Below are 70,604 nucleotides of genomic sequence, written 5' to 3'. Positions count from 1 at the left end.
CGTTCATTTACAAAGGCTTTCTGGGCTCGTTAAACCGACAGAGACGCTAAATACAGCTGTCACTTGTGTGTCCCTCTGTAACAGACTTTCCTGGGGAAGTAAGTGCAAACACAGACCTGCGCTGACCCTTGACCAGGGTTTTTCAAAACAGCTGTCAGAACACTAAATGAAAGCTGACCTGTTTTATTGTCCGCTTGGTCCTTTTAAGAGGGCCTCAGTCCACAATACTGCAAGGTGAAATTGTGCGATTATTGCCATACAATGGTGTTCGTAACAACTTCCTAACAAATCTTCCATCTGAAATTAAGTTTACACCATATACCTCTTTCTCAAGTCTTATTTCATGCCAGTGAGAAGAAGCAAAGCACTCTTGTCCACAACACCAATCATTTGTTGAGTTTGAATTATTGACCTGAAAGCTGAGTGGACAGCAGGACTCTAGTAATTACTGTTTAACAAAACAAACAAAAAGCACTAAGAAATCACTTTCAAGTTAATATAGGTTAAAGCATTTATGACCAGTGGCCACAATATTCTCTATAACAAAGGAAGTGATACAATTTAAGTTTTGGTGATCTCCTGCTTTAAATGTTGAGCAGTTAGATCACAAATACTCCAAATTCTGTGGGAGAAATCTATATATATATATATATATATTGTCATGTTTATCCTACTTCTTATAGCTTAGTTTTCTTTTATCTTGCCACGATTTCTCTAAATAATAATATGGAACCTAATATTGTAAAGGTGACTAATGCATTCAGTAAATTCCTATTTCATTTTGGCTTTGGCTCTACCAACTCAGGGAGTCGCCCAGAAAAGTTGGTTAGCGCGGTGGCAAGTGCCCTTTTTTCCACCAAGTCACAGACTGAGGGCAGCATTAATGTAGTCCCAATCGTTTCTTTAAAAAAGGTCCAGTGTGTAACTTTTGTAGTTGTTCTTTATCAAAATCTGTAGTGCCCTAGACAAGCTTGAGATTTTACATTTGCACTTGCATGCCCTGGGGTAGGACTCTCATTAGTCATGCGCCATCTTGAAATACGTTAGCTGGTAAGGTACATACAGGACGTACTGCTCTGCCTTTTGCTGTCACTTGTTAAACTCACAGGTGCTGCTAATGCTGCTAATGGGTATCATCACTTCCTGACACATGGAGGACCACACGTTCTCTTAATACATTGTGTAGCGGAGGGGGACATAGAGGAGATTGGGAATCTTCGGAAATAAGAGGCTGCTGCGAGCCGCCGTGCAGGTTAAACTTACCAGCGGGCGAGCAGACCGGCCGGAGCGGCCTCGAAACACTACCAGCCCACCGGGAAAATTCTAGACTCCATTCCGTCTCATGCATGCATTCAAAATCCAAGTTTCAGGAACAGGAGTCCTCTTCTTTACCCAAAAAAAGGTTATTGAAAATAATAAAAGACCGGCTTTTTGAAGCGTGAAGGCTACCGTGGCTGAATCGTAACCTACTTTGAACTACGTGGTGGAAGAGAGTTGATTGCAGTATACGATCTCATTGCTAGATGGGAGAAAATCCTACACATTAGACCTTTAATAGTAGAATCATGGACAGAATTGGGAAATTGAGAAATTCTGAAATGGTAGATTCCATTAGGCCCTACATTTAGAGATTAAGGAGATTTGAAATTATGACTAAGCTTTCAACCGAGCTGTCTTAATGTACCTATAGGTTAAAACAATTCTTTAAAAAAAAACCATTAAAAAAAAGAATTCCCTGTGGCCTGGTGGGCCACCATACTTGCAAAACACCGGGGGAAACACTGCAACTACTGCACAACATGTGAGGTCTATCCTGAACAAACAGCTGGGTGTTTTGGTGCTTTTAGCTACCCAACTAGCCAATGTCTCACCATTTTACAAAAATCAATGAACAACCTGCCATAAACTAACTTTATTAGAGGCAAACTCATTCATGATCAGGTACCAGTCAAGACCAGTACAGAAAACTTAACAAGTGTAACCTCTCCTGTTAAGATAGACAAGACACAGTTATGAATAGCACAGTTACAGTATTAAAGCCAGGTGGAAGGTTAAATCACCTAAAAAGCCCAAAGATAAATCTTTTCGGAGCAGTTTTCACCATCCATACACACACCATGTACACTGTTGTTGTCCATTCCTTTAATTTTAGTCTAAATAATTCCTAATTTCTGCTTTTCTAACTCAAACATTAGGTTTAATTTCCTTATTTATTGGCCATAAATTCCAAAAATAACTAATACGAAAGTTAATGTTACATAGTGTTGAAAACGTCCAAAAAGTGACAAACATTGAAAAAAGGGAGTGGGCGAAAGAAAAAGGAGAAAAAAAAAGGGAAGGGACAGAGCCGTAAGGAAAAGTCAAAAACACTGATTAAAAAGCGTCAACAAAATTGTTGACGAGAAGACAACACAAGGGTCAAGAACAACCTGGTTCTCCCCCGGATACGTCTCAGGAGTAAAACGGACAGAACGTCAACCTTTAAAACATCAAAAGTAGCCTTCCACTTTCTCCACCTTAAATCTGTCTGTCAGCTGGTGTTTTAATGTCAACATAAAAGCAAGTCAAACCATTTAAATGCACACATGTTTCATGTTTCGACATGAAGCAGACGGTTGGTGAAAGCACAAGCAAGGCCGTGAGTCTTCTCTGGAGAGTCTAAACAGCCAGCGTTGCTCAATCTGACCCAAGGATATTAATCTGCACTGATTTAATGTGTATCATTCTGCCCTCTTAACATTTTTACAACCATTTTCGTCAGTGTGGGATTCTATGTCCTCTAGTCTGAACAGCAACTCAGGAAAATGAATCACCACTATTGGATTCAGAAGGGTTTCTTAACCTATGGTCTTAATACTGCTTCTAATCTCTTGGCTGATCTTCTGTTGTTACTGCTTGCTCCAGTTAAGAGGGACATTGTTCCCTGATCTAAATACAGGAGACAAGAGGAGGAGGAAAAGATGTCCAACTCTCCAAATTCTACTTCTTGGCCTGGTAATAACACGTTGATACCATAACAACCGAACTGCTCCAAGTACAGGTGTGAGCACACACGCGACACATGTAGGACTAGGGCTGGGACGATTCGTCGACATGGTCAACGTCATTGACCGCCTCGGTGCGTCGGCGCAAATAAATTGTGGTGACGTGTCGCATCTAAAAATAACATGGCTGCCTTCAGCAACAGCGTGAGTATGGATTCCTCACAACAACACGTTGAGAAAAAGGATGGCCACGGTCTTAAGTGTGTGAGTATTTCACTCTCAACGTCAACAACACCATGGTAGTCTGTAGACTTTGTAAAATTATCCCTGAGTCAGGATATTAGCGGCAAAACACCGTAAGTTCTGCTCACCTACACCTCTCCAGCCTCTCCCTTATTCTTATTAATAGTTTGGGACAGCCATATTGAGGACGCAATGAGAGCAAATTGACCACTGACCGTGGGATTGACCACATCCAAAAGTTCTTACTATGCCATTTTTCCCCCACTGGCATTTTGTCCTCAGGATTGTCCATCCTTTCAATAAATAGATTATTAAAAGTGGAGGAAAGGGCTCTGAAATAGCACGCTACCCAACTGGCAGCTAGTTGGACATTTTGGGTATCCATTCCCTTAAAAAGGTCAGCGCTATAAACTAGATGCTTGCTACTTGTCAAATGCTCAAATTTGCATGATAAGTTTAACTTGATGTAAAAGGAACTATACATTTGAGAAGTTTCAATCTCTAAATTCTAAATGAATTGATTTTGCTGATTTAAGTGGTGGTGTGACTGGGCCTTTAGGCCATCTTCAGACTGAAGACAGCCCGCATGACTAAAAGGCAGCGCCCTCAGTCATGTCAATAAGACCTCTGTGTTGACACAGCACCAGTCACTCAGCAGAGGGCTTCTGGTAAAGGAAAAGACAAAAGGGGGGTTGTCTGGTAAAGAAGTTAAACTTGGCTCAACCTTTGCTGTAATGCAGTGACAACTACTAAAGTATACTTTGACAACAAGGCAATTCTACTTTTCATACAATTGTCAAGACACAGGATCAAATACTTGTTGCTGTGGTAACTTAAGAGTTGTATCATAAATAGGGCTTTCCTTAGATTTTGGATCTATCGTATGATAAGTGTTATCTGCACCTGGTTTTACAGGCTTCATTACAGTAAATTCATGTACTTTTCTGAATTTAGACTGCTCTACCTGTTGGATTATTTACCTTCAACCCACTAAAGTCAAATCATTTCTGAAGAAAATATATCAAAAATGTCATTGACTTTTTGAGCACCAATAGTCAACCGTACAATGTCGCCACAATATCGTCATCGAGGTATTTGGTCAAGAATATCGTGAGGTTTGATTTCCTTTGTATCGCCCAGCTCATCATAAACCACTGTGCAGTTTTTCAATATCTGATAAGCCTTTTAAACCCTTGGAGGTTTAAGTGAAAGTGGACTTTTCCAGCATGTTTCAGCACCTCATGGGTACCTGAAGTAACTGATTTCAGGTTACATGATTGGCCGCCGCAGCGTGACGTCAGATTGTGTTTCTCCTTTAGTTGAGTCGGCCTCAACCTTTTGCTGCAGGCCACTGCGTTTTTCCCACCCCTCCCAAACCTCATCACCTGCATTCAAAAGGCATGGGAGAACCTGCCTTTCCCCGCACCGTTGGACGGCCAGCACAGGCAGTGTGAATGCAGCCTTAAAGCTGTTGCATGCTTGTTACGTTCAGCGTGTTCATCCACGTGATTGCCACAAACGGCCTGGTTCTTCATACCGATCGCAGTCAGAGCAGCTCAAGGAAGGAACTTCTTTCCTCCTGTAGCCAATCATTAGACGTTGTTACAAAATATTGGGAGTGCGTGGCTCGGCGATCAGACTCTCTGCGCGCAGTCGCCAAGGCCGCGTTTGCGTCATATCGCCGTCCACACACATATTTCCTATGGCTATATCAAGTGTAGATTATCAACTTTTCTCATCAATAAATCAGACATAATATAAATGACACTGGACTGTCTGGTCCAAATACCACCTTGGCTGCACAATGTGGCTGAATACTGCAACAGTAATCCATTTTCTCTTTCTACAGAATTTTTCTCTCAGTTCTAATCAAATGTTTTAAGAAACCGTGTTGCGGAGAACGAGAGACTGAGGAATTCAACAGCTTCTCCAAACTGCTGTTTCATTTGCAGTTGAGGGATTCTCCACAGTTCCTCCGTAGCTCGTTTAGGAAGCTGCCTGAGATAATTTCCTGTCAGAAGGAAAAGACAAATGCACCTTCTGGAGGGTGGGCTAAATCACTTCTTTTTCATTATCAAGCAGTCCTTGTCCTAAAGAGGACATATCCTGCTCGCCTGTCCTGTACTGCCGAGTCTCTGGCTGCAAAGGGGGATGATAACATTGTTTAAACAGAACGTGGATGAATTTGTTGGGGCAATGGGTCAAAATAAATGGCCTTTTGCACCCAGTCATTATGCATTAGAAATCCTGCCATGACATTAAAAAAAAAAAATAAATACTCATGTGCTATTTAATTTCAGGTCAGAGGTTAACTGTCCAGAGAAGCTGCGGGTCATTTGGGGTTTCACTGCAAAGTAAGCAGAAACCTGACATGCTTGGCCAGTAAGCGCTGTCTTATGTAGCAGCCATATCATATGGTATCTCTTTAGTATAAGCCAAGTAACATTCAGCTGGCCAAAAACCATCATTCAGGTCTGTGAGGTCCTTCAGTGGGCTTTGAAAGGAGTCCAGGAAGACGTAAAAACACAACTGTTTAACTTCACCAGTGTACATTACAACGGGTGGCTGTGACAGAGAAAAGCATCCTTTCGCTTCTGGAATCAAGCTGGTGTACTTTTCCAAAAAGAAAGGAAATCCAATCAAAAGGTTGAGTAAAAAATAAATAAACAAACAGCCCCAGAGAGGCTGGACATATATTCCATTAATGTTACCTGCTCGACTCAGCCGCGGTGCCCCTTCCTCCTGTTTCTATGCAGATTAGTACCCCCTCATGCGTGAGGCGAGCGTGGCTGGTTGTCATAGCAGGAAACTGCTGTGACCTAACGCGACACACACAGAACGTCGGAGGTGTGTTGCTTTTGATTCTCGGCATGTCATAATACAGAAGACACATTTCGTGTCAAAAGAAACTGAGGCAGCAAAAAACATAAAGAAAACACGGCTGGCTAAACTATTTAAACACGGCAGGATTGTCCAGCACCCCCGTCTGTCACTACCAATGGCTGTGCAGTGATTGGTCACAATTCTCTCCGACCAATCAGTAGCCTCCAGGTTTTACATCACTTTTTGGTATCGCCTCAGCTGGCTTGGAACCTCGACTGAGGTGATACTAAAAAAAAAAGTACCTGTTAACAGGTACCAGGGACTTTATTTTCCACAATGGAAAACCCCAAAAGGCGAGTAGATTCGAGGCTTGTCGAGTAGGTACCATGCTGTGGAAAAACGCCATTAGATCTCGTTCCTCTGATGGTATCACGCATCAGGGAGCGCCTCGGCTGTTAAAACACAAGGACGCTGGGTCCAGTTTAGATTAGAGATGGTCCGATACATTTCTTGCTTTCCGATACAGATTCTGAAAACCAAACTTGCATATCGGCTAATACAGAGCACTGATCAGATACCAGTTTGTCATTTTTTTTATTATTATGTTTTAACAACTGTATACTACTATCCCTGTACGGATGTGATATGCTTTCTACCTTTGATGTGGGTCCGGCTCAGGTTAAACTCATAACTCTTTCACTCATTGTGAAACATAAGCAAACACCACAAAACTTTCTTTTATCCAGTTTGACAGTCAGGTATAAAAGGAAAAAGAACATAAACTACTTTAACGTAGAATTTCTTTAGGTTTTGGGTATCAGTTAAAGGATCAGTTTATGAACTCCTGTACTTCCCGATACTAGAGTTTTAGACGGTATCAGAGGCATTACCTATACTGGTATCGGTTTCGGAACATCTCTAGTTTAGATGCAGCATGTTACAGAAATTCTAGGCTATTGAGGCTCACAAATGCAGAGAAAACACTTCACAAATGTAATAATTACCAGGAAAAAATGTGAGTCAAGCGCTTTAAATAACCACCCTGTTATTCAGGTTCTGGAGGTTCATATTTTTTCCGTTGCCTTCCACTCCCATTTGAAGTGTCCAACATGCACGATGAAGCCTGGGGCAACTTTAATGTCAATATACAGACACAGATATTTAACACTCTGGTCTGTGGTTTAGCCTGCATGCAAACATTGATTTGATCATGTGCCGATCATAAAGGTGTCTAGACGTCTAGGCTAAGATTTTAGCTATCGGGGTGCATGTCAGAGTTGTTTCAACGGCATTTCAGTGACTTTATTTAAAAAAAGTGAAGGTCTTACTTACTACTAACTACGCAATAAAGGGAACACTGCACTTGTCTCAAGTCATTACTGTCCTGCAAACCTTGTTTTGTTTAAGTAAAAAAAAAGGGCTAAAAGCATATTTCAAAATGGATTTTTAACAAATGTGTTTCTGTATTTAAGAAAAATGTGTCACATTTAAATAAAAAGTCAGATCCCCAACATCCCTATCAAAAAGGTCCAAACATTTTATTCCAAAGAAAAATGCTTTGAAAGTTATTTTGTGTCTGACATGGTTTTCCCACAACACAGCTGAATTAACTCCTTAAACATATTCATAAAATTACACTTCAATCCGTTCCCCAGAATCTATGAGTATGCAAATGCTTTTCATTTCAAAAGTCGGAACCACTGGACACAAGATGTCTCCTCCCTAATTAAAAAGCCCATGTTCATGTTCACCTTCGTGTGTGTGTGTGTGTGTGTGTGTGTGTGTTTACTGGAGGCCATATCCATCACATTGATGTCTGGAAGCCTGCTCCTACGTTCAAACTCAATCTAATGTGAGCAGAGAGAGAAAGTTTCCTTCTCCAGCAGATCAGAGTGAAGGAGGACACCAAGGACTCAGTTACAGACATGAATGGTTTGTTAAGTCAAGTTTGTTTACAGTATAGCCCTTAATATGAGGCGGAGAGACGGTGCTTCTATACAGACAACCACGTTTAGCAGTTTAAACCTAGACACCTACACCGTTTAACCTGCTAATCACCCCCAACCATGCTTCTTGTGTTGCAGAGTCCGCTGTGGGAAAAAAAAAGTTGAGGAACCCCCAGAATCTAAAGCCTGCTCCTGTCCTGTGTCACTCTGAGTGAAGATGAGATATTTAGCTGCATCTCGCCCCAAAAAACTACACAGACTTGTTGGCTGCTCTTTGCATGCCTTTCCCCCCCCCAACACAATGTCACACCGGGCTCCTCGCTGCAGCAGTCTGGCGAGGGGCGACATCCACCCTGAAGAAGAAAAAATGCACCAACTTTCTGTCTTGATTTAATCTAGACCTCATGTAGATCCTCCACACACACGCGCGCGCGCGCGCGCTGAACTTTGGACGGCAGGAGGAAGACGTTAGCCTAATGGTGGACCATGATGTTTTTTTTCAAGAACATTCTGGCTGAATGGGAAAGAAGAATTGGTGTTTGGCTGAGAGGAACAACAGCATTTAAACATGACGAGACAGGCAGTGAGGCGGCTGCCAGAGCTTCTTCTCCGGGCCAGCTAACAGTGTGCATCCAGGCTAGCATTAAAGCCGCTTTTCAACGCACGTTTCCCCTTAAAAACCCCATCCCCGGTGTGCAACTGCAGGGCCCGGCGCCGCCATACACCACCACATAGACACATAAAACAACACGTATAGCATGCCCCGTAGCACCAAGCGGAAAGAGACATGCGAAAAATGAGGAGGAGGGGGCACGAACCGGGACCGTAAACCGGCGATAGACACACCGGAGACGGAACATGAAGAGACCAAGTCTAGTTAGACGAACTAACCTGTTTGGGAGCAGCACGGTCCGCTGGATATTGGGTTGAATCCGAGTTAAATCCACTATCAGTACAACAAAGAGGCGAAAATGACCGAGCGGCCGCGGAACAGGCCGAAACAACACTCCTGGAGCAGTGAGGCGCATGCGCAGAGCGTAGCCGGAGGTGGAGGGGGAAGAGGGGGGTGCATGAGTGCAACTAATTCTTAAAATTGATCCGCTGAGTGTGTAATTAATTATTCATCTTAAGGAAATAGCCTGACTCGATGGTTGTTTTCGTTGTGTGTGGGACATAAAGTCAACACAAATAAAGTATACCTTAGCTGCAATACACTCGTTAGTCTCACTTTCCACACAAATAGGTTCATATATAAAAAATAAAATAAAATAAAAAGTATAAGCAGAGTACACATTTTTATTGGAATTCCGCAACAATAACAAACTACATATATCTATTTATAATATTGTGACTATCATAAAACAGATGAGATGCTGGTAGTGAACAATCGCTTAAAAAAAATTATAAAACAAATTAGATCTGTTTTTTAAAATCAATTTCCACAGTTAAGAATGAACTTTTTTTTTTTTTAAATACAGCCAACAGAGTATTTAAAGTGCTCAGAATAATGGAAATACGAACACACTGCTGAGGAAGATTTGAGATGATCAGAAGCCCAGAGCAGTTAAATGCCAAAGGACGTTGTGGTAGGATTTGTCAGCTAACTAAGAAAAAGTCAGAACTTTACTGATCCATGTGTCAAGGATGTTTTTACACAATGTGATGTGATGAGGTTCCCTCTAGGCTGCACTTCTAGTGGAGAAAATGTGATGCAGTGCCGTATAGGCTGCCCCGCGTAAAAAAAGAATTACACATGCTGGTGCCTCACTGCATGCTATTGCACCCCCCCTTTTTTATTTGTTTCACCCCTGCCCAGATCCATCATCTGGTAACCATATTAATAAATGCCTACTTAAAATCTGGAGTCATAGAAAGGCTTACAGGCAGGCAGGCGGATTCAGATTCGGGTGAAGGTGCCGGAGCAATCAGAGATTCCAAAAAGTGTTCAAATCTCATACTAACTTTAATGAGTGAAACTGGTTCGGTTTATAAACTGAGAGGCTGATGAGGGAATGAGAGGCAGCTGAGGGGGGGGGGGGCAGTGAAAGCCAGGTAACTGCAGATCAGATGAGGGAAGTGGGGAACAGGTGTGGGAGAAATGGTAGTAATGGGGCCCTTAATGCAATAGGGGATGTGGGAGACAAAATTAATTTAAGATTATCCACATTAAAAGTTGAAGAAGGCTGTGTTAGGTGTCAGTTGAATTGTCAGATTTTGCTGTTACAATGTCCCTCAACTGTAGATAATCTTTAAACTCATTATTAGGTGCAACAGATAATTCTTCTCAGCAGTGTTTTTTTGAAATTCTACATTAGTTTCAGCCTATTGTGCTGGTACGTTACCCTTTTTAATTTGCCTCTGTCACAAGTTACACAGAGACAATACATGGAAATTTGAGAAAAAAGATAAGAGGGCTTTATTTATCCTGAGGGAAATTGTTGTGCAGCAGTTGCAGAACAAAATGGGAAAGAGCAAAAAGTGTGAGCAGTGGAATTGCAATTTAAAATAAATTGCTATAATCCAACTCCATATTACCTAGTGGAAAGTTGATATGAAATCATAAAACTTTACCTCCCTCCCCCCTCAGTAACATTTTCATGCTTTCAAAAGCTGTCTACACTCAATGGAAGAAACAAACAATACAAGTGCAATTTATTTCTGTTGTTAATGCAAACAGAATGGCTCCTACCAAGTTTATAACCAGAAATGCTATAATTGTCTGATGAATTAAACTGATTACGTTTGAATATAAGCCTTTTGATGGTCTAGGTATTAAATAGAAAATTGCTATGATGTGGGGATATGATTGGGGATGGCTGGGGTTAGGTGAAAAAATTTGGTCTGGTTGCAGTTAGGGTAAATGGTGGGATTATTGTCATGAAACATAGCACGCTGCACGCTCCTAACTGCAAATTATGATGTTGAAACGAAAAGTAGCCAGAGTTGCCAGAATGTCTGTTTTCAGCACAACCACAAGCCAACATCTGCTGAGCATCACGCAGCCTCACGCTGCAGCCATGTTGTGGTTCTTCTTCACCAGATGTAGCTCTTCACCATAATACAGCATCTTTTTATCGTTTTTGCAGGATGTACAGTAACTCAATTTAAACCTTCCGCTGCTGTGGCTAGATTAATTTAATCAACTCTGAGTCGATTCCAAGACCCGGTGAATCAGCCAATAAAAGGCCTCCAAAGGGGGGCGTGTCATAGCTGCAATACATTAGAGATCACAGCTTAATGTAAGACTTCCTCTCAGTCAGTGTATCAAGTATTATGCTTCAATATACTGAAGCATTTAAGATATTGTCTCTGTGGTAACAATATCAGATCTTAAAAAATCTTAAAGGAGGATATATTAACTCTTTTGAGTGATTATGAGTCCCTTACTCAATCCTATTGAGTGTGATATATAAAATAGATGATCAACAGCATGTGTTAGCTGCTTTTTCCAAACAGAAAAGTCGGATTTACTGGCACAGCCCTTTACTGGTTTAAATTCTGTCTGCAGAATAGAGACTGTTGCTCTAAACATACAGCAATGCCATGTGGAGTTCCACAGGGGTCCGTTCTTGGTCCAGCTCTCTTCAACATCTATATGCTCCCATGGGCTCACATCTTTAAAAAAAATAAAACAATAATTTATCCTACTATAAATATGCGGATGACAGATTTACTAGTACTGTCAAAAGATTAAAATGTTTAATTGCAATTAATCACATTACTGTCATAGTTAACTCGCAATTAATCACACATTTACATCTATTCTAAATGTCCATTGACTGTTGTTTCTCATTTTAATGTTCTTATCAACATGGAAACGTTCAAATGTTTTTTTAAAAACTGAAAACAACATTGGTAAATAGCCTACTGTAGTATTCAATTTCACACTAACATTTACACTTAGAGCAGTCATTCACACTTGGAGCAAATAATCTCTCACACAATGTAACACTGTCCATCAATAAAAGGGTTTGTGCTAACACCGTTAATAACACGTTTAACTGGCAGCACTAACATTTAATAAACCCAGATGCCTATGAACTAATCCAGTCACTGAATAGGTGTATTAAAGAAATTAGTGACAGGATGTTCGAGAATCTTTAATTCGGGATAAAACTGAAACAATTATTTTTGGTGGCAAAAATGTCAGTGCTCATCTTGAAGCATAAATTAACCCATGTTAGGAATCTTAGTATATTTCTGAACATGCGTGCACCCTAAAGTCCTTTGCATTGGCCTGGGTTTAAGTCCAACCTACAGCCCTTTGCTGCGTGTCATCCCTCATCTCACACCCACCTCTCCTGCCTATCCACTATCAAATAAAGCCTAAGAATCATTAGGAAAACTGCAGAGCATTCAGAACGCTGCTTCCCGAGTCCTCGCAAAAACCAAGACATTGGACTACATCACTCCTGTTCTCAGAGCTTTGCACTGGTTTCCAATGAACCAAAAAATTGATTTTAAAATATTGTTATGGACTTACAAAGCACTGAACGGGGCTAAAATACGTCTGATACTCTACTTGCTCACCGTCCCAGGGTCAGAACCAAACATTGTTTCAATTGCAGATCCGGAATAAACTTTCCCATGCCTTTGTTCTTTTAAATCTAGGTTTAAAACTTTTCTTTCTGTGATTGCTTTTCCTCAGGTCATTTAGAAATAGTTATTCTACTTCTATGCTTCTTAAGTCTTTTTAATCTACTGTCTTATGACACATATTTTCTGTTTTGTTTGCTTTGTATGTTCATGCTAAAGCACTTTAATATACCTTTGTGTCTGACTTGTTCAATATTATAAACACATTGGCTTGCCTTTCCCTCGTAAATCTGCACTCAAAATACCACATCGTAACATAGCCAGATTAAGGGTTTAAAAATGTTTGCAAATGTATTAAAAGGAAACAAATCTGAAATATCACATTGGCATATGTTTTTAGAAGCTTAGCTCAGGTGCCTGCTGCTTAATTCTCTTGATCATCTTTGAGATATGTGGACACCTTGATTGGAGTCCACCTGTGGTAAATTAAACTGATTATATGTGATTTGGAAGGCACACACCTGTCCGTATATAAGGTCTCACAGCTGACAATGTCTTAGACAGAAGACCGAGCCATGAGCACAGAGGCAGATTGTGTTGAGGTGTTTTATTCTTAAATAAAATAAATGATTCTTCCTAGTGCTTCAATACATGTGAAAGCCTGCTTTGAGATTGCAAAAGACAAGAAAACATATAAAACACTCAGACTGTGAACAAGATTCTCTGATCTGATGAAAATCAAGATGAACTGTTTTGCCATGTTGGGTGTTCTTCAGCAGCAGGGACCAGGGGGCTGGTCAGGCTTCAAGGAGAGCTAAACGAAGCAAAGTGCTCAGTTGTCCATGATCCAAACCTGAGACTCGGGCAAAGGTTCTCCTTCCAATAGAACAATGATCCAAAACCCACAGCTAAAACAGCACACGACTGGCTTATTGACAACTTTGTAAATGTCTTTGAGTGGGCCAGCAGAGCCACACTTGAACCCAATCAAACATCTCTGCAGAGACCTGAAAATATCTGTCCACCAACGTTCCATCCAACCTGATAGAACTTGAGAGGATCTGCAGAGACTGATAGCAGAAAAGTGTAAAGCTTGTAGTGTCACAGCCAAGTTAGCTGGAGGCTGTAATCACAGCCAAAGGTGCTTCAACTACTCAAATAAATGCTCTTAAGACCTATGTCAATTTGACGTTTCAGTTGTTTTGCTCTAATAAAACTGAAAAATTCTTAATTCTTTTTTCACTGTCTCAAAATGGGGTATTAATGAAGGATTGTGTGTATCAACATGCATTTATGTTGTTGGAAAGTGTTCAGCCTTTGCTTCTGTTGATCAGTCCTTACTGTTTAGGGGACCTGTTGACCTCTCTTAAATTATCCGAGAGTTGATACCGACGCTTTTTATTCATATATTTCTCTAATTTGGATTGTCTATACAGTAATTTTATTATGGTAATTATTCCATAGACAGAAAACGTACTGCATATCTGTCCCATAGACTGTATAAACTATTACTACTACTATTACAGTCTTTGGTCTACCCGTTCAGGGAGAGGGAACAGTTGCTCTTCCTGATGTTTAGTACATTACCCCTTAAAGTTGTTTTTTGTTTTCCTTATCTAAAGACAGTGTTGCAACTGCAAGGGAACTTTCCTGAGAAGCAAAACAAAACACAAAAGAGTCACAGAAACTACCAAAGGGTTAAAGAGAGGGAGGAGTGTGCTGCCATGCTCTGCTCTGTGCACTCAAAGAAGTTGAAGTGAAGATCTCTCACTCTGTTCCTGTTTTCAGTTACAAGAAAGAAAATTTCCCATTAGGAGGACAACAAACAAGGACTCCTACTCCTAATGAAGTGCAAGAACATGAATTTGTTGCCCTGTTAAGGCTCATCACATATTAGAAATAGAAGTTTGTGTATATATGGCCTAAAATAGTTTTAGAAATTACTAACCACTCAGATTATTAAAACTACATAGCAGAATGAATAAACATCCAGATTTAAGACAATAAATGGGAGAAAATATACACAAATGTATAAAACAGAGTTTAGTATAACAGGTGTCATTGTCAAAATAAGAGTGCATGATTGTAACTGGCAGTGATTCATGACCCCTGAGCCACCACTACTCACCTTTGGGATAATCATTTAACACTTGTTTTATTTACTATTTTACTGGTTCTTATTTCATTGCAGCTCTTAGTTTGATATAAAAAAAACAAAGCAACAACAAGGAACCCCCTTTACAGGTCTGACCTCTAGGCCCATATGTCAGTGTTGATAGTCTATAGCACATTTTGAGATACTTATACTTTACTTTAGTCTTTCTATTTTCTGCTACTTTGTACTTCTACACCACTACATTTGCAGAAATATTGTACTTTTTGCTTCAATATACATGTATTTAATACTTTTAGTTACTAGTTACTTTGCAGATTAAATTAATAATACTGTAGCGACTGGCTGCCAATCATCTACTGTATGTATAACCAAGGGGAACTTGAGAGTTGGCAGCATTGACTGTAAAAAGTTGGCAGCTTGGGAGAGGGAGTGGGCACCCAGGGGATATAGTCAGCGGGTTGAGGAAGTTCTGCCTCTATGAGTTCCAGCCGGAACACGGGCCACTTGTTATAATGCTTGTAGGTTGTGCCTTTGCTAATAAACAAGCTAACTGAACTCTGGCCTGTGTGTGAGACTTTGCAATCCAAAATGATCAGCAAATAAAGTAAGACTCTAGATGTAGATGAAACTTTATTGATCACTGGGTAGCCATAGCCTCCAACCACCAATAAAGTGATAAACACATTAATGCTTCAATAACCCAAAAATATGATAAACATGTTTCCAAAACTGGACACGTCTGCACAATGAATATAGCCTACTTTTGCTTTTGGTACTTAGAATACTTCTTAAGTATATTTCAATAAGCAAATAGGCTATGATTGTGTAGGCTTTGTCAACCTCAACCACAAGGTTGGCGGTTTTGATCCCAGGCTCTTCCGGCCACATGTCAAACAAGATAATGATTGTGTGCGACAAATAATTTAAAAGGAATTCTACTAACATCTGAGTAATTCTTCCACCTCTGCCATTATGTCCTGTATCCGTACTCTCTCAAACCAATGACCCATAGTTGGTCTTCATTGTCATCCATATTTTGTAAGTGCATGTGAGATATATCTACATCTACTGATCTTCATACTATTCATGCTGCACACACGTATTCACTGTAAATATCTGTGTATATGGTTTATTCAGTATATCCATATTTATTCTGGTTTTATTTTCTAATTACACTGCATTGGCCTATCTATATTAGTCTTACTACTAGTATGTCATGTCTACTACATTGCACATATGTAAATGTTGATCTTACATTTTTCATCATATTACATAGGCATATTTATTCTGCTCTTAGAACACTGCAATGCTTTTTTTTGTCCTGCCCATGCACCACCTGCCTATACTTGAATGTCACATTTTACTTTTCTGCTTGTTTGCACTTGGACGCAAACTGCATTTCGCTGTCTTTGTACGTGTGCACTGCACAATGACAAAGTTGAATCTAATCTAATGTCCCTAAAATCATTTAAAGTTGAAGACAACTACACACGTTTGTGTCCCGTGCCGTTGTTTAAACGACAGAGTGGTTCATTGTCATGTTCGTAGAAAATCTTTGGTACAGTACAACTAGCTACCGGTACACTCTTTATTATGGCTATGGGTACACTCCTCCCGGCGGCGCAAGCTAGCTAATGAAACATGAAGCGGTGTCTGTGTACCTGCGTCCATTTATGAAAAACTGACTTTATAACTCACTACAAGACAACACAATGGATGTACAGCTTGTATTTTAAAGGACTTACACCACTCGTGATTTTACCGACCCAGTGACCATCAACATAAACTTTACAATGCCTCGGAAATGTTGCAGTAAACTTTCAGGAATAGCTAGCTAAAGCTACTAGCTAGCTAAAGTTACCAAGTTTAACAGGTTAGCTTGTCAACAACTTTAATAAATAATGGAGGACGGTGCAGAAGCCTCTTCCGAGGTTCCCTCAAATGTTCTGAAGACACCAAACGAAGAACTGAAGAAACTTTTGTCTTTTAAAGTTTACAAGAGGAGGTGGTTTGTTCTGTTGGTGCTGTGTCTGTTAAACTGCTCCAATGCAACGGTGAGTTAGCTAGCTAAATTTATGATTAACGGTAACTAAATGCAGCTCGTGTTTCCAATAAAGTACGAGTAATTGTATTGTAATGGCCGAGACCAAGTTGATATCTTGGGTCAATATGAAGTAACGTTTGCCTAAAACCAGTCAGTTTTTTCTTTGAGGTCGAAAAGATCACGAATCAAAGATACTTTTGAAAAACTCATACTTTATTTTTTTAACACTAAAAGTGTATCCCTAGTATGGAAGACAGTTTCTGCCAAAACAACAACAACAAGATCTCTTTATCTCTTTCATGCAAAACCCTTTGTTACCACATTTTACCCTTACACGCAAGGAAATAGCTTGTTGTCCTTTTCACAGACATCTGAGATTCTTTTAGTTAAATGGCCGGTGTGGTTGTGAACAGTGTGGGTAGATGACATGTGATGCCTCCCTGTGTTTGGTAGAACTTGATATTATTCCCCAGGGATGTTGTCAATGAAAAGCAGAGTGTTCCTATCCCAGACATGCTAACTGAGCCCTCCCCTCGCCTATTTCCAGCTCCCATGGGACTCGTCCTTTCAATGGGAGCTGTTGTTTCATCATGGCTGGTGTTCCCACTCTCAAAAGATGCTCAGCTGGCAGAAAGTCATTCAGGATGTAAAATGGGATGCAAATAACAGCTGATGAGCCAGATAGACAGGGTGGGATTCTTGAAAATCTGAGTTTTAGATTTTACTGTAAAATTTCCAAACCAGCTAGTAATACCATACCGAAGAATTGACTCTATTGTTGCTCTAGAAGATTAACATGATGTTTTTTACAGACCCCAAACACTCTAAGTCTACGCAAAATGTGGAGACGCTGATGAGTTCTGGCACAGACATTTGTTACACGTGTGCACCAACTCTGGTCATTATGAATATACACTCCTAGATATTTAAAGGAGGACACCTGCTTGATGTCATGACCATGGATGGCTACAGGACTCTGATCTCCAGCTGATCTGGAGTCTACCAGCATTTCCAGAGTTTTGCTTGTGTTAATATGAAGTTGGTGTGAATCACACCAGTTGACAGACTTGTCCACAGCAACTTGGTGGACGCTTAAATTGCTTTCTTTAGTAAGCAAACTGAGAAGGACAGTGTCATCTGAAAATTTTACCAAATGTTGGTTTGTCTCAGAGCGGATGCAGTCATTTGTGTTCAGCTTAAACAAAAGAGGTGTACTGACACACCCGTGCACTGCTGGATCAGACAGGGCGGAGTTAAACTTCACCTGCTGTGGCCTGTTTGACATGAAAGAGTGATACCACCTGATTAAAAAGGGATTTACATTTAACTGAACTAATTTTCTAAGCATGATATCTGGCTACATTGAGTTAAAAGCAGAACTGAAGTCAACAAAAAGCAATCTGGCATATGCAACAGGACCTTCAAGGTGCTTTAGAGTGAGATACATTATTTTTGATATGGCATCACTTGTACTACGATTCTTGGTATCTAACATTTGATCCACATCAGTATGGAGTTTCATAAGCCTTTTCGTTGATTTAAAAACGTTAGAGGTAAAAGCCACCGGCCGGTAATCATTGTTCTCCTGGGGACATGTCTTTTTGGGTAGTGGAATATTAATAGATTTTTTTCCAAAGTTGTGGTACTGTGTACGGTACATGTCTATAGAGAGCTGGAATAGTTAATCCCAGGTTGGTAACATTTATTCTGCAAAAGTTCAAAAAGAAAAGAAAAGCAGGGTCTCTTGCTTTGGTTGTTTGTATTTTTTGAACACTGTTCAATTATGATTCTGTCCAAGTTCACGTTACAAATTACATTCTCTAACACTACAGCACATTCCCTTACATTGTCAGTGTTAAAATGTACACTATCTAGAAATAATTCAGTTTGTTTGCTTTTGCAGTTTCATTGTGGGCAAACAGGGGCTTCCTTCTAGTGTCCATGTTGGTCATTTGTCTGATATATTCCCACAGTGACTTTGTGTTGGATTCTAACTGCTCTTGTTCTGCCCACTCCTTATACTGCTGCCGTGCAGCTCTCCTTTGCTGATTAAGGTCTTTTTGTACAGCTTGGACTTCTGCTTTATTTCCAGATTTGAAAGCTATTTTCTTCCTGTGCATTCCCAAATGCATTATGTGATATAGGGTTTGTTATTAGAATATCTTTTAAAAGTTTTCTGGGTTATAACAGAGTCAATACAGAAAGTTAAAGTATGTAGGCAGTGATGGATTCAGTAGCACTGTCAATGTCTGCATCCTTGAAAAAGATATCCCAGTCTGTGCAGAGGAATGGTCAATGCAGACAGCTAGCTAGACTACCTGTGCACTCTAAGTTTTTTGTTGGACAACTAAAACAACCTTTAAACGTACACATGTACTTGTAATGTTTAGGTGCGATATTAAGGTGCTATTGAAACATTATTTCTGTTATTGTTGTGTCTGTAAAATATTAAGCCCCAAAAGGAAAACATATTCTGAATTCATATAATTTGGACCTCCTAGACTAAGCTTTTCTGCAGAATACTGAGGATGTAAAAGGAATTTGAAAGTAATTCATATCCAAAGGCTCAGTCTCAGTCTTTAAGACCTGATCCAATTAGGGCTGGACAATATATCTATATCAAAATATGAGACTAGAAATCGTCTTAGATTAGGGTCTTAGAAATTTGGCTAATTCCTGGTTTTAAAGGGTGCTTTACAGTAAAGTGATGTTCTTTTCTGAACTTAACAGAATTTTCTGGCTACCCTTTTAGTCATTATATCCACATTAATGATGATTATTTATTACAAATCTCCGTGTGTTAATATTTTGTGAAAGCACCAATAGTTAACCCAACACTAGCGTCACGATATCAACATCGATGTATTTAGTAAAGAATATTTGAAGAATTTCCCCATATTGCCCAGCCGTAGATCCAATCCTCAAAGTATGGAGCTCAGTTTTGAATGAATCTCTTTATGTGTTTTTCCAGCTATGGCTGACCTTTGCACCAGTAGCAGACGTGTCTGCCAAATATCTGAACGTCACTCTGCAGGAAATAGACTGGTTGTCGTTGGTTTACATGGTGGTGGCCATACCGCTCAGCTTTGGGACAACGTGGATGCTGGACACCCTCGGGCTACGGATCACGGTATGAGCCTCACTCTGAAAACTGGGCGTCACCAGGGGCTCTTGTGTAATTTGTATGTAGACATTTTGCTTGATACACTATAATGCACCTGCGTAAAACAGGAAATTAGTTGATACTCTTCTGTTTCTTTTTCTTTTGTGTTTTTAATCTCTGTTTCAGGAGAATCCTATTCAAACTTTGGGGATAGTTTTTGTTTTTTTATGACTGCAACACAAAGCTGTAACCATGTGGCAAATGATTTTAGAAGTGTGGAGGAAGAAGAAGAACCACTCCAGGGCCTTGAGAAGATATTCATGGAAATGGTGTGAATAGAGTTGTCTACATGGTGGTGGCCATACAGCTCATTGTTAGAGCATTCTGCAAACACAAAATTACAATATGACATTCAAACTTGAAATGATTGAAACATGATAAATAAATACAGCTGCCAAATAATATTAACTGCAAACAATGTGATAAATGATGGATACATTTTTTCTGGGTATAGCATCGGTTGGGTGTAATATTGTAAACCCTGTGACAATTTAATAGCAGTAATTGTGTCTCTGCTAGTTCTCATTTGCAGATTGATAAAACACAAGTTTCCATTTTTTGTAAACATATTAAATCTAGGAGCACTTTCCTTGGAAAAGATGAAGCAGTTGCTTATCTAGTTTGGAGTTAAAGGATGAATTAGGGTAGTGCAGAAAAAAATCAGTTCACATTCATATTGTGAATCAAGCTCTACAGATTCAAAATAATTTCCCAGAATTCAAAAATCGATTCACATTTATTTTCTTTTTTTTAACTGGGTGTATACTATCACATGGGAAAAGTACTATGTTTACATGCTATGAGTCGTTTTGTTATTGAGAATAGCTTTTGAATTGCAAAACAATTTTTCACCGAATCTTGAGCCTAAAAATTGATATCAAATCGGGACATTTTAAAACTACCAAACTAAAACAGACAAGAGCACCAGCTACAGAAACGTCAACCTCATCAACAGAAAAAGAAACTAACACTGAGAAGAGCAGAAACCTCAGCTGTTAGTACCAAAGACGGAGGGATAGCGTGTAGGTACCAGCATGTTGACCTTTTTGTCATGTCAACTTTGCAGCTGATTCTGGGAGCCTGGCTGAACATGTTCGGAGGTCTGGTGCGCTTCTTTGGGGAACCTGCGGAACGGCAGTTTAAAATCCAGTACCCTGTAGTGATGTTGGGTCAGACCCTTGGTGCCATCGCTCAGCCCCTCATCATTTTCACTCCCACCAAGCTGGCTGCTCTCTGGTTCCCTGACCACCAGCGTGCCACAGCTAACATGATCGCCTCCATGTGTGAGTGATTTACTGTAAATTATATTTTCCATTATTGTTAGGGCCTCAAAACATTTTGTCCCAGATTTAGTGCTGTGTAACAAAAAAAGTAGGAACTGAGTTAGTTTCAGCACGTGCTGTAAAGTTAGGGGAAGCACTTACATTTCTGCATGTCAGCAAACTGAAAGATTTGTCCAAAGATAAATAACCAGTGTAATACAAGGTATTTTAATTGAAATTGTTAAACTTTAAAGAAATGAGTAATATGAGATATTTCTTGAAGAGACAGTTTTCATATATTCTATGTCATCCCGGAAACTTAAAAGACCTGGGAAGACTAAAATAGGGAACATTGTTGCTTCTTAACAACCACAATAACCTTTTAATTACACTTCTCTTTTGCCTCCTCAGCCAATCCGCTGGGCATCCTACTCGCTAACATCATCTCTCCCATGATGGTTAAAACACCTACACAGATCCCAACCCTGGTGAGCTGGACTAACAAAAGGTCTTCAAATCCACTGATGAGTTGTCTGGTCAGGTTTCAGTTTTAGGGCTATGATGCTTTTTAGAAGCTGGCTGAATATTTCCATCATTAAAGGCGAACCATAGGATTGTGACCTCAAAAGGTTGGCTAGGGCTGCAGGATTCAGAAAATATCACTTATTAATTCAAAATCAACAGAATGTAAATGTAGTAAATGTGACTCTAGGAATTTACAGTCACCAATTATACCTCGCACCTGTTTTCAACTTTAAGAAAAGGTGGGAGAAGTGGTTAAACTCTGTTAGTTAGATGCAAATTAAACAAGCAGACCAACAAATCTGTATCAGTTACAGTATTGTTTAAGGTTAGCAGGTAGATGGTGAAGCAAGTGTATCATCTAGCAGATAAGAGTCCGATTTCTTTCCCGGGGAGTTGTTGGAGGCCTAGTCCATATCCTTAATGTTCCACTTTTGGGATTGCTCCTGTGCCGCACCAAATTCCGCCGGATGCATGTATTTTTCGCCGATGTCCGTTTCCTTCCGCCTTCTTTGTGTTGGAAATTTAAACTCTGGTGGATTTCTGAGGACTATGGTTAACTGCTAGATTATCTGTGCAATCTGAGTTTTCTGTTGCACGCCTAAAACAACTTTACGTTTTTTTTTCCTTCCCGAGGCTATTCTGCAGCAGTTCTTTGTAGAGCTATACGCCGCCCAAGACAATTCTGATTGGTTTAAAGAAATGCCAATAAACCAGAGCATGTTTTTCTCTCGTCTTGGAATACTATGTGTACTAGCCAGACCCTCCTCCGCAGCACTGTGGAGGAGGAGGTCTGGCAACGCAAGACTATAGGAGACCAAACCAGAGCTAGAAGGAGAAGGGATTTAGACTTACATTCATTAGATGGACAAACACCACTCCAAATAAATGCAGCGGTTTGATAACAAGACAGCCAAAACAACTCTACAGTTTGAAAAAAAAAAAATGTTAGGGCCATGTTTCTATGGGCAACAAACAGCAATTGTTTGTTTTGCAGCTTTAATGAGAAATCCGTTGACCAACCTGAACTACTGCTCAAGCATTTATTAACAATTTGTGTGAATATGCAAGTTGTTATGAATGCATAATAAAATGTTGAAATACAGAACAGTCTTTAGATATGAATGCCTATTGAATTGAGGTATCCCATGTTTCCTGTCACTGTCTGCTGTGAACTGCCTAGTAGAGGCCAAACTGTCAAAAAGAAAAGAGACAGTTGGCCTAGAATCTCAGGATTCCCAGAGGGCATTGTGGGATTGCAGCTGGTAATATAGAGAACTGCTGGGCTGTGGCACCTCACCTGCTAATGATGATAAATTGTCTTTGATTTCAGGTGCTAACATCCATTTATCATCACATTATGTGTGTTTCATCCTTCCTTTTAGCTGATTGCCTACGCGGCCCCGGCATGCATCATCTGTTTCCTAGCAACAGTGGGGATACGGAGCAGCTCCCCCCCTACGCCGCCTTCAGCCAGTGCCGAGTCATCCGGCTCGGAGCCGTTCGTACAGGTGATAAAACTGGTGAGGACACAGCAACTCAGAATCAAGCTAGAGTCTGCACCTGGCAGAATTACAAAAACGTTGAACAAAATTAATTGCTGAGATCTGGCAGCAATACGACATCACCAAAAATTCTACGGGGCAAGAATGGTGCATGGTCAGATAGTCATTCAGGTTTTAAACTGAGAAAGTGAAGGTGAACGGTTACCCAAACCATCTGGAAACATCCATCCCTTTTATATTATGATTATATATTCTCTGGTCATGCTGATATTTGGTTTCCCTGGTTGAATGTTGTTGCTGCGGTGACCTAATTATCCCGTCAGGTTTCTGTTACAATCCTTGTATCCGTTTCCTCTAGTTACTGAGGAACAAAGCCTACCTCATCCTGCTGCTGTGCTTCGGTTCGGGCATCGCTGTTTTCACCTGCTTCTCCATGCTGCTGCAACAGATCCTCTGTGTGCACGGATACACCAATGTAAGACACCATATTCATTTCCATGACATTGCATTTGCTAAACCCACCAGACACCATGTAAATAATAAGTAATTTTAGCGTTTTGAAATAAAATTCAATCAAAGTCAACAGAAACTAAATAATACTATAAAAAGCCGTTTTGGGTGGTCTTTCCACTTTTCTATCCATCACAACTCTAGTTTTGGTTGAAAAAAATGCACAGTTGACTGATTAACACGTAAAGATATGTTGGCTCTATAAACACCAGAAGTATTGCTTTTTTAACAAAGTCTGGTGGGTTTAGCACTAGCAACCTCAGAGCTGTTTCTGGTTTAACAAAAAAGGTCTCAAAAAGGTTTCAAAGGTCTATCTCAGAAGGGATCCTTTCCATAATGCTGTCAGACACTTTTGTGGAGGTAAATACAAAACTGGACAATTGTCCCATTAACTTACATTGTAGCTTGTTTCACCGCTGCTGACTGTGGCGATCTCACTTAATACTGGACCATTGTCAAAGATTGTAGTTTCCATCAGTCACTTAGACACAAAAACATGGGAAAATAGGGTCCAGGTTGGAAAACATGGTAGTCACCCTTTAAGGAACTGATGTAACCAAAGGAAAGAAAACAATTCCTGAAAAACGTTTAAAATACTGGATGCAGACTTTAATAATAAACCTGTGACCTCTCACTGCTGCAGGATTTCGCTGGCATTTGTGGCGCTCTCTTCATCGTGTTTGGCATCGTGGGCGCCGGTGCTCTCGGTCTCTACGTCGACAAGACCAAGAAGTTCACGGAAGCCACAAAGATCAACATGTGCTTCACTGCTCTTTCATGCATCGCCTTCTCAGTGGTGAGAACCACAGATAGGAATGGTTTGAAGCTCCACACTTGGCTTTCTAGCTTATTTAAAAGACATTGGACAGGAGAAAAGGCACTGGCAAGTTGGTCTTTCCCCTTGAAATATCCCAGCACATTGGCAAGGTTCAGTGTTGAAGGTACATCTTTGTTGTCATTCTTTCCAGGTGCAGAAATCAGGGGAAACAACATTGTATTCCTTAAAGTGAACTAGTGAGTTCAATAAGGAAACAAAATAGCAAATTAAAAACAACCGAAGAAGAAATGGGTGCAAAAGTCCGTAAAAACACGGGGTCTATTTTAACAATCTAAGCGCATGGCGTGAAGCGCCTGGTGTGTTTAAGGCATGTATCAATCCACTTTTGCTAGTTTAACGGTGGAAAAAAAGAATCTGTGCGCCAGGCGCATGGTTCCAAAGGGTTTACTTAGTGTCTTCATTAATCAGCGTCATCTCCCATTCCCTTTAAAAGCCAGGCGCGTTTGTCTCATGGTGCATTGCTATTTCTGACTTTAGACCAGGTTTTTATTGGTTAATGGTGCGATCACTTACTGCTGCTAGAGATAGATAGGAATACACCGAGAATGCAGTGTAAAGACACCTTAAAATGATATTCTATTTTGTATATCTTAATGTTTAGGAGGACGTTATTAGGTAGCAAAAATTTCACAGAAGCGTAGGTAGTGTAGGAAAGATGAATGCAACCTTTGATTTCATAATCAAATCATATTTTGGCCTGTTGATACTGTGATATTCAGAGCTGCTCTCCTCCTCTCAGGTGTCCCTGATGCCGCATCAGAAAGCCGCCGTGGCCGCCGTCTGCTCTGTTTTTGGCTTTTTCGGTTTCTCTATTTACTCGGTGGCCATGGAGCTGTCTGTGGAGTGTTCATATCCCGTTGGAGAAGCAACATCAGCCGGACTCATCTTCATATCGGGGTACTACTTTGAGTCACAGTAGATAGTATGGCAGATTGGTATTATGATAAAATAATGTGGAGTTTAAAGACCTTTCTACCGGATGTTATCCCAACGTCTGTTTCTGCGCAAAGAAAATCAGTGACAGTAGTTTGAAGAAAAACTCATTTTCACCTGTCTTTTTGTTAGATATTAGGGATTAGTTCCTGGACTTGAGTTACATACTACTTCAAATTAATCCTGACTTGTTTCCTTGTGATCCTACCAGACAGGTTCAGTCTATTCTCTACATGACCCTCCTTCAGGCTTTAACCAAACGGCTCGCAGACTCTCCTCTGTCAACCTGCGGGGGTGCAGTCCTGAGCTGGAAGGGTAAGTCCCAAAATGTTACACCGCCATGAGTATGTAAACAAAGAAAAGAAAAAAAAGTTGGGAATCAAACACGACGCACCGAGTCTTTTTGATTTGTTTTGACTTAGAACGCCACACTCCCACTGACCTCAACTCGAAGATTTCTTGGTATCAACCTGCAAAATATGGAGGTGAAACTCGCACATTAGTTCCTAAAGGCAGGGAGCAGAAACTCCTTCCACTTGTGTGCCTTATCCATTCAATGCAAAGATTAAAAACAAGAACTTCAGACTTTTTGGGGATGTAGCAAAGTTCACATATTTAAGACTTTATCTCAGGCCATATCCATATGCATTCTTTCATGTTTGATTTAGATGTTTCCTCCATAGTCAGTCACTCAAGTGATTTGCACTTTGATCAATCATTGATAACCTCATTAAGAGCATGTGTTTATTGCGAGTGGGTTTGATAGAACCAGTGGTTTTAAAAAGAAAGCTTTTTCTTTACATTTTACTGCTTCCATTCCATCTCACTAATGGAGTTACTCTGTTTATAAGATGCTTTATGCAGGCCGCCACACATCCGCCAGGACAGTAACTTTACTATTAAACTACTTGTAACCTTGGGCTATTAGGCATGTCGAGTTGTACCTTAATCTGGACATTTGTCACCCTCAGTGCCGATTCTTGTGATGGCAGGACTGTTGAGTTTCTTCACGTGCTGCTTCGTGATCTTCTTCCACACGCGGTACAGACGACTGGAGGCCGAAGAACAAGCCACTTATGGGACCAGAGAAAGCAGCGTCTCGACAGTCTCTGAAAGCGTTCCGAGTGTGGAGAAGTGACCGTCTTCAGAGGCTCGGGACGAGAGACAACAACGCAGAAAGGGTTATGGTCGTGGTTACCTCGTTTATAGCTTTTCAACCGTTGATTCTTTTCTACAACATTGGGGCCAAACTTTTACAGATTCTACATTAATTCTTTTGCTACTGACAGTTATATTAAAATCTCAAAATATTATACTAGCATTAATAAACTCAGCAGATTGCATTGATGTTTTATACTTCTTAAAGTAGTTTGTAGGGAGGAAGTCTGTCTAAATTGTTTTCTCGGCACTTTGTTTAAAAAATCAGAGTGAGCTGGGAAAAAGTTCTCTGAATGGATGGAAAAACATTCCTGTACTGATCCTGTGTGAGAGATGAGTTTCGGTTTCTCACAGGGTCATTTTTAATAAAAACCTGGCTTTGTAGTTATAGGGGAGAACATTTGGTCAAACCAAAACCAGTTGCAGCTCATTACAGAACTTGCTCTGGAAAAATGTACATGCACATCTTCTAAGAGATACGGTTTAACGTTTCCTGAATGCTGCAGGGTTTTGTCGCAGTTCCCAGGATTTCTACCAGCAGTCCCTGAACACATGAACGACTGAAAACACTTGAAGCTGCATTGCCTTTGCGTCTATTTTCTGCCACTGCAAAGAGAACAATGTGGTTTCTGTTTGACTCTCAGGGACTTAGAACCAAAATATTATCCCATCATCAGCAGCACGTTTGTACCTTAACCCATTGTACTAAAACCACTAGAAAAGGTACTGTTTACTGACATACTCTTAATATCAACGTTACATGCTAGTCAGGTTTTCTGAAAGCTAAATAATGTAGGGCTCTCAGACTGACTACCTGAAACTCCTGTTAATTATCAACTGTATAAATGAGCAGATAAACCAAATGTATACAATTGTACCTTGAATCATGTTCTGGGTTATTTGAAGTGTGACTGTCATTGTGTTGAGGCTATAACAACTCTAATAACCGCATTTAACTACTTGTTAATGGTTTTTATTTGTAAAATTCCTTCCATTTTACAGAAAGAGACGGTTGTGGGTTGTGTGCAATAAAGGGAATTAATTACTGTTGATTCTGTATATATTAGATGGGATTGATGCCATGTTTAACATGATTTTAGAATGTTACACGAAAGCTACCAAATCAAATCAATTTCTATTCATAATTTAACACTTTTTTGTTTTTTTTACAACTTCTTCTAGTAAAGATCAATAATAGCACTGTTTCATATTGTATTGTATTTTCCAAAGAGGTAATGTGCAGTATTTGGTTTACGATTAAGAAAACTGGAGGACTTCATTGATGTAAACTTTAAACACAAGCACTTTTTACTCGTGCTTCTGATAACGGAGACTTTGAGTTTATTTTCGGTTTCAATGCCTTAAAATGTTGCCTCAATGATTTTTCCTTTTCCCTGAGTCCGATTTCTTGTTTTCAGCGGATCGTTTTTAAGAACATTATGACAAAAAGAAAAGCACTGATGTAATTTTTACCACTAATGATGGGTGTGTTCCAGCAGCAGGTCCCGACATTCAACCATTATGACCAATGTCAGAACCCCAGGCCTGGCACACCTGTTGCTTTTCCAGGTGTAATAATTACAAAGAAACTACATCAGAACACCTATGGGACACACCGCCCCCTTTAAGTAAAGCACCAGCATGGCTCAGTGGACTTGAGTCCAGATCCTTCTGGTCCCTTATGTGTGTGTCTATATATATATATATATATATATATATACCTAAACATTAACGGTCAAGGCTTTAAATTGCTACGGTTTGACTAAGAAAACCTGAAAATAAAATGTAATGATCTGGTAAACTATAAGGGGTATATGAGATTGTGATTGGCACGTTACAGAAGAAATCATTTGTAGCCTAATTTGGCTTCTGATCTACTCTGCACCATCAGAACAAAGTTAAAGAGAGGAGAAGGTGTTGAGTGGTGAAGAAAAATGACATGACAAACAAGCTGACGGATAAAGACTGCACAGTTTTAATTCTTTCCCAGTTCCACATAACACAAAGATAAAAAAGTAGAGCACTCTTCTGATCGATCAGAATCAATCAGAGCCGACCTGAAACTCAGTCTCCTATGATCATTTCTCCAGCTCCGTCTGGACTCACATTTAAAAAGACTCATTCATAAGAATACGAGCAGGATGTAAAAATGAAACAGAATTAAAAATCAAGCAAAAATAAAACAAACAAATAAAAAGCACTACAGCAAATTAGTGACAGTGGATTTGTCAAAATTGTTTGAATTTTTACTTTTGAAAGACATCCTCACTCAAAACTAACATGTCGCATGGCACCAAACACAAAACAGATGTAAAATTTAAAAAAATAAAAAATAAACACTGAGGAGATTCTTGATGCAAGAGCTAGTAGGTTCTAATGTGTAGGTTTAGCACAGGAACTGTGTGAACACAAGTACACATTCCATCCAATTAAACGTGTCAGTGTGTGTGTGTGTGTGTCTCAGAGCTGGAGGGCACAGAACTGCTGGTACACGGCCAGGATGTGGTGGTCGAGCTCGGCGGTGAACAGCAGGTTCTCCAGGGTTCCCATGTACTGCTGGATGGTAACATGGTGCTGCGGCACAAGGAGAGACATCACATATATAAAAAAGAGAGAGAGTGTGTGTGAGTGAGTGAGAGAGAGACACCAGACCAGACCATAATCGATTAAAGCCAACTGAGTATCGAATCGTGAGACCAGTGAAGATTCACACCCCTAGTGTGTGTGTGTGTTTGTGATGTTTTACCATGAGAAAGACCTGCTGCAGCCGCTCGACACAGTTCTTGTACCAGGGCGTGGTGATGTCGACGCTGCCCGTCTCACAGCGAACCAGATGCTCCGTCAACAACATGATGAAGCGCTGAGGGGGGGGAAACAACATTTAAAATGAGCGCACACAGATTCAGCTGAACTAACAATAAGCCTGTAAACTTAATTATGTGTCCATCTCATCAGCGTGAGTTATAAAGTCAGACTGGGGCCACTTCCGTGTCGTCTATTGTCACGTTTCCCTCCAAAGAAATGGATTAAATTACTGGGAAAAACAGCAAAAGATGCATTTCTATCCACCACAGACTGTTTGACGTTTAAAACTATTTAACACTAACTTATAAACTTCAGTTTTACAGTTATTTTTTGAATTTATGGTCAAAGCTAATTTTTAGAAAATGATATCTAATGTTTGAGTTTGAAAAGCAGAATTTAGACTACAATTAAAGGAATGGAGGTTGATGGATTATGAGACTGGAATATGTCAACTTTTACTCAATACTATTTCAATGCACTTCAATTTGTTCTCTCCAAATGCTACAAGATTGAATAAGACACCCCAAAATTCATCAAAGTAGATATTTGAACTTGCCAAAGATCCTTGTGTGGAATCACTCCTGTTATTTTAGGCAATTAAAAAGAACACTGATATAGGAAAACGGGTCAATTTGACCCGAGGGCAACATGAGGGTCAAGGGTTCCCCGGCGGCCCTTCGGTACCTGGAAGATGACGAGGAAGAGGTTCTTCTGTTCGCTCTGAGCCGACTCCACCTTCTCCTGTAGCCTCTCGATCTGCTCCTCCAACTGGCCCTCCTCGTCCTCGCTGTTCTTGTCCATGTCCTCGTCGTCCCCGCTGTCCTTCTGCTGGGGAATGAGCGCACACACAAACATGAAACCCTTCCTATTTTAACCTTAAACTTGTGTATGCATGTGTATACAGCACATGTATGTTTGTGTATGTACACACAGCGTTTCTTCGTTGTCTTCAGAAACGTTACCGTGGCGGGCCGCCATCAACATAAAGGAAAACAGGTGCACATGTATAAATAAGTGAAAAATTGTACTGTTTGTTTACAAGTTCAACAGCAGAAAAAGGCGGTGGGACCTGAAAAGTTTGTTTTTTTACTTCTTCCTTCTCAATTTTGAACGTGGGAATCCTTATTTGATCCATCTTGAAAGATATGTTTGCTGTGTATTCTGTTGGCTTTGGTATTCTTGTTCTTATTCATCTTTTATATTCTCATTTGTAACACGTTCAAAATAAACTCAACCAACTCAATTCATTTAATTTTTGTTATGTATAAGTGCTGTGACCATGACCGACATAATGGGATGGATGAAGTTACCCTCTTATGCTGCTGTTTCTCCAGTTTGTCCTTGGCCTCCTCCAACTCCTGCTGGATCCTCTGGACGTGTTTGTCCATTTTCCGGATGGTCGAGTGAAGAATCTCCCAGATGAAAAGTCTAGATGAGAAGGACATTTTTTTTTTAATCTTACATGGGCCGGCAGAAAGAAAACAAAACTTTATTTCCCTCCCCGAGTTTCCATTGAAATGAAATTTTTCCAATCTCAAATCTGCATCCACTGACACTGATATGGTGGTGACAAAATGTGTTTGTGTGCGTGTGTGTGGCTGTGTGTAGGGCAGGGATGTCAAACTCAACTTCACTAAAAAGGGCCACACTGGAAAATAGGAATCACATCAGTTTAGTTTATTGATATGCTTTTACTTAATTGAAAAAGTCACATATCTTTGACTGTATTATTGCATATGTCATATAGTCTTCTCACTTAGTTTGGTTGACATGAAGTCCTTAACTTAAAGAAGTCAGGAAAAGGTTCCTCAGTCATCATAGAAAAAAAGCGTCCCAAAACGTCACCAGTTGTATTTTTTTATTGTACCCTGCCAGAGGACTGCAGATGTAAATTAGCCTGTAGCTAACTCGGGTATGATGCATCCAATGGTAACATTTAGTTTCAAAATTGTACATGGTCCCTAATAAATAAAAAATTAAATATTGCGTTGACGTATCACATCCCACCTGGTGAACTCATGAGCCATGTCCTGAGAGAAGAGCCAGTTGGCCACAGCGGCGCAGTCCACGATCTGCGTCCGAATCATTTTGTCCACCAACACTGCGATCATCTGTAATGCAGCCGAAAACACGCGATGGGTTCACCAAACGGGCAACCACACACTAAATACTGAATATTAACTCTATTGCTGAATGAATGTTTTTCAGGTTAGAACCTTTTCCACTCTTATTTTAAAAAGAAAAAAAGATGTTGTGTTGTTTGTACCTGCGGGTGATTTCTCCACACGTCATAAACCACCTTGAGGATGTGCAGCTTCCCCTCGTCGCTCTCCGTCAGGGCCTTCAAGATCTCATGGAACCTGGGGAAATCAGACGCATGTTGAGTACGGCAGGCAAAGTTAGTTTTTGCTGCCATTTGTAGACCCTGGGCTGTCTACAGAGACCGTGATTTTTTTTTACAGTGTGTTCTGGTGACAGGCAGCTTGCAAATAGTGAGATGTTGTTGTTTTTTTACAGTGTGTTCTGCTTTATGTGACAACAAATGTAGCCAAAATCGTGCATGCCATCGCTTAGAGCACCTTTAAAGGTGTCAATATTTCTAGGATTGTACTCAAGTATTTAGCTTTGTTGGATTTCTGGGTGATTCTATGGAGATTCTAGGATAGGCAAAAATAAGCCATGCTTTGGCCTATTCCTTTTTAGCTAAGGTGGCAATTGTCCTCTGTGGGAGGGACAAATTTAAAAACAGATTTAAAATAAAAATAAAAAAAAAAGGTTAAATGCGGGGAGTTTTCATGGGGGCAAACTTACTTGCCGAGGGCACTGAAGGAGTGGCTGAAGGATTTGGCTGCCAGGTGGAGCAGAGTCTGCAGGAACACATCCACCTTCAGAGGGTTGAAGCTCTCGCCCTCATCTGGAAGGAGAGACAGGAAAAAAGGAATGAAAAAGGCTTTTTCGTTTTGCACAGTGCACAGAATAAATATGAAATTATTTTGAATCAGTAGAGCTTGAATCGTAATTCCAGTATAAATCAATTTGTTTTGCACACCCCTAATGAAGACTACCTTAAATAAAATAAGAAACTAACCGTCATCGTCTTCTTGGTTGGGGTTGGGCACTTCTTTGAGGATGTTTAGGATCTCTTCGTTGGACGCTCGGTTCTTAATGGCGTTCCCAACAGTGACCGATGCTTGGTAACCGGGTAACGAAGCTGGGACGCAGGAGAGACATTCTGTTAGGTATTCAGGTCTACACTTATATGCTAGTTACCGACAGATCTCTGGAACCATTCAGGCTGACAAGAGGAAAACAAAACTCCCTCCTGGACAGGGTTTAGCAGATTGGACTACTGTTTGCATAGTCTCGCATTGCTAGACCTTGTTCCAGAGCGCTGCGTAGGAGGGACTGGCAAGTCCACCGGGGATTCCGGGATAGGAGAAAAACGTGCTCTGGTTTATTAGCGCTTCTTTAAACCATTCACAATCATCATGGGAGTCGCTAAGTGCCGGAAAGAGCCCCGGTGCTGCTGCATCGGAAAGGAACTTGTTTTGGTGGAACGTATTTAGGTTCAAAAGTTTCTTCAGGAGGAACAGAGGAAGACTGACCGAGCCAGGAGAAAACAGCGGAGAAATGACCCAAACTGCATGGCGCCCTTTTAACATCTTCACCACAAGCAGAAGCACAGTCATGCAGATTTTCATCTAGGATCACCGCTGACAACAAATCTGCAGATTCCATTTGGGCCTGCTGCTGAGTAAAAAATAAATATAATTGAAGTGTTCTTACAAGCGCTCTCGTCTTCGTATTTGTAACTAAAGATGGGTTCGGCTGGGATGAGTGCTGAGAAGGTTGGAGGGACGATGTCCACTATCCGCTGGTGGTATGAAAGTCTGTGGGGACAAAGAGCAAACGGACCACTTTAGTTCAAGGAGACACTTTCCAGATAAAAAAAGTAATCTTCAATGTCCTCAGAAGGCGAAAGGCATTAAAGCTCCACTAATTACAGAAAGTACTTTATGAATTCACTTCAAGTTAATGAGAAGGAAAATTCAAATTTGAAAGTACGCCTGCATGATTAATCGTTATAAAAACGCGATATTGATTCATGATGACATTTTAAAAAGAGTTCAGTGTAAAAATGTATTTATTTTTCCTTTTCTTAACAACTTTGATTCTCATTAAAATTCTCATTTATTTTAAATGCTGCAATGCTCTCCCTTCTCTTAATTGAAGCCTCTATGTTAACAGGCTCGGGCTGATCGGCAAGGTTGTTTTGTCATGGTAAAAAAAATAATTGTGGCAGAGAATGGGGATATCAATTCTAAGCAGAAATCTAAATCATGATTCAAATTTTTCCCCGAATTTTGTAGGCCTCTTTGAAAGCATGCAAAATTACCTCATACTCTTCTCCAGAACCTCTTTGACAAACTTGGGCTTGGGCTTCTCCAGATCCATGGTCAAGCAGTCAGACCTTTATATTGATAATTATAGAAGACACACGATCACATTGTCAACCGTGTAAAACAATAAACAGGCGCTATAAAATCTCTCTCTCTGTCCCATCACAGGATCACTCACCAGTCATCCCAGCTCCATCGAAACTGGAAGTTGCTCAAATGATGAGAGAACCAGTTGATTAGTCTGCAAATAAGAAGGAAATGAAGAGAGGCCGTATGACGGTGTCAAATCAAAGGCAGGAACTACTTTGGTTAAAATGTTCACCCATCCAGTAAAAGGAAATGTGCAGATGAATTACCTGTCTACGCAGCTGGTGTTCATGGTGTCCAGTCTCATGTACAGCATCTCTGTGGCTTGGGCCAACTAACAGGCAGGTGTTAAGGAAAAGTCTCATTTAAAGTGGAGAAAAATGTGTTCAACACCCTGGTGAGTAATTTGAGAATCCTAAATTTAATACGTTTGTCATTATACAGTCAGAAGCATTTGTCTTAATGATAAATTGTTTATTCATTGACTAGGTTTTTTGCATACTTTAGAAAAATGTAACCTCGTGATAATAAAGAGATAAGAAAATAACTAAAATAAAAATAAATAAAAAAAATAAAAATAAAACTAAAATATATCTACTAAAAATATCAGATCTGTTTAATGGGTGCGAAAATAGGAAGAAAATCAGATGTTACGATATTCTTTACCAAATACCTTGATATCGTAGACTGGTAAGTTCAGAAAAGTACATCACTTGACTGTAATGCAACTTTTAAAAACAGCAAAAGACAACACTTGCGTCATATCACGACATCCAAAACCTAAGACAATACCTAGTCTCATACCACGATATTGATATATTTCCCAGCCCTAGTGTGTTTGTATTGTGTGTATCGTTGTGTGATCAGGGTTTCTCCCGGAGAAGTTTTTTTGACAAAGGCCCGGCTGTGGCCAGTCCCAGACTGATAGCAGCATTTATGTAGAGCCCAATAGTTTCATTGGCAGCTAATAACGGGCGGAATCATGAAATTAAGAATTTCAAAAAAGCGTTAAGACGGACTCAATAGGGCCCTAGGTTAGGTCAGTGCTAGTCTCGTATTGCCCGACCAACTATATGCTTGCCGAGCGGAGGAGGGTCTAGCTAGTCCACACAACATTCCCGGGATGGGTGAAAAACGTGTTTGGGTGGGGGTGGGTAATTTAGGATTGGGCCACCGGCTTGCAATACACAGGGGCAAACCATGCGTGACTTTCCTGCAGCAGCTCAAGACACAGCAGCGTGGCACCATGTAGCCTCATGAGGAGAGTTCAGGGGTTATCGGGAAAAATTATTTTAACATAAACCGCAGTGATGCTAACTATCAAGGATACAACTTGTGGCAATGATCCGGGCTGCAGTTTGCACAGTTCAATAAGCAGTGTGGTGTACATGACGTCGATGTGAGGGGGAGATGGCAGCTGGAAAAGTTCCCCAAAGATCACCTGAAAAAAGAAACACATATTTTAAATCAGCAATTCATTTTTTTTCAGCATGTAGCTTGGAAAAACAGAAAACAGGTGGGGAAAAACAGTGTACCTCCACAATGTGATAGTTGAGCGGGATCTTATTTTTCCCTGGATAGCTAAGTAATTGGGCAGCACTAAAAGGTAAAGAAAAAGAAAGAAAGAAAAAAACATTAAGCATTAAAACATTGGAGTTGGTGTTATTTAGACCTGACCAAGTGAAACATGGTGAAGCGTATTACCCACCATGTTTTCCTCTCTCTCCAGTGAGTCTGGATGATACAGTGCAGGTTTTCTTCTATGACAAATCTCTCCACCGAATGACTGCCGGGCATCACGGGACCCTGGGGATAAAGAAGACACAAGTTTTTAGGCACGAAGAAAATGAAAAACTCAAATGTGTCCCTTTGAACTCACGTCTTTTTTCTTCTTCAGGAATTCCAAAAACAAATTTTAAGATGCCTAACATATATTTAATTATCTTATACTGAGCTTATTGGGATTATACAGAACCACTCAAAGGTTTTGACACGCTTTCCCATTCATTACTCATGTACATCATACACCCGGGCGGCTGTGGCTCAGTGGCAGCGGGGTCGCCTGCCAATCGTTGGCAGGTCGGCAGTTTGATGCCTGGCCCTGTAGTCCCAGGTCAAAGTGTTCTTGGGCAAGACACTGAACCCCTAAGTTTCCGCCAATGTGGCGCATCAGAGTGTAAATGTGCATGAGTGTTTATCTGATGAGCAGGTGACACCTTGTACGGCAGCCTCGGCCACAGTGTGAATGGTTCCTGTTCTATGTAAAAGCTCTTTGAGTAGTCGTTGAGACTAGAAAAGCGCTCTATAAAACAGTCCATTTACATTGCACACCTGACTCAGTAGAAATCTGTAACATATTGGCATGCGTGTTTTTCACAGCCAAGAGGTAGATACCTCTGGGGCATCGGTGTAGTCGAACATACGGAAGACGACCCGGGGCATGGGGTACTGGGCGTCGGGCATGTGGCCCGGTGGAGTGAAGGGGGGCAGGTTGTGTTGCAGGGCCTCACAGAGTACGCTGTCAAAGGCAATGTATGGACGAAGGATGTGGCGCTCCTGCCAGCGGTCTTTCTTTAGCTTCTGAATCTGGGCCCAAAGGCAGTCCAGGTACTGAGGGAAGGACACAGAGAGAAGGGGGTCAACTTTTAACAGGCCCTTGAGGTGGATTACAAAAGAGACCCCCGGAAAGAATCATACAGAAGAAGACTCAATATTTAGACAAAACAGCTGAAACTAAAGTGATCTTAGGACTTCAGTTCAACCATGTCATGAGGATGTGCTTCATATCAACAATGAAAAGGAGAACTGTAGTGCCTTTATAGGTCTCTCACCTCCTCCTGTGGGTGAGGCTTCTCTGCCGTCCACACCTGCAGCATGGGGACATGTGTCTTGCCTCGCCCCCTAAAAATAAAAGACAAGTGCGACATTAAGAAGGAGCAGACTAATAGAACAAATAACATGACTTCACAAAAGATAAACAGACACAGACAAGAGCCAAGACTAATAGGCAATGAAGCAAGGAGACTTCTTACTTGAGGTAGCCTTCGATCTGGCTGAGAAGTCGGTCCATCTCAACATCCTTTTTCTCGTAAAGCTCCTTACCGACCCAGGGCAGACAGGACAGCACCACATACACAAACCAGTCCGACCGCACCTGGGGGGAAAACACATTTTTGTTTGATAAAGATAGCTTCAAAACACCTATCGTCACCCCAGTCCTTCGGTGCCTTGACTGGATTTACAATTAATAAGTGTAGATTTCTTTATTAAGTGTAGTCAACGTAATGGTGTGCTGAGTCCCCCTCGCCCTTTTCTACCTACCTGTGGTACATCTTCCTCCTGAGTAACACTGACAAAGTTTTCAAACATGGCCACCATTGAAGGAGCAGCAATCACATGGCAGTTAACCAGGTCGGACAGGAAACGCACCTGCAAAAAGAAGACATAAGGTTAAAAAAGAAGAAGACGTAAGCATCATTTTAGGTGGTTCTAAAATGTCACATTACCAAGTAAACAGCTTCATTGTATAAGTTGTTTTTTAGTGTTTCCTTGAGTTGTCTGATCATGGCCTCTACAAACTCGCCCCCAAAGTTGTAGTTCCTGGCATTCAAGAGGCCAACTAAAGTCGTATACACGGTCAGCTTCTCGGGTAGGAGGCGAGCACTGTCAACAAAAGACAACTCCATGAAAAACAACCCTGCAGAACAGTGATCATTCCAACAGTAAAAGGGCGAGAACGGACATGAACTTACACAGCACATAAAATGCGCAAGATTTTGTTTTTATAGTTCGGAAGGTCAGCCTCCAGCACGCCTGCGAGGCCCTCCAAGTTGCTCTCCAAGGACGATGTACTCTGTGAAGAAAAACAAAGCAACAGTGTTGGTTTTCACGGGACTCTGGTACACTGAACTGCAGCAAACACTATCAAAAGGTTTGGGTGATTGCTTTCAGAAGCAAAGCAGTGTACCATTTGGATCAGAGTGAGACCGAGCAGAACATGGTTGATATAGGATTCAATGGACTGAGCGACAACTACATTGCCAGAGTTGACCTTTTACCTTCTCTCCTACACGACATATCAGTGACTCCAGGCGGTCTTCAATTTCAATGGGCTCAGACGTTCTCCGCCTTTTATGTGCCTGACCTCCTGGAAGAGTAAAAGAAGGAAATAAGCACAGACTGAGTGGAATGAGAAACATTAGCTGAGGGAATAACTCAAGGGCACCCTTGATGGGAAACCTTAAAAATGAATAAACGCATGAAAGGTGGATAATAGTGTGCAGCCCAGTTTTAATTTTTTATCTTTAACTAGGCTCTCCTCAGAGGGGCCCTTAACAAAATGTACATAACCAGAGCCGAGACACTTGGTCTTCAGGTTATCAGCTGACTGAATTATACCCCAGAAAACGCTATTAAGCTGCATTACGGGAAATTATGAAGTATTTTTGAAAATATAAATATTTGTTTCTAATTAGTACACTTTAAATTAGTCAGATGCACGTCATCAGTTTTTCTAAATGAAAAAAAAACACTCTCCCTGAGGTATTTGTATTGGTGTCCGCCCCCATACTAACGGGAAACTGGTTAACAGCCGATGGCACAGTAAAGTTGGCTAGCTAGCGGTAACGTTAAACGTTAGTTTGCTCAATCTTGTCGCCTTTAAGCCACGATTGCAAAAACAAATATTACGTGTTTTGCCCTTTTGACTAACGTTAATGATTGCAAGACCAAAACCTGGCCTTATGAATAAATTAACAAATCAGCATCAGCGTGATTGCACCAAGCAAAAGATTACCGCTAACGTTAGCTAGCCGCCACTCTTTAGCCTAGCTAGCGTTTGAGTTAGCTAAACACATGTAACGTCCACTAACCCTCATTTTCGCTGTCGCTGTGTCGTCTCCTGGACATCTTTCACTGCGCTTCGTTAAAATGTAAGGTAATTCAACGAAAAATGATTATGAAACAAAATAATAAGTCGGCTAAATAAGTTTCTAGATCATTCAGCCGGGCCGATGCTAGAGTAGTGCAAAAAAATAATAGCGGTCAGATTCAAGTGAAGCACATCAGGGCCACCGGAAGCGACTATTTTCCCTCCTCAACTGATGGCGAAGACATGTCCCGCCCAACTCTGCATGACTTTACCACTGATTGGTTTACCCGGCCAATCTTGTCCTAATTTTAACCAATCCCACTACTCTAGTTAACCCACCACAGCAGGCAGCAAGTGCTAACCAATCAAAGGGTGAGTAGGATGGGTCATGGCCATGCCGTCTCCATCCTAGGATTGTTTTTTCCCAAACGGAAGGTGTACTTTGATTTTTCGTCCGATATTCAGCGCATGTTTTTTTGCCGCACGTTTGGCGACAGTTAGGTAGCTATCTTAAATTTATATTTAGGCAAATTTTAAAACTTTAGATTCAATGTCTGCCAAGATTGGGTCAACATTGAATATTCTCCCGACGTCTAACTCATGTTCAGACGACAAAGCGAAAGTATCTTATTACAAAGCTAGCTAGACTGTTTCCTAGCTAAAGTTGATAACTGATATTTTAAACATGGCAGCGGACGATGCCCCTTGTTTAGAGTTCATGGACTGGGAACTTGACACTTCGACATGTAATGGACTGAGACAGGAGAAACAACTTTCTGCCTCACAAAGAAGGTGCTACAGCCTCTGCAGGAGGAAGGTGAGTGACAACACTGCAGGAACACTGAACATCCGACTGACATTTTACCATGGCTCTGGACCATAGACTGTATATATATTGAATTAATATTAACCGTCTACTCTGAACAATACCAGATAACACAGCTGAGTACACAGATACTGTATGTGCATTGACTGTAAAATGAATTAGTATATTTCCTTTTACAGTTAATGGTTGTTTCTCAGTGTGTGTTCAGGTAGCTACAGTAACGTAAGATGGGTTTGAGGAACAAATCAAACTTGTTGAGCAAATGTAATATGCATTAGTCAATAATAGCAAGTCACTGTAATGTCAATCTTCTAAAAAAATCCTATTGTCTAGTCTCTACATAATGCTAAACTTTAAGGACATAAAAACAATATAACGATATTTAATTCATAAATCCGGACCGATAAATCAGCTGGGCCGTTTTAGAGTGATGATTATTGTAACAGGTCGGACAAATATTCAGTCAACACAGATGGTAATCCAATAAAAGTAAACATAAATAAGTGCAAATAATATAATATGAAAGTAAGTAAGAGAGCATTATCAAACAGAAACAAATAAAAGAATACAAAAGTATAGAAATGTCAGACTTTCAAAACATTAATAATGATATAGACAGCAGGAGCTCTTAATCAAACAACCCTGAATAGATATCAGATATTAAAAGAGCTTTATTGTTGGTGGAATTCATTGATTTATTATAATGCTGAAAATATGTTTGACGTAATTTAGAAACGCATGTTAGTCATGAAACATAGCTTTCTACCAGAGCGTACTGACAAGGTTGCGCTATTTCTACTGTTAAAACACATTTGATAATACAGTTATCAATACAGTATATTTAAAAAAGGATTTGACTGTGCTACATTTAAAACACATTTTCTTCTCGACAGTCATTTGCTGCCTTTGTGGCGTCCAAGAGGGAAGGCAGTCAGGAAGGAGAAAGCACATCTTGGTGCTGCTGTGGCCGGACTTTCAAGGAACACCCTGCCATTCACAAACATGTGGCCTGGACTCATGATGCTGAAATACAGCAGCTCACACGTGCCACATATGAGCATTTGTTAAGCCAGTTGGACAAACCTGAAGAACCTGAAACACAACAGATGAATGAGCGTAAGGCCGAGCCGGTGGACATTTCTGCATGGATGCCTGAAACTAGTCACATCTCGGAGGAGCAACTTCAAAAGTAATTGTCAATTTTGGATGCTCCATTTATATTTTCCTGCCTGGTTTCAGTTGTCTGTTTAGAAAAGAAAATCATCTGTGAATTGTATTATATAATATATAAAATATTGATTATAATTTCAGATTTTATTAAATGCATACTGATGTTGCTTAATGTAATTCTTCTTTTCAGTGGTCCAGGCAAGGTCCTCCTCTATTATCATTACTGTCAAGTGAAGGATCCACATGTTATCTGTGCTTGGCAGAAAGCTTTGTGTGAGAAGCTCCACTTAACTGGCAAAGTAAATACATTTTCTTATCCTAGTCTCCAGCTGAGAGACTACACATTGTTGGTTTTATGATCACATTTTTTTATTTCATTTTTTGACATATTAGAGACTACAAATGGTTATCATTGGGAATAAGATAAAGAAAAATGTTTTTATAATTGTAAGAAGAAAAGAACATTTAAATAAATGTAACTGTTCCCTTAAAATGAAATACACCATGATCTTCTTCTTCAGGTGAGGGTGGCGACTGAAGGCATCAATGGAACAGTTGGTGGCAACAATATGGCCACTGATGTTTACATCGACGCAATGTGTTCACACCCCTACTTCAAGATGGACAAGGAGGACTTTAAGGTCAGACTCGGATCAAAAAAAAAAAAAAACGTATGTTGGATGATAGAGTACAAAGAAATGCCTTTGTTCATTAGTTATACCTTTTCTACACTGCACTCTGCATTGGCAGGAACTCTGTTTTGTGTTCCACTGGGTGGCCATAGCATATGTTTTAAGCTTATGTTTTCAGCCATAACTAGCATTACGTTAAATAATAATATGGCATTGAACATAACACCTTTATTGTTACTAGCTGTTGTATGCAAGATAGAGGAAATGAGATTTATTGAAATGAAGAGTTTGTCTGTGTGTGTGTTTAGACAAGTGACGGCGGCGCAGGGTGTTTTAAAGACCTGAGGGTCGGGGTCTATAAGGAAATCGTCCCAATGGGAATGGATCCTGATGTTGTTTCCCACCAACTGGCAGGTATAGTTTGTGTTAACAACAACAACAACAACAACACTATGTTCATAGTAACAAAAAATCCTACCACCACTATTAACAGTGCCTGTAATATACTATACAAATGCCTATAACTCTGGTTTTTTTCAGTTTGTTGTATTCTTCATATACATACATTGGTAGAATTGTTCAGGTGTTGTGGCTAGGCAAGGTTTGCTATTAATCTGTCTCACCTCTCAGGTGCTCATTTAGAACCGGAGGAGTTTCATAAAGAAGTACAGGCTCTGTTGGTCAAAGGGGACTTATGCAATGACACTGTCCTCCTGGACTGCCGCAATTTTTATGAGAGTAAAATTGTAAGTAATATATAAATTTTCCTCTAAAAACATTGACTTGCACATGTATCACATGCTATATTGATTGTACATCTGATCCTTTGTTCCATATTTCCTCCAGCTACCTTAAACAAATACTATATTTAACTTTTTATAGTGAGAATGCCAGACACCTAATGTACCACTGGTAGTGAAGTGTATTTTCACTAACTTTGTATTAAGTAAAGGATTATAGCATTTTTTTGATGGACGGTTTATTTAAATGCTGAATTCCTATAAGAATGAGTGGTGTTTTTAGTGACATTGACCTTAGTCATCCCAGTAAGAATGGGATTTATCGTAAGTAAACATGACAAAAGCCAGGTTGTCATTATAACGAGTGATTTATTTTCTTACTTCAGGGGCAGTTTACTCAGTGTCTGGCCCCGAGCATCCGTAAGTTCAGCTACTTCCCCGACTACGTTGACCAAAACCTTGAACTGTTCAGAGACAAGAAGGTCTTGATGTATTGCACAGGAGGGATCCGATGTGAGCGCGGCTCTGCGTACCTCCGCTCCAAAGTAAGCTGACTTGTGTTTGATGTGAACTAAAGAATGCCATTGGGACTCTTTTTTAATGAAAAGCAACTGGCAACTGTAATGTAGTAACAGGGATGATCTGTTTAGTAGTTGTTGATCAACTGTAACTTAAAGCAAATACTTAAGGAAAATGTGATTTTGTTATTGAAACATGCAATCTACATTGGAATTCCTTGTCAACCTGTAGGATGTGTGTAAAGAGGTTTACCAGTTGAAAGGGGGAATCCACAAGTATCTAGAGCAATTCCCAGAGGGTTTCTATCGAGGGAAACTTTTTGTGTTTGATGAACGCTACGCCATCTCCTCCAACAATGACATCATCTCAGGTTAGTTGGTGGACAAAGGCCATCATCAGCATAACGAATAATATAAGGAAATTGTCAACAGCACAAACCATTTAGAAACACTGACATTTGGTTGATATCTCATGTAAGTCTTTGTGTTTACAGTTAGGTCACATTTAAGTAATTCTGTGTCTGTTCAGACTGCAGGTACTGCGGCTGTCCCTGGGACCAGTACAAACTCTGTTCCACCAAGTTGTGCTGTCAGCTGGTTCTGTCCTGTCCCGGCTGCAGACAGGACGGATGCACCGCTTGCTGCCCCACCTGCCAAATCAAAGGACATGCTCAGAGCAAGGCATCCCCCACTGTTCCACCTCACAAAGAGGAGTGCGAGTGCACTGAAAGACGTCCCAGAATCCCTCGGGATGTGTAGCGACCGAATGCTAACGATTGGACATTAGTGCTTGCAGCCACTAAACAAATCCTGCCTGTCAGGGGTTGACCACAATGTACAGCTACAATAAGTGGAAGGTGCCCAGTGTATTTTAAAGTCATAATTTTTTTTTTTTAATATGAATGTGGAAAATTATGTCAGATTTACAGTTCCTAAGAAGTTTTATTCTAAAGACATCTACAAATTCCATATAAGATGATAAAATAAAAAAATGTATTACATGAAATTTAATTCATGAAACTGGGATAGCTCATCCTTAATGCAAGCTCAGTTTCAAGAAGTGTGCGTGTTTGCCTGAAATTGTATGGTTTCACGTCCAATTTTAAATTTAAGTAATTTACAGTTATGCTGAAAAAAAGCGTATATACAAAAATACCAAAAACAGAATCTATAGCAGTTATCTTGTGCTCTCTAAACCATGTAAACTCTGAATGTAAAGCAGGTTACTGGGTCTACAGGTTTCGCTTAAACACTTTGAAACCACAATCAGTAACACACCTGTGTGCCTCAAGATGACACATTTTTGAAAGAATTCACTTCAACGTATAAACACGTGTCAATATGAAACCATGCAAAAGCAGGCTATGAGTAATGGTAAGTGTATTCAATTCAGCAGGTCTCCGCATTAGGGATTTTAGCATAATTTTATAAAAAGTTTTACATTATTTTAAAGTTATTAATATAGAATACTTGGTGTGCTACAATGGTGTTTCATATATATATATTTAGAGATATATCTATATATAGATATATATCTATCTATATATCTATATATATATCAGAATAATAAGCACAGGAAACAGGTAATGGAGGTAAGAAAGATATAGAACAGTGACAAAACAGTTTACAGTGAAATAAAACAAAATAAAGTAAATTGAAAAAGCTGCATACGATGTATACTTTACAATACCGTAGGCCTTCTACACTATTTGTGCAATTATCTTTGAAAATTCTGTACATATGTGCAGACATAAAGAGTCCTCCTACTCGAATAATACTATAATCAGAATGGGATGTATTCTAAACAAGTTTTCCCTTGCATGGAATTTGTCTTAACGTGTTTGGTGTATAGCCTACAATAAACATATGAACATGGAATAAACAGTAGAGCAAAGTACTGCAACAATTAAGAACATAAATATAGAAGAATAGAAATATTACAATAAAATATGTTAAAGACACTTATGTACACAATTATGTACAATATAACTTTAAGGTTGTACATTTTGGTACAGAGTGCAACAACAATCTGGGTGTGCAAGAGTTTACAAAATGAGGCATATTCAGGGATAATCCTATACATAACTATAACCCTATATGCATATAAATTATAATGCACTATTGATTGGATTAAATAAATATATTGTAACGTTACAATCAAAGTATTTCAATAAAGTAATGCATACAATTACCTGTACATACTTGCATATAACATCCACAAGAGGGAGTGGAAGGACCACAGCCAAAAGTCAGTTAAGATCCTCAACATCCCGAATCTGGAAGCTTTAGCTCTCAGCCGAGCCGAGAGGACCTGGCCAGGCTGCTCGGGTCTTCACTGACCAGCAGCTTCCTCTTTGCCGCATCTCTGGGGCGAAGCCAGGCTTTGGGACTTTGCTTCTCATGTGTATTTACCCAGGCGTGCATCTGTGGGCATAAGGACGGGAGAACCGAGCGATGTCTGCGCCGGGGTTCACGAATTTGAACAGTTCCGTCAGCTATAGCCAGAACTCAACGCCGAACGGTGGAGCTGCGCCCCCATACCAGAATGGTAATGCAGGCCGGGTGATGCGATTAGCCAACTCGCTAGCGTTAGCATGCTAACCTTATGGGATGTTATGTTTGTCAGGCACTTTTTATTTTTTGGTCACTTGTTATATTGTATTACACAGAACAGTACTATTAACTATACATTAAGGTTACGTTTTAACACCGCAAAACTGATAGTTTTAGGTGAAGCTAGTGAGCTGCTGACATTAGCTAACTTAAGTGCTAGCGTTAACCTTAAACCCCAAAGCGATAGCTAGCGGCTAATGTTAGCTTTTAAGCTAAGATACAGCGATAATATTAATGTTAACGGTGATAATAACACTGTGACCGAGCATTGCTTTCTAAGTTTGCTTTTATATTAAAGCTCTGACAAACAACCATTCGATTAAATTTACAATTAAATAATTTAGTCTGAATTGATGGCTGTGCAGTGTGCTGTCAGGGAAGCATATTCAGATTGCAAACCGGTTATTAACCCTCACTACTGAACAAACAGCTGCTGATGAAGCTTGTTGTTTGCAGCTAAGGATAACATCCGTTCGCTACTTTATTTGTGAGCTTTGGTGGAAGTAGAAGATTTTTTGTTTTTTACAGTATGCTAACTGTACGTGCACTTGACCACCCTTTCCTTCTTCTTAGGTCCAACACAGACATACCAATCCATGCATCCACCTACAGGCTGCTATGGAGCACCACCTCAACAACAGAACTGCCCCACCATCCCTGCCCATTCTACTCCTGTTCCTAACAAAGCACCCATAACGAACAGTGCCCAAAGTGCTAACTACTATCAGAGCATCCATCATCATCATCAGCAACAACAGCAGAAGCCGCAGCAGCAGCACCACCTCTCTCAGCATCATGTAGCACCCACCCTATACAGTGCTCCCTCAAGCTCTGCTTCTCCTTCTCAGCCGTATGCCACTCTCCCCTCTTCAGCACCACCACCATCAAATGCCCACTACAACCAACAGCCATTCCAGCAGCAGCATCAACCACCATATGCCAATCCAGGATCCTACTATGGACAGCAGTCATACCCCACCCCCCCATCACAGCACTCTCAACAGCAACAGCAGCAGCAGCAGCAGCAGCAGCAGCAGCACAGTTTGGAGTCTGCACCATCTGGTGGCCCAGGAGCTCCCATCTACCCAATTGTTTCGTACCCGTCTGCTCCAGGAAGTAGCCAGTACGGAACCCTAAGTTCCTCCCAGAGCACCTTGAAGCATGGAGTCATGCCCACCCAGATGGGTGCGCCCCTACATCAGTACAGTCCCTCTTGGCCTGCCTCCACAACAGCAGTGCAGCCTGGGCACAGTGTGGCTCCTCCTAGTGAGCTGGCACCCACAGTTAATGGTCAAGGAAGCACAGGTATGTGTGAATGGTTAATTTAAGCTGGGGCTGATCAGTTGCAGGCGGGAAAGAGGCATTCCTTTAAAACAATTTATTTCACAGTACTATATGCATTTGGTGTTGTGCATACTAGCTGTATTGGTCATTATCAGGTTTAAAAAGCACTATTGGAATCAGTAGAATACTTTGCTACCAACATTATCATTTTTTTGCATTTGTTTTGTGTAGGTGACAGGTGTGTATCACTTAATGTTGCTTTAAAATCAGCTACAGAACTAAAGTGTCATAGTCATTTACTTTTTTTCCTCACTTACCCGGAGTAGGCTTGGCTAAAAGGAGTGTCAGTCTTCAACCAGACATTAGATCTTTGGTTACACAGACCTACATTCTCCTCTTAGAAATGTCCTTACCTTTTCATCTTTGTGTTTTTGTTTATCTTTGCTGCTGCCTAAATTACAGTCCACCAACACTATGACCAGAGCCATCGGGCTTCTCTGAGCTATGACTCCTACGGCGGGGTCATTCACAACAGTGGTGGCGCAGAACGACCGCCTTCAGGAACTCCCTCCACTTCCGTCCATTCCTCGCCAGGCCACCACCAAGGTAACATGATTTATGTTTTAGGTTATGTTTGAGACTCTGACACAAGACATGCACAAAAATGATACTGCACTTCATTGCTGCTGATACAGATGAAAAGCAGCTTGTAAAATTATGGTTTTGAATGATTAAACTAAGTAACGTGACCAATGTGCCTCCATAGGTGTATGTACAAAGTTGGAAGTTGACAACTACCATTGTGTCACATTTCTAGACAATATATGAGTTGCAGATCTTTCTTTAGAACTTTAAATAGCTTAGTTATCTTTTGTGAATTTGGTCAAATTTTTGAGGCCAAAAATAGTTAATGTCAACTGGAAAACCTTTTCCTCTTTTTGGTTTCACACGCTTGCAGAAGAAACCCCACCCCACTGCATTAGTTTCAGAAGGCGTACTTTCATTTGCACTCCTAACCTTTTCTAAATTGCTGTTTTTATTTAAAAAGAAAACAGCTCTTGGTTTTTCTGTGCGCCGGTGTCTGTTTTTTGTTATTTCTGGTGGAAAGTCTTCCATGAACAGACGTTTAGATTTATAGTTGGAATATTTAAAATCCTGCGTTAAGTAGAGTGCCGGTGTTTGTATGTGAATGTTTTTATATGTTTACAGCTGCACTTTGTGTGTGAGGCAGATTACGTGGTTAATTTCCAGTGTACGATATAAGAAAAATATCAGAATCAGAAATACTTTATTGATCCCCAAAGGGAAACTCTGTGTTGCTGTTGCATAAATGGTATAAATACCAGAGTAGAAATATAAATAAAGAAATATAAGGACACACACACACACACACTTTCAGAAAGGCAGGTGTGAGTATTATACAAACATAAGTGTTTCAGGTTGGAACTGACCAGCAAGCTGCTGTGTGACCGGTGATTCTTTCCACTGTCAGCTTAGCAGGTTATGACCAAAGAACCCTTGCATCAGCTGCACCTGCATTTAATCACAATGGGGGTTGAAAATACAAAATTGAATGGAGCTTTGCATAGTCTCACTACAAAGAAAGACATTACATCTGAAGAGTTTTAATGGTGCAATAAGCAAAACCTGTCATTACATTTTTCACTCTTTGAAAAATATTAAATAGTAAAATGTGTGCTGTGGGAAAACAATGTCCAGTGAAGCTTGTTCAGACTGAATAACATTTGCCTGTGAAAACAACTTTGGGGGAAATATAGTCCCATGTGCATTAACACATCTGCAAGTGCTCCAATCAATTTGATTCACTAAAAGGTATTAGATGCCTATTTTACACTTAAAAATTGTGTCTACTTGTAAGGTTTAAATTGATTCCAAAATTAATGAAGACTAAAGAGTTCATTTTGAGCGACAGACTAAGCATCCCGGTTTTTATAAAACAAGTTCCTCTTTCTCTCATTGCTAGAAAATATAAAATATCTTAAAAAATGGGGAAAGCACCAGCTACTTTGAACCGTGATCGGTAGAAGTTAGATAATTGCCTTAGCAACACCACATGGAATGAAGTTTTCTGCTTGATCCCCGCCGCCCTATCTCAATCTTGGCAGTTTTCTCATGTACCTTTCCCACTCCCCCCTATCCAACAGGCATGCAGTATGGATATGTTGCTAATAGTGGAGCTAGCTCTGCCCCTGCCACCACCTCAGGCCCAGCCGCGGCCCCCTCATCCTGCAGCTCTGAGGATGAGGATGATGATGATGATGAGGAGGATGAGGAAGCAGGTCTGCTTTAGCTTTTATCTCACCTCAACCCGTTCATTACCACTTTCTCTATCCCCGGGAACTCATCTGGCTGTGTCCTAAACATCCCCATGTCCATAAACCTTTTGTACCTCCTTATTATACCCATCATTTTCACCATTTGTGCTTTTCCATCCCCCACCCATGCAACGTCACCTTTTGACCGCTACCGCTCTCCTCTTCTGTGTCGCTTCTGCTCTACGTACCAACACATATAATCAGTTTGCAGCTCATCATCCATACCTTCCCCTTGCTAATAGGCTAATCAGATATTTGACTCCCCACTTATTCCTTCTGCGTCCTCATCTGCCTTCCAAAGTTCACCCAGTACTTACCATCTTTCCACCTAACAGTCATCAGTACTGACACAGAATCATCTTTTAAATCTGTGTATACCCTGCTTTGTTGCTCCATCACCAAAAACTGACATGAAATGTTGTCTCTCAGAAAGGGGAGAGGTAAGTGAGTTAGCATTTATCTTTAAACTTTATCTTTAGTTTCTGCTTATCTTAATTGTCATGCAGTAGAAGGAGTTGTCCAACTGTGGTTGCTGTTGGAAAACATTTAGCCGATCAACAGGAACTTTAATTGACAAGTTATAATAAATGATTAATAGGATAATAATATAATTTTTAATTAGAGAAGAAGCCAAGTCGTAAAAATACCGTATTTGACTAATTATCTGGACCACATAATACTGTACTGTACACTGTCATACTATGTGTGTGTTATGTAGCACTCGGGTGATCTGCTGATGACTTTCCCTCAGGAGCTGTGTCATCAGCCAGAGGTTAACAAGTTTTCAAATATAGCCACTCCCCTGCCAGCAGGTGCAGGGTCTCTGTGTGCATGTTAGCTGAGTTGCTTGCTCCCCATGAGAGAGAAAGCACAGGCACAGCACTCTTTTACACCTCATAATGAAAAGAGACGCTTTGTTTTCAGCTTCTCCCCTTGTTATTTCTCCAATTATCCCAAGTCTCTTACAGGTTGTCTGCTGCAATAAAATACCAGTTGTTCACATCTGGATGCCATGATGACATCTGAACTAGAATTGTGATATTAATAATCATATATTATAATTTCATATCATTTTTAAACTGATTACTTTATGGCAAATGTATTCTAACAAAATATTGAAAAATGCCTGTTATAGTTTGTCAACAGCTTGTTTTGTGTGACAGACTGACTAGCTGAACAAAATCTGAAGAGGTTCAGTTTACAATTTATTTATAGATAGATAGATATGTAGCAGCAAGTCCTCAGATTAGAAAATCTGGAGTCAGCAAATGAATGCTAGTTTTGCTTGCAAAATAATAGTTTTAGGTAGTGCAGTCTCATTGAAGTCACATGCAGTGTTTTGCTTTCTTTGTCTTCTCGTGTCCTGCTTTCTTTGTCTTCTTGTGTCCTCTTCACACCTGATTAGTCACCCTGCCACTCGTGTCAAAATAATGAGTTGTTTTAAGGGAATGACATAAGATGCACCTGTTGTCATGGCAGGGATTGTTCAAGCACATGTTGTAACACTTATGGCCTTGTCTACACTTGATTCTAAAAGGCCTTTCAGTGATCCAAACACAAGTTGACAGCCGAGACATATCACAGTTCACACCTGTGTTTGTCATGCACTTCCAGCTAACCAATTGTGTTGAGATTTCGTTACTGCCTAGGTCACTTTAACTAGAAGGTCAAAAGGCTCGGGGCAAAGTTATTACTACGTCCACAATCTTGCCAGTCATGCAGCAGATGTGTCTATTCAGCAGAATTCAACACATCTTCCATCAGGCAAAACAATGGACTATCACACAACAATTAAATGGCAAAATTGCAAGTTAAAGAGCGTTGGCTTCCTGTCACCATGTCCTGCATTGATGACACATTTTTCTGTTACGTCCTTGTCAGGAGAGGCCTTAACGTTGGTAGTTGTTTACACTTGTATTTAGTGTTACTTGTGATTCGTTTGACCACAACACTTTTAAAACGAGGTTTAAACAGGGTCTTAGATTGATAATCAGATTACTTGTTTGTGAGATACAGATTAGACAGAAGACACTGTCGACCTCATTATGAAAGGAGCTGTAATTATCAGTAACCAGAGGTGGCAACAGCCTGTGGGCAAGCAAAGTTATAAAGTTAAGCAAAATATTAAGACAACATTTGAGGGTTAGAAGGAAACCGTAAATGGAAAACACTGTCTGCTGCAAAGCAACACCTACAAGGAACAGAATTATTTTTCTCTTAAAACCCTTGGCTATATAACCCTTTAATCTATGAGCTGACAGAAGAAAGGAGAAGAATCTTGGAGAAGGAAGAAGACTAAGCTGTGTTGGTTTTCTTCTCCAGAGAAGATAATCCAGTTGTCTGCTGGTCCAATTTAGTTGGCAATAATTGGATCCTGTCCCATCCAATGAGCTCTCTGCCAGAGGCCTGTCGTGTGGTGTTGACTGTTGTTGATCCCTCCTTTTGGCCCACATGGAATAATGGGTTCATTGAAATATTCTGCTCTTGTAATCCTTCTGGAAAACTGTTCATTATTGGACATGAGAGGAAAAACAGTGGGTGGAATAGACTGTAATGCAATGCATCCACAAGACTTATTTTGTATTAAGAATAGTTTGGCCTTTAGTTGATGGGGTACAGTTAAGTAGAGAATCAGACAGGAATTGTGACCACCGAGAGAGTGCAAAGACGTCTCAAACCAGGATGAATTTATTGTATTAGTCTCATGTATTAAATTGGCCACCATTATGCCCCATCTAAAGGAACTTTTGAGTTTTGAATAAGTGCCGTTGATACACTAATAGACACCACCAATCAATGTCTTTTTTTCCTTCTTTTTTTATCTCAATGGGGTGTTCTAGGCAATGTATAAAATCACCATCCAAAGGTAAAAGTGATGAAGCAAGTTGCGGAAAAGTGCATAAAAAGAATGACAATACTGTCCATAAATTAGGGGTGCCCTTCGGAGGTTTCTTGTAAATAAGCAGTTATGTTTAGGGTTATATCGCCACCTGATGTTTTGGCAAGCTCTCAACAGCGCTTGATAGCTTGTTTTTACGTTTTCATGCGGACAGAGTTTTTTTAAAACTTTGCTTGTGTGGACGAGATTTTGCGCGGCCACTTAAGGCCTGGATCATACACTGACCGTTTATTGGAATTACGTAGAATTCCACACAAGGGCTACAGAAACTATGCACTATAGCTTTAAGACATTTTTTAAATTAGGGCTGCTACCAATGATTATTTTCATTGATTGTTTCCTCATCAAGCGCTTACTCCTTTGGTCTATAAAATGGTGAAAAATATTGATCATGGTTTCCCAAAGCCCAAGTCATTATCCTCAAATGTCTTGTTTTGTCCACAACAAAGCTATTCAGTTTACACTCGTAGATGAGAAAGGAAACCACATCAAAATTGTTGGCGATAAATTTAATGGTTGACAACTAATTGATTAGTCTTTGTAGCCCTAGTTTCCATCAGCTAAACGTCTTGTTCCCCACCTTTTGCTGGATAATTGCTACATATTGTAGCATGAAAGTTATGCATGTTATAAAGTGTGCATTAAGGATTATAGAAGGGAGAAAGACAGAAAGTGTCTTGAGTGTCAATGAAGAGGATGGACTGAATCGTAATGAAGTAAATGGCAAATAAGAGAATTGAGTTGTAGGTGATAATGAGATGATAATTACTGCATTTCTGTAGCCATCACATCATCTTTGTAATCTTTTGCTATACTCCCATATTTTTCTCTGCTCCGTCCATGTATTCTGTCTTTAGAGGCTTGTACGCCTGCTTGTTCAAGATTTAAGTGCATCTTTTCATCATGTTTTCTGAGACCTAAAGGAAGTCAAACACAGCACTCTTTATTAAAAAGAAAAGCTCCTTTTCATTCCCTTTGTTTCCCCTTTTTTCTTTCCTCTTTATTATTTTTTTATCGTGACGCTCCTTCCTTCATTCTTACTGACGTAATTTACAGTTTTCTCAGTCGCCCAGGCCCTCCTTGTTTAGTAGCTTCTTTTTTTTTATTATTTATTTATTTTTTAATCTTTTTAACATTTTTTTGCTCTTGCTTTTTTTGTTTGTTTTTATTTTGCTATGCCCGTGGGTCCTTGTTTAACTATATCAATTTAATTATTCGCTCTTTCCGTCCTCTCAACCAGTCTTTGCTTTTTTTCCAGTTTTTAATTAATTCTGTGTTTCACTCTCTTAGGTGGCGACACTTCCTCCTCCACTACTGGCAGTGCCTCTCCGGTGCCCAACAGCTATGATTCCCTGGAAGGGGGCAGCTATCCAGGTATGTTTTGATCACAAACATACTGCTCATCTAAATAGACTTACACACTAATATACAACATTCCAAAACTGCTTACCAGGATTTTCATCATTTCATAAAGTTTCTGCTCTTATTCAGAGTACCGGTGACCCCCAACAGTAGACTACGCTGCCATTACATTTCTTAACACTACAAACAGCCATGTATGAAAAGGGTAAATGATCAGCAGCATTTCCCTAAAGATACTCCTTTATATAACTCTATATCCCAAGAATTGAATCAAAGGCCCCATGGCATGAAAAGGTTTTTTGATATTAATATGAGTCCCCCCAGCCTGCCTATGGTGCCCCAGTGGCTACAAATGGCAAACGGTGTAACCCGAGCCCTGGGTATCCTGCTCTGTCTTGGAGAAAATGAAAGCTCCGATGAGCTGATCACAGAAGGGGCAAGGTTATCTCCCCTCTCTCTGCTTTGCCTGCCCATGAGAGTGAGACAGACATCATGGCTTTCAAATGAGCAAAGTGGCAGTTGGTCAAGGTCACCCCCCCTTCCCAAGATTGAAAGGATAATGAGTTGCACTTTACGATTTATGTAAACGCCTAGGATGAAAATGGGGCACGCACACATTTCCCCCATAAATACCATTATTTCAAAATGCATAATCCGGTTAATGCTGAACTCTTCTGTCCAGATTCTATGCCGCCCTCCAACGATGTGACCAACCAGGCCGCGCCCTATGGAAGCTATGGTTACCCCAGCATGCAGCCAGACTATCCCCAGGGGCCAGCCTCCCACACTGGCTCCTCCCCCTCCTGTGTTCCATATGGCCAGTCAAGCTACCAGCAGTACTCGCAGGTAAGGCCAGTGCTTAAAAAAATAGATGCAAATCAATTTTTGTTCTTGTTGTTTTATCTTATTGTTGATGCGGTTATTTCTTATTGGCAAGTGAAAAGCATTTTCAGCTGCCTGGCTCCAGATCTCTGAATTTTCAACCACATCTTAAACATTGTTAAGTGATTTAGAGGTCTGCAGTTCTCCAATTGTTGCTTTATTGTAAAAACAACGTCAGACGTTTTGTGGGAAGGACTAAAGTTTTATTACATGTGGTACTTGTGGTTTAGCCTATTTAAAGCTATGTGCTTCTTCTATGTGATTTTTGCTGTGAGTAAATGGTGGACTTATATTTGCCAATTGCTTATATTGACACACCAGTTCTGATCTGTTTAGAAAATGTGTTCTGTTTCTTTCCTTCCTCTGCAGCCATTCCCAAACCTGTCCCAGCTGTCTGCGGCCCTTGGGGGGCTAAGTGGGGTGCCAGAACTGGAGGTGGAGGCCCTGAGTCCGATCAACCTGCTGCTGGAGAGAAACCTGCTACCCCCCAGGCCCCTTGAAGCCCCGGAACCTAACCTTAGCCCTGACCTCAAGAAGGTCAACTGTAGTCCACAGTAAGTAAAGTGAACAATTGAGTTAAACAATTGTTTAAAATTCCTTACTGGGGCAACCTCTAGCTCACACAGTAAAAGCGTGGGCACCATGTCGGCTGAGGCATTTGCCGAAGCCAGAGTTTGAATCGGACCTGGGGCCCTTTGCTGCGTTTCATCCCCCATCTCTCTACCACCTTTCCTGTCTGTCTGCTGTCACTCACACACACAAAAAGCCCCCAAAAATAAATTGCTTACTCTTTTGCTCATATTCATATTTGCTTGTTTATTTGGAGGTACCTTTTTCTTAAATACTCTGTACTATTTCTGTAAATCTCTCACTCTGTCATTGTCTAATCTGTGGATGTGTTTATTTAATACGCTTTCTCTCCTCGTTTGTCTCTGCCGATCAGGACATTCAGGTGTACCCTGACCAGCATCCCCCAGAACCAGGCTTTACTCAACAAAGCCAGGCTCCCTCTGGGCCTCCTCCTCCACCCCTTCAGGGACTTACAGGTATGATCTGATGGCTAAATAAAATGGGACCTTTTACGCTAAAGGCTAATGGGGCTTTTTGAGGATTTTGAGTTTAAATTGACAAATCTTGAAACAATCTTAAAAACATTAATTTTATTAGACGGAAGATCAGGGTATTACTACAAACTTTGGTGTCAGAACTGGCGCAGCATACTGCCAAAACATAAACATTCTATTTCACTAACGAGGACTGGGGAAATTAAATATTATATTAAGTAAAACTTAGTAGTCTTTGTCCGCTAATAACATACTGAACCGTCTGTTGTAGACAGTACTTTGAGGCGAGCAGCTGCAGTGACAGCAGGACAGGCAGGAGGAGGAGAATCATGATGATGAGGTGCAGGAAGATATGTGAGTGTATTTATAGAGGTGTTCTTAATGTGGTGTCAGAAGGTATGAAGTGATGGAGAACAGAGACGCACTGATGTCACGTGAGAAACAAGTAGGAAGTCAACACCGGACAAATAGTTGTGGCTGGAAACTTGGTTCACTTAAGCAGCAACAGTGGCTGGAAAAAGTTGTAATAGGGTCAAGTATATTTTAAGTCCATTTACTAGGGACTTAGTGAATGACATATGATTTTGCCTCTATTTGTTTTCATGCAGTATATCACGCCCAGTATATCAGGCCCATATACAGCGGCAGCGGCTCAGGGTTCGAGTCCGACCTGCGGCCATTTGCTGCATGTCTTCCCCCTCTCTCTCCCCCCTTTCCTGTCTACAGCTTTCTTGTCTATTAAGGTTAAAACGCCACAAAAATGGCTTTAAATATGCTCTTCTTTAGTAGCCAAACAAATGTGCTTGGTTTACTACCACTTCATAATTTGTGCAGAACAACCTCACACAAGTTTGTTTTTTCTTGGAGACATTTGTGTAACAACTATAGAGCGTGGCTGCCGGGATTTGCTGAAGAATAAAGGGCCTATATTCTAAGGAAAAATGCAGAAGATTCTCAGGTGACCCTGCTACATCCGCAGGAAAAGTCTTTAAGAATACAGTCATAGAAACATCAGAGACAGAATGCAAAGACTACAGATCCAAAGATTCATTCAACCACATCCCCTAAGAAACAGAAACAAAGCTTCTCTTCAGTCGTCTGCCGAGGCATGAGTAAAGGATTGTTCTGCAAAAGGTCACCGCTAAATTTGAAAAGAAGCACAAATTGTAAAATGTTCAGCTCCCAAGTCATATTTGTACTTTCCCTCAGTATTTACTCCATTATCTTTCTCCCTTTTTTATTTTTTTTTATTTTTTTTCTGCCTCACTCTGCAGCAGTTACCGGTGATCACGTCAAACACAATAGTGCGCTGTCGCTCCTGTCGCACTTACATCAATCCGTTTGTCACCTTCCTGGACCAGCGCAGGTGGAAGTGCAACCTCTGTTATCGGGTCAATGATGGTATGAATGCAATAATGAGTTATTCCGGGTTTAGAAATGGTGCCCAGTCCTATAATTATTCTATACCTTCATAATTTTGTTTGTTCCACATAGTTTTGCACATGTCATACCTGCTCTTTCTTATTCAGTTCCAGATGAGTTTATGTACAATCCAGTCACCAGGTCGTATGGCGAGCCCCATAAGAGACCAGAGGTCCAAAACGCCACTGTGGAGTTTATCGCTTCCTCAGACTACATGGTAAGCTGTCTTTCTGTCCTGAAACATTTGACTGTTCTTGTTGTGAATTGTTATGTAGGGCGATTGCTTGCCCACTAGAGGGCAGTGTTTGCCTCAGTGCTATAACATCTGAGGCAAAGGGCTTTCCTACTGTGTGAACTTTAATTTAAAAGAGAAGCAGAAAAAGAGAGGGACACTTAACTGGAATAAAAACAAACCCTTACATCTTACAGACTTTATATTAGACAGGCAACAATATTTTCACATCCATCCCCACTAATCATGTGTGTTTGTTTTACCTCGTGTGTTCAGCTGCGGCCCCCGCAGCCAGCAGCCTACCTGTTTGTTCTCGACGTGTCTCACAATGCTGTGGAATCAGGCTACCTTAAGTTCTTCTGTGAATCACTTATGGACAACCTGGATAAGTGAGTGTTGTTGATAATCCATAAACGTTTAATGTGGCTGCTTTAGGAGTTTAAAAAAAAAATGATTACTGTAAAGCAAAAGAAATTAGAATTGTAACCATCTCAACTCTCTCGTATTTATTTATATGATTTCTTGAATCTTTAAAAAAAATATATTTATTCTGACAAAGGTTGTTATGTGCCTCAGGTTGCCTGGGGATACACGCACCAGAGTGGGCTTCCTAACTTTCGACAACACCGTTCACTTCTACAACCTCCAGGAGGGACTGTCCCAGCCACAGATGCTGGTGGTATCGGACATAGATGGTACATCTTCTCAATGAAATCAGACTGTAGTTTGTATACTAGTTGTTTTTTAACCACTAACAGTTGGTGGCAACAGTGTCCAAATAGAGAACCTTAGCTTCTCAGGGCTGACTAAGGAATATACAAGGTGTACAGGACGAGTTATTAGTCAAGAGGTTGGAAAGCTGCACTGTGATTCAGCTGGTTTTACAACAAATAGCCATCATTTTTCTGCTGTAATCCAGACGTCTGTTTTTTTTTTTTTTTTTTTCAGACATCTTCATACCATCTCATGACAGTCTAATGGTGAACCTGAAGGAAAGCAAGGAGGTACGCTCTTTGTTTTTGTTTTTAACAGAAATAGCTACAATAACACTTTGTGTAATCACACTAGTTTCTTCCCATTCTCTCACTATTATTTCCTCAATCCCCTATCTCTCTCTCTCTCTCTCTTTTTCTCTGTCTCTCTCTCTCTCTCTCACTTGTATTTCTTCCTCCTCCAGCTGGTGAAGGACCTTCTGACATCACTGCCGGGCATGTTTAGCCAGACCAAGGAGACCCACAGCGCCCTCGGACCGGCATTACAAGCAGCTTTCAAGCTCATGTCGCCCACCGGGGGCCGTGTCACAGTGTTTCAGACACAGCTGCCGACGCTTGGTGCTGGTTCGCTGCAGTCGAGGGAAGACCCCAACCAACGCTCGAGCACTAAGGTACCAATCAAGACCATTTTATGTTTTTTTTTGAGCACATCCTGATAATTGAGTCTTTCTTTTTATTTTGATGTGAAGTTTGAGTTTCTGTGCTAACTGCTTTTTAGCATTTTTTAGATTTACTTTTTACCGCCATTGTTTTTTTTTACATTTTTACCAGCCATCTTTATTTTTCAAATAGAAGGCGGTGGTGCTGCGTACGCTGTGATTTATGAGTCCTAAAAAAAAAACATATGACAGATGAACTATAGCAAGAGAATGACTGTTCATACCCCTCTCTATGTGGATTTATACTTATTGTTTTGGCATTGTCAGTGCTCTTACGTTTATATTCCTGCCACAATTTACTTTTATTACCGGCCACAACTTCATAATTGGATCTTACGTTTAAGTTCAGAGAGAGAGCACTCATGGACAATGCTGAGCTGTCTGTGCTGAGTCAGTGTTTTTGCCATCCCAGGACTGTGATTTATTGATCTTCATCATCTGTGTTCTGTGTTCGATCTAAATACACTGCCAAAAAGTTACAGCAAGAACACATGCTTTTTTTCTTGGGGAAAGTGATTTTTATTAACTTCAGGGTTTTCAGGAGGATTTTGGGCTGAAAAAAAACATGGAAATGAAAGAAACTATACTCTTAACTCAGTCTGCATCATTTATCATTTAGTGACCACTTTAATAAAAATAAAAATGATCTACTAGCATAGGAGACTCTGAGGAAATAACTCCCTTGAACTCCCTAAAGCTGTTGGTCGTGGTTTCTTCCTTTTACTGCAGAACAAAAAACAAGAGGGTTTCTTTTTGTAATAAGTCTTTATCTTTTCAGGGAGTTCAGCACCTTGGCCCAGCCACAGACTTCTATAAGAAGCTTGCACTGGACTGCTCAGGGCAACAAATTGGGGTGGATCTTTTCCTGCTCAGCTCCCAGTACGCTGACCTTGCTTCGCTAGGTAAGAACAACCAATATTTCAATTCAATGTCTGTGTCACAGCCACAAAAGGCCCATGGGACAAGGGAAGTTAGGTTAAGGGAGTTAAATATCTAAACTGGTTTACTGGGTCAAAATATATTCCTTCACTTTGTCACAAACTTCTTCACAAATCTATTTGTATCAAACGATGACTTTGGGCTTGAAAAGTGGATCTGAAAAGTTGGTAACTTGGTCCTTCGCACAGGAAGGCAGCTGCAGTCAGTTTTTATTCACAGCAATAACGATGGGTTCAAATGAAGGACAGGTAACTGTTGTATCCCCTGCCGTCCTCAAGGGGAGCAGGCTAGAAACCTTTCAAAGCCACCTTTAAATCTTAAAGGAAGCGAGCACTGGATACTCCAAAGACTTTCCAGATTTCCCAGAGAGTCTTCCTTTTAAATGCTTAAACGGACATGTTTACATGTTTCATCGTATAGGGGATTTTGTTTTATTTCTGGTACTTGAATTATAATTAAATACTTCTCTCCTTCTTCCTGTTCTTCAGCATGTATCTCCAAGTATTCAGCGGGCAGCATCTTTTACTACCCCTCCTTTCATTACATCCACAATCCGGCGCAATTGGAGAAGTTTCAGAAGGATCTGGACCGCTACCTCACCAGGAAGATTGGCTTTGAGGCGGTCATGAGAATACGATGCACTAAAGGTAACAGGGCCACTGGGGTCCGGCCTTTTTTATCTTTTTTACAACTGAATGTATGCTAGATTCTTTTCATTACAGGTTGTTGTCTTTACTTGTTTTGCTTACATTTTTCAAACATAAGTTTTGTCTCTTCCCTCATCCTCTGATTTTCCTCAGGTTTATCCATTCATACGTTCCACGGTAACTTCTTTGTGCGCTCCACCGACCTGCTGTCCCTGGCCAATGTCAACCCGGATTCTGCCTTTGCTGTCCAGATGTCCATTGACGACTCACTGGCAGACTCGTCTCTGGCCTGCTTCCAGGCTGCTCTGCTCTACACCTCTAGTAAAGGTACACAAACACACACAGACACTCACTTTGATTGTGGTGAGGAGATCTGTGTGGGTTAGTGAACTGTTTACCACTGCACAATACTTTTTGAGTAAAACCTCACCTGCTCCAGCAGCCAACAGTAGGAGCTTATGGTTTTGTTGATGATGCTACATGCAAATAGTATTACTGTCTGATAATTTATCTGTCTATACTGGTAGGAAAAAGGCGAATCCGGGTCCATACTTTGTGTCTGCCGGTGGTCAACCAACTGAGTGATGTGTATGCTGGAGCTGATGTTCAGGCCATCACTTGTCTGCTAGCCGACATGGGTGGGTCTGCTGCATAAGCCACCAGTTTTCTTAAATACATTGCTTTAACTTTTTTGTCCACATGCAAATAAAAACAACAGGAAAAAAAACACAAATAATGGAGAACCAGTAGAAAAACTCTCCTTGCAACAGAAAGCAATCTTTGTAGTTTAAATTTGTAAAATTTGTCCTCCTCATAAGTTGCAGGCATTTTGCAGCCTTTTGAGAAACGTACTAATATGTCATACTGTTTGCTGTAAAACACTTCTCAATCTAATCTTTTTCCACGTTTCAGCTATTGACCGGTCGATAACGTCCAGCCTGTCTGATGCTCGGGATGCCCTGACAAATGCGGTGGTGGATCTGGCGAGCGCCTACAAGAGCAACGTGTCGAACCTGCAGCAGTCCGGCCTCGTCTTTCCTGCTGCCTTGTGCCTCTTCCCCATTTACATCCTCTCTCTGCTCAAACAGGTGTGGCAGCACATACACTCATCATTCTACATTTGACTAATAACACCCACAGAGCCACATGTATAAAACAGTCTGAAACACACATTCCAACACCCAATAATCCACCCCTACGTCACATCCTAAAATCCCTTCCCCTCTTTTATTTTTATCTATACACACACACACAAACACACACACACACAGTCGCATAGTAAAAGTTGAGTTTACAGTCATAAAGACTCTCTATATGTTCAATGACTGTATTCATCCTCCCAGGACTTGTTCATTCAAACATCCAAGGTGTGTCCCTATTTAGGCACACTTTGCGTCATCTGATGGATGTAATATTACAAATTAAGTAACCATTTTGAATAAACTGTTTACTGTCACTGCTTAATCCACCTTTTATTACAATGTATTGCTATTCACTTAGTTTCTAAGTGCTTAATGAATCAAATCCAAATATTAGCATGTTTGAATCCTCCTGTGGCTGAAAATCAGCTCAGGGGCACTGAACTGCATCCTGGTACTGCAGTTAGAACCTGCAGTACCAGAAACTGATAAACTGTTGTACCGGGCAGCTCCCAAGTATGAGAGGAATGTCAAGACTTCAAAACAAGGAAATGGCAAAATGTAAATAAATAACTGAAAGAAGAAATAAAGATTAACACACAGATTAAAAAGATTTCTATTTCTTTTTTACAGAAAGCTTTGCGGACAGGCACCAGCACGCGGCTGGACGAGCGGGTCTTTGCCATGTGTGAGTTCAAGACGCAGCCGCTGCAGCAGCTGATGCGGATGGTTCATCCTGACCTGTACCGACTGGACAACATCTCTGACCAGGTAGGACACGGACATGGCTGAGTTATATATGGGTGATTGGGGGGGGCAGTCATTACAGCATAGTATCGTGATCTTTTCTGTGGCAATACTGTATCGATACACATACGCCAAGAATCAATCTTTTTATTATAGATGTGTTGGTCAATTTTTTTGCTAGACAATCTCATTTTGCAGCAATAAAATTGAAGTGAGATGAACAAACCAAGAAATGTATCTTTTCAGATACAACTGATAATAACAAAGTTTACTTTTGGGGCCATAATTTGGGATTGGGAAAAGTTTGAAGTTGGAAAAAAGGTAATAAATTGCAATATATTGCAATGTGTTTAAAATAATATCGTAATTTTGTTGTATCGTGAAGCCTCTGGTGATTCCAACCCCTAGTAACTAGTACTATTTTTGGCTACATTAATAAGTGTATATTTGTTATAAATTTATTTTCAAATTACAATATTACTTATATATTTTTGAAGCTGTGAGGGTGGATTCCCTCACTGTACCTGAGTGACTTTTAAATGAAAAGAAAACCAAAATAAATGGACCTCGAGTGTCCTCCATCTCTTATCTATTGCACCGTTTGTGTCACACCTGCAGGGGGCGCTCCATCTGAACAACACAGTTATTCCTCAACCTCCTCTGCTCCACCTGTCTGCGGAGACATTGAGCAGAGATGGCGCTTTTCTCATGGACTGTGGCAACGTAAGCGCTGTATCATTTATTCATAACACACTGCAGGGATGTGGTTCTTCATGGGTTTTTTCACAGAACGTCCAAGATTTATTTCTCCTCACTTTTTTCTAGTTCTCTATATCTCTCTAGTTGTCTCGTTTTCCTTCAGAAAGTGTAGGTAAACATTTAAAATCAATTCAAGTAAATTAAGTGCAGTGTAGTTTTGGCTATAGTAAGGATAAGTCCTGTCCCTGAGCCCTTGTGTGGATATTTATTGTGCCATTATGAGCCTTAAAGTAGCAACAGCAGCGTGACAGGCCTGTTTCGTTTAGTTTAGTGCCCCATACTTTAATGTATCTCCCCCCCCAACAAAACCAAGGAACAGAGAGGAAACTGAATCATCATATAAAGACATTGAATATGAGTGTAAATTATAACGTTATGAGCCCTTTTATTCCTGGTCAGTAGTAGTAGTAGTAGTAGTAGAAATGTGTCAAAAAAGAAATAAGTTGAGTGCTAAGACTATTGATTTCATTTTAAAAGTAATTTCTTAATCAACTTTTTACTATGACCAATCCATGCGGCATACATTTCCATCCACTAATCAAGAGTTTTTGAGTGTTTAACAACTCTTAAACAAACAAAGAAATGTTTTTTCTTAGCCTTTTCAACTCTTATTGTTGCTTATGTGGTCATGTATATGTTGATTAAATATGGAGAAATACTTCATCTGTGAAACACAGCCTTGAGGGGCTTTATGCTGGGTTCCAGACACAGTTTTTTGCCCATAAGTTACGACTTCAAGACACAACTCACGACTTGGTAGCGTTCAGGCAAAGCCTCCACAGACCCTTCTAGCTGGCGTTAGCTAGCTAGCGGCTACCTAGCATTGACGTTAGCTAGCGGTAGCTGATACTAGCTATTTCTAGTCTGCAACATATTTTGGGCTTTATTTAATAAACGTAACCTGTAGTGGTACACAATTGTATGTATATTGATTTGATTAAAATGTGTGGAATTACTTTGCCTTGCCTAGTTATGTCTATTTATTTCAATTTCTCACCGCATTTATTTGTGTGTTAGAGTACTGACTTACTGTTTCTCTCTTTGCAGACTTTTTATCTTTGGATTGGCAAATGCTGCCACGATTTGTTCATCCGAGATGTTCTTGGCTGCCCCAACTACTCTTCAATACCCACCAACATGGTCAGTAAGACTGTAACTGTATACAAGCAGCTGTCATTTCAAAATAAGCAGTCAATCATTTAAATTAACTATGATTAGGGAAATGCTGGTATTGTTTTACTCATAGATTTGCTTTCCAGGAAAATAGTACTGCTATTCACTTTATTGTAAGAGGAAAACAACTCCTGCATTTTAACGAACTGTGCAGCTACAAAGCTCTGTCATTACCACAGTGTGGGCGTGATGGGGACATCCAGAACAAAGCAACCATCAGCCCTTGTTTGCGCTGCTTATTGTGTTTTTCTAGAAAGGGGTCGATGCATCCCAGAGCCACCTACGAACCCCACATCTAAAACCACAGGCATACTTCTGTTAACCATGTTGTGCAGCCGAGATGACTTAAGTGAATCTACATAATCTGTTTTCCCATCTGAGACACAGCAGTGACAACAATGTTGTTTCTCTCTGTAATTCCCAGAGTCACATTCCTGAGCTGGGGACTCCTCTGTCTAAGAGAGTGCGAGCGTTTCTCGACTGGCTGCAGGACAACAGAGCGTTCAGCTCCATGATACACGTCATCAAGTAAGCACAGCTTCACATCTGCATTACCATCTTACTTTAACCAACAAAAATGTATCCTCTAACATCTAGATCCTGGATTTTAGAAATTCTGAGAGATTTTTCTTCTTTTTTTTGTTTCTTCTTTTATTTAAATTTTAAAATGTTTTGACAGTTGACCTGAAAATAACGTAACAGCCAAATTGTTAAGAACCCAAAGAGATTCCGCTGTTCTGTGTGAGGTCTGAAGGAGCCAAACAATGCCTAGTTTGTTCTTCACTCCACCCAAAATGAATGTAAAACCAAAATGTTTTATGCTAAAGGGCCACCATACCAAGATACCGTACTCAAATATGAAAAAATGACCTAGTCCAAAGCAGAGATTACAGCCTATTAAGGTCAGAGGTCAGGGTCAGCCTTTATTGGTGTTTCTTAGGCTGTAAATTAGGACTGAATATTATTCAATACATTTAAAAATAGCATTGTTTTGAAATTGACTAATAATCAAAGTTACAATCTCATAGATCGCCGTTTGGATTGCTGTTGCTATAGCAAGTAGGAATTGCAGCTGGCTTTTGGGATTTCACTTCCCAGAGATCCAAACAATGCGTGATATCAGTCAGTTGGCAGTTGAAGAGCCAGTCTAATGCGTTAGCCCCGCCTACCCTCACTGGCTGACCAATCACTGCTGGGGGATAGAAAATGCATCACTAACTGTGCCGCTTCTGTATTTTTTTTCTCCCTTGATTGTTGCAAAAAGAGAGGGTTGGTAATACTGCACTGCAAGGGCTTTGATCAGTGGGCCATAGGCTCAGCCACCATTATATTACCTCATTCGGTGATCATGACCTTATAGACATTTATTTAAATGAAACTCTTTGAGATTATTGCAATAAAATCAAATATTTTCAGCTTTCAGCTTCTCAGAAAAAAGTGATTAGCTCATTTTCTGTGTCGTATCATTGCAAATTGAATATATCTGTGTTTGGGACTATTTGTAAAAAACAGCTATCTTAAAGACAGTCTCTTTAGCTCTGGCATGTTTCTTTTAAACTATTCTTTTTATTTTTAACTTTATTTATTGGGCTTTAATGGAGAGGACAGCAAGGTGAGAAAGGGGAGGGAGAGTAGGAAAGACGTGCAGAAAATGGTAACCGGTCAACCTCGAACCCTGGAAACCTGCATTGAGGCATAAACTTCACCCAGCCACTTTTATATTATTAAATGGGAAGAGAAAAAGAGGGGCGTACAGATACAGATACAACAATGGTCCCTGACTAGAATTGAATTGGAGACGTTACAGTTCATGTCATAGTTTGTGTCCTAACCATCAAGCCACGAAGACGCCGCCATCAGACAAATCTGTATGAAACTTATAAGTAGTTGCAGCCATACGTCGTTGTCCCATTCACTGGGAATCAATAGGACTGGACTGGCCCCACACAGAAACAGGGTGGGACCAGTTTTGTGTCTGGCATGACTGAAATCATTCTCCCAGCAGAGTTTGGTCTGAGGTTGACAGAAAATATATTCCGGTGTAAACACATAGTAAGCTGTGAAGTCATTGATTGACAATGGCTGTAAAGTCTTCCACAGAGGACACATTGTTTCTGCTCCTTCTCTCGTTCGCTATCTCCTCTGTGGCACTGCATTGTTGCTCCACCACATGTTTACTCCAGTGTTGTTGTGGAGGATGCATGATGTCAATGCCAACGGACTGAGGATGTTTGCATTGCTCTGTCAAAATGACAAATGTGATAAATTTGAGGAGATTTTTTAAGGTGGTCTACAAGAAGTACATAGTTACATTATAACTGAAACAAGAATCTTTCCTCCGACAGTACAAGGTACTTTAAAAGGTAAAAGTTGTGACTTTGAACTTCATACTGTATACGTAATAAAAACACAGTAATTGCAGCCAAAACAAAACCTTTTAAATCCAACATTTTAACATTGTTAACCCTCATGTGGGTCAAATTTGACCCCGTTTTCAATGTTTTTTAATAAAGAAAATATGGGATGTTGAAATAAGCGCTGAAAACGTTGAAACTAAAAAACTAACGACAAACGTTAGGAAAAGCAACAACAATAAAAATCTGTCAAAAACACTGCAAGAATACCTACAAACTTTAGAAAAATATCAAAAATTTGAAAAAGCCAAAAAACATTGAAAAAAAAACGAACTTTGACATAAATCAAGTGCAACAACATTTCCTTTTCATGGTGGATGGGAAGATAACACAAGGGTTAAAAAAGGTTTACCAGTTATTCTTGTGTCAACATTGGAGAAGTTTGCACTACAATGTAAAATGTTCCCATAATGCCCAGCCTTACATAGAATCCATAATTATAAAAAAAAAAAGCTTCATTGCTGCTATCCCTCTTTGTTTGTCTTTGTTCTGCTGCAGGGACGATACTTCGGCTAAAGCTACTTTTTTCCAGTACCTGGTGGAGGATCAGTCTGAGTCGGCTTCTTCCTACCAGGAATTCCTGCAGCACATTCAGGCCATGTCCAAGTAGGCTCCCATGATACAGAGGGACACTTTGGCCGCTAGAATCCACAAACCAGAGCGTGAACGGATAATCTGCCTCATAGAGTGACAGCTAAACTCCTTCAGACTAGTTTTAGCGGGGTGGGTTACCTCCCTTTCCTCCAAAAGGTCTTATTAAACAAAATCCATCCTCCAAGCTCATTGGTCAGCTGGGATTTGACCATCAGAAGACGAGGAGCGCGATAGTTGTAGAAAAGAATAAAGAGAAATAAATAAATGGCGAAGAGAGATTTGCTCCACCTCCAGTGTCTCATCGCTGCCTCTTAACTACCGTCAAACCCCCATTTTAACCCTCGCGTCAGACCTCTCACTCCCGGGATAAGAAGAGGAAAGTCGAGCCAAGAAGATGCCACTTAGACAAGTCTTTAGTTTGATTTGCTTTTGTGAGCCTCACATGTAGTTGATGTTGTCTTTTTTATTATTATTTTATAATTTATTACCCTCCTTACTCCCTCAGTTTTGATTTTAAGACCCTTTTGAACACACTGGATAATCAAGAATTCCTTTTTGTTGTTTTTCGGCATGAGATACAAAAAGCATGTCACTGTTTTGTTTGCTGCTAGTCTGAGCACGGACGACAAGCGTCTGTAACGGGAATAGAATTCGACAGTGGTTGGATGTTGAAAACCCCCTGCTGGCTCCTCCTCCGCCTCTCATCCACTGTGTGAACTCCTGATTAGATCAATCTTTTTAAAAAAGTCCCCCCCCCTTGTCAAAGTTCTTATTTGTTTTATTTTTTCCAGGCGCTAACTGAAGTTGCTATCCTCTTTGTAACTATTGAAAAAGAATCTTTTATGTGCGATAATTTATGAACCAGCTTATTAAACAAAAAACAAAAACAGAATTTGCTTGTTTTGTGTGATGGTGCCATCAGACATAATGACCAGGATCTATTATACTGCTCTTTTATGTGTTTTAAAAACTCTGTCCCAACAGTTTCAATGCACAAACTAACTTAATGTTTGATGTAATGATTCTCAGACATCGCGCCTTTTCTGGACCTTGATGAATTGTTCTCATGTTTCAACATGTTTACATCATCAGTCATGTTACATCTCTATAGATCATGACACACATTTTACAGCAGCATGAGGCCTGAACTAGGAAGACTTTTTGACTTTGTAAAAGACATACTGTATGTATTTAAAAAGTTTGACTTTTGAAGGAAAAAGGGTGTCCGTATTTCTCATCAAAATATTTCTATATACAGATCAAATGATATATTACTGATGTAAACAAACTTGTAGTTGCATCAGTAAATAGTAACTTGCTAGCTGAACATGAAACGTGTGTAATTGGTCTACAAGGAAGTATATTAAAGGTCTTAATGATTTACATGAATGTTCAGCACCATTTCATGGGACCTTTAATTCAAGTACCAAATTCCATACTTATTCCTGGAAGCCTTAGCTGATCTGTAAAATACAGCATATAAATATAAAATATATAGATGGTGGTGAAAAGAAAAAAATACATATTTCATCCAAAGTCCAGTTTGAAGAAATGTTTACAGAAGTGATGGTGCATCTTTTACCTGCAGCCCACACTAGAGACTTGCATCTTTTGTGCATTTTTCAACAAGTGTGCACAACTATTAATTCTCTCTTTAAAATGCACATTGTGTGAAACTATGCCCAGCTTTTCTCTAGTTACATTTCAGACCAATTAAAGAAGCAACATTTTAGGAAGCAAGATTATATCTTGGATCAGTCCATCAGCAAATCTTTAAGACTCAAGCTACAGCACGACAATATAGTCTTATATCAAATTGGTCTATTAAAGCTGCAGCTGTGTATATTCAGCATCTTTAAATGTGTATGTTTTCATGACAAAAATATGTCTTTTGGATTTTTTCTCTTTCATTTTTTGAAAGGGCGGGAACATATCTGAAACATGAGTTATACCCCTGAGACTGTAAAGCATGCATTGAAAAACACTTTAGACTTAGACTTCTTTATTAATCCTTTTGGGATGACTCCCGCGAGGAAATTGAAAATTTTAAGAATTGTTAATGCACATAATTGAAACTCTTTCCCATGCTTTTTCCCCACACTTTGTTTGTGTTTTTACTTAAACTCAACAGGAAAACCTCTAGTAGTTATCAGACTAAAGCTAAGGACCCCTGTCTGAGAATTGAGTTTATCTTTAACTGAATCGAGCTGCTTAAGAAGGCGCTGTAAAATACTCTGAAGCTAATCGCCTGTAGTAAACACACAGTCAGTGAAGTGCTCTCTGCTCCATTTGCAAAGATATCTGGCTCCCACATGGTCTGGACTGGCCTGCTGCTTTTCTCATGGAAAACTGCACCCTTTACCTCAAATATTTTATCCAGTCATGCGTTCGGTGCCAGCTATGCAAAAGGAATAAAGTTGCACATTTTTAGTTTTCATTTTTGAAAAACATGAAAACATGGTACAGTCTAAAATTATGAGAACATCCAGCTGGAAGAGGACGTTGGAAAAGTAATTTCAATCATTTCAAAGCAGCAGTATTTTACATACTCTTCATGTTTTACAAATCTAAGAGTAATTTGACTCGGGATGCCAGATGCCATCGTCTGTTGGTTTTCTTTGCTTTTTATATCCGTCACCATTAGAGTCAACAGCACATTGAACCAGCAATAATTTACGAGTCTCTGTCTCTTTTTGAACCCAACAAACAAGTGAGTGCTGTTCTGCCAGATATATTTAAACTGCTGTTTTGACTGGTCCAACCCTTCACACACCCACTTCCAATGTGTCCGACCCCCCTTCACCCACCGCAACCACAACACTGGTCCAACTTTCCTTCTTACTACAGACCTCCTTTCATACATTCATGATCGAGTCTAGTCCTAGTTTCCCCATCTGGCTGGACATTTTACCTCATTTACTCTGCTATGATTCCTGTAGGAACTACAGTTAATGGAGTGAAATTGTAAAATCCACTGTGAGAGCAGAACTAGATTAAATCCAAAACATCCTTTTATGTCATATCTAATTTAGGGTTTCGATTTGTAATATGTTAAGTGCTTCACATCATGTGGAGAGGTTGGACTTATTTACACCTTGCTTAGGACAGATGTATGTTGGTTGTGTGACGGTTAAAATATGCTATGCACCAAATATAGCCCACCCTACTTTGGGTTTGGGTACCTTTTTGTCTTTCGCTGACTTAAGGGCAAATATTTGTTTGCTTTTTCAGGCATAGCTGTTTTATTAGGAACAAAGTAGGATGTGGGGGTTAACCTAAAACATTCTGAATTTCCCAGTTGTTACTGTGACTGTGATGTTAACAGCAACTTCCATACGTCATGCACGCAGAATTGACTTCAGCTCGTAATGTGGCACTAGTAGACTGCTTTCATCAATATTTTTTAAAAGCACATCATCTTTGACACGTTCGTCAAGAACTATCTGAATAAGGAACCACAATTAGACAACAACTAAAGGACAGTAAAAAAGAAACATTTTTGGTTAATTTATTATATACCACAATAAAAGGGTATTTGGCACCAGGCTTTTTACAAAGTATGCAAATATCAAAGCTTTCATGAAAAGGGTCATGAATCATTAAATTATGATATTGTATCAACCAGGACTAAAGAGTAGAATAGTGACATGTATTTGTATATTATTGCCAGAGTCAACTCAACAAAACCTCAACCTCTGCAAAAAAGTCTGTCTGTGGTAGTGGGGCAGTTTCTGCATACAGTATGTTCAGTTTTGATCTGGCCAGCCGTTTGAAGATTATCCCCCTGCCTCCCCTCCACGTCTTCCTTTCTCCCGTCTAAAATATAAACGAGATTGTTATACACATATGCACCTCCGGTCTTGTGCTCTCTGAGGTTATCTGCCAGTGATACACTGCTCTGCAGTCTCTATGGGAGTCTACTCTTGGCTTCACTCAAAAGAAGTTTTTGTATCCGTCCTGGATGCAAACAATGGAGTATTGTTGCACCGGATGTACATCAGATAGGGCTGCAGTCAAAATAGAAGATTTCTTTTT

General features: G+C 40.2%; 5 protein-coding genes across 9 annotated transcripts in view; 3 read left to right on the top strand and 2 right to left on the bottom strand.

Moving 5' to 3' along the window:
* Positions 1-9,015, bottom strand: part of LOC117951926 (polycomb group RING finger protein 3) — a 56,473-nt gene extending 47,458 nt beyond the window's left edge. For both annotated transcript variants that reach the window (XM_034883915.1, XM_034883916.1), the window contains exon 1: positions 8,888-9,015. The gene's annotated coding sequence lies outside the window, so the exon portion shown is untranslated. The remainder of the gene's footprint in view (positions 1-8,887) is intronic.
* A 7,260-nt stretch (positions 9,016-16,275) lies between these two features.
* On the top strand, positions 16,276-26,645 carry slc49a3 (solute carrier family 49 member 3). Of its 2 annotated transcripts, XM_034884178.1 has the most exons (10): positions 16,277-16,702; positions 19,664-19,822; positions 20,922-21,138; positions 21,529-21,605; positions 23,025-23,162; positions 23,503-23,619; positions 24,298-24,450; positions 25,232-25,389; positions 25,637-25,740; positions 26,397-26,645. In XM_034884178.1, the coding sequence occupies exons 1-10, from the start codon at positions 16,550-16,552 to the stop codon at positions 26,561-26,563; spliced, it is 1,443 nt and encodes a 480-aa protein (XP_034740069.1). In that variant the 5' UTR covers positions 16,277-16,549; the 3' UTR covers positions 26,564-26,645. The 2 variants fall into 2 exon arrangements, with proteins under 2 accessions (XP_034740070.1, XP_034740069.1); XM_034884179.1 differs by lacking the exon at positions 26,397-26,645 and having other exon boundaries at positions 16,276-16,702; positions 25,674-25,740.
* A 1,893-nt stretch (positions 26,646-28,538) lies between these two features.
* Positions 28,539-39,012, bottom strand: LOC117951905 (nuclear cap-binding protein subunit 1). 2 transcript variants are annotated; one of them, XM_034883877.1, is made up of 23 exons: positions 38,747-39,012; positions 37,934-38,022; positions 37,628-37,728; positions 37,382-37,538; positions 37,197-37,304; positions 36,908-37,029; positions 36,707-36,776; positions 36,270-36,485; positions 35,584-35,681; positions 35,411-35,474; positions 35,206-35,316; positions 34,145-34,209; positions 33,967-34,029; positions 33,785-33,859; positions 33,175-33,278; positions 32,477-32,599; positions 32,200-32,302; positions 31,655-31,748; positions 31,396-31,499; positions 30,699-30,816; positions 30,073-30,216; positions 29,330-29,443; positions 28,539-29,157 (listed from the first exon to the last, which is right to left on the bottom strand). In XM_034883877.1, the coding sequence occupies exons 1-23, from the start codon at positions 38,781-38,783 to the stop codon at positions 29,044-29,046; spliced, it is 2,394 nt and encodes a 797-aa protein (XP_034739768.1). In that variant the 5' UTR covers positions 38,784-39,012; the 3' UTR covers positions 28,539-29,043. The 2 variants fall into 2 exon arrangements, with proteins under 2 accessions (XP_034739768.1, XP_034739769.1); XM_034883878.1 differs by having other exon boundaries at positions 30,073-30,213.
* Positions 39,013-39,184: 172 nt separating this feature from the next.
* Positions 39,185-43,553, top strand: LOC117951906 (thiosulfate sulfurtransferase/rhodanese-like domain-containing protein 2). Its single transcript, XM_034883879.1, has 9 exons — positions 39,185-39,562; positions 40,465-40,760; positions 40,932-41,040; positions 41,263-41,382; positions 41,682-41,787; positions 42,004-42,119; positions 42,500-42,658; positions 42,864-43,002; positions 43,161-43,553. The coding sequence occupies exons 1-9, from the start codon at positions 39,431-39,433 to the stop codon at positions 43,388-43,390; spliced, it is 1,407 nt and encodes a 468-aa protein (XP_034739770.1). The 5' UTR covers positions 39,185-39,430; the 3' UTR covers positions 43,391-43,553.
* Positions 43,554-44,880: 1,327 nt separating this feature from the next.
* sec24b (SEC24 homolog B, COPII coat complex component) lies at positions 44,881-67,461 on the top strand. 2 transcript variants are annotated; one of them, XM_034883794.1, is made up of 24 exons: positions 44,881-45,179; positions 45,818-46,549; positions 46,991-47,134; positions 48,694-48,828; positions 53,054-53,137; positions 53,808-53,971; positions 54,377-54,561; positions 54,951-55,053; positions 56,346-56,472; positions 56,601-56,710; positions 57,002-57,114; positions 57,302-57,420; positions 57,674-57,729; positions 57,903-58,109; positions 58,936-59,059; positions 59,585-59,743; positions 59,897-60,070; positions 60,271-60,381; positions 60,656-60,831; positions 61,516-61,653; positions 62,248-62,352; positions 63,436-63,528; positions 63,986-64,089; positions 66,474-67,461. In XM_034883794.1, the coding sequence occupies exons 1-24, from the start codon at positions 45,086-45,088 to the stop codon at positions 66,583-66,585; spliced, it is 3,669 nt and encodes a 1,222-aa protein (XP_034739685.1). In that variant the 5' UTR covers positions 44,881-45,085; the 3' UTR covers positions 66,586-67,461. The 2 variants fall into 2 exon arrangements, with proteins under 2 accessions (XP_034739685.1, XP_034739686.1); XM_034883795.1 differs by lacking the exon at positions 48,694-48,828.
* Positions 67,462-70,604: the final 3,143 nt, after the last annotated feature.

Source organism: Etheostoma cragini, chromosome 10 (genome assembly GCF_013103735.1).
Source record: "Etheostoma cragini isolate CJK2018 chromosome 10, CSU_Ecrag_1.0, whole genome shotgun sequence".
NCBI classification, from domain to species: domain Eukaryota; kingdom Metazoa; phylum Chordata; class Actinopteri; order Perciformes; family Percidae; genus Etheostoma; species Etheostoma cragini.
This window is presented reverse-complemented; position numbering and strand designations above follow the sequence as displayed.

Coding starts and splice junctions, on each gene's coding strand:
- slc49a3 (XM_034884178.1), top strand. CDS start 16,550: ATGGAGGACGGTGCAGAAGCCTCTTCCGAGGTTCCCTCAAATGTTCTG. Junction 25,390..25,636: donor GGACTCATCTTCATATCGGG/GTACTACTTTGA, acceptor TGATCCTACCAG/ACAGGTTCAGTCTATTCTCT. Junction 25,741..26,396: donor TGCAGTCCTGAGCTGGAAGG/GTAAGTCCCAAA, acceptor TGTCACCCTCAG/TGCCGATTCTTGTGATGGCA.
- LOC117951905 (XM_034883877.1), bottom strand. CDS start 38,783: ATGTCCAGGAGACGACACAGCGACAGCGAAAATGAGG. Junction 38,023..38,746: donor CAGCGACAGCGAAAATGAGG/GTTAGTGGACGT, acceptor TTACTCTTCCAG/GAGGTCAGGCACATAAAAGG. Junction 34,210..35,205: donor CCGGATCATTGCCACAAGTT/GTATCCTTGATA, acceptor CCTGCCTGTTAG/TTGGCCCAAGCCACAGAGAT.
- LOC117951906 (XM_034883879.1), top strand. CDS start 39,431: ATGGCAGCGGACGATGCCCCTTGTTTAGAGTTCATGGACTGGGAACTT. Junction 39,563..40,464: donor ACAGCCTCTGCAGGAGGAAG/GTGAGTGACAAC, acceptor TCTTCTCGACAG/TCATTTGCTGCCTTTGTGGC. Junction 42,659..42,863: donor CTGCGTACCTCCGCTCCAAA/GTAAGCTGACTT, acceptor GTCAACCTGTAG/GATGTGTGTAAAGAGGTTTA.
- sec24b (XM_034883794.1), top strand. CDS start 45,086: ATGTCTGCGCCGGGGTTCACGAATTTGAACAGTTCCGTCAGCTATAGC. Junction 47,135..48,693: donor CTCGCCAGGCCACCACCAAG/GTAACATGATTT, acceptor CCTATCCAACAG/GCATGCAGTATGGATATGTT. Junction 53,972..54,376: donor GCTACCAGCAGTACTCGCAG/GTAAGGCCAGTG, acceptor CTTCCTCTGCAG/CCATTCCCAAACCTGTCCCA.